General features: G+C 41.0%; 3 protein-coding genes across 5 annotated transcripts in view; 2 read left to right on the top strand and 1 right to left on the bottom strand.

The window, feature by feature from the left end:
* The first annotated feature begins 15,253 nt into the window (after window positions 1-15,253).
* On the top strand, window positions 15,254-54,568 carry PPP3R1 (protein phosphatase 3 regulatory subunit B, alpha). 3 transcript variants are annotated; one of them, XM_083606775.1, is made up of 7 exons: window positions 15,254-16,244; window positions 29,122-29,193; window positions 41,925-41,964; window positions 45,190-45,366; window positions 49,109-49,168; window positions 50,901-51,085; window positions 52,442-54,568. In XM_083606775.1, the coding sequence occupies exons 1-7, from the start codon at window positions 16,242-16,244 to the stop codon at window positions 52,487-52,489; spliced, it is 585 nt and encodes a 194-aa protein (XP_083462901.1). In that variant the 5' UTR covers window positions 15,254-16,241; the 3' UTR covers window positions 52,490-54,568. The 3 variants fall into 3 exon arrangements, with proteins under 3 accessions (XP_083462901.1, XP_083462903.1, XP_083462902.1); XM_083606776.1 differs by having other exon boundaries at window positions 15,832-16,244; window positions 29,122-29,190; XM_083606777.1 differs by lacking the exon at window positions 29,122-29,193 and having other exon boundaries at window positions 15,282-16,244.
* Window positions 54,569-56,205: 1,637 nt separating this feature from the next.
* On the bottom strand, window positions 56,206-64,700 carry PNO1 (partner of NOB1 homolog). The gene is made up of 7 exons (XM_083606763.1): window positions 64,468-64,700; window positions 61,029-61,178; window positions 59,818-59,901; window positions 58,263-58,323; window positions 57,634-57,751; window positions 56,939-57,009; window positions 56,206-56,488 (listed from the first exon to the last, which is right to left on the bottom strand). The coding sequence occupies exons 1-7, from the start codon at window positions 64,666-64,668 to the stop codon at window positions 56,421-56,423; spliced, it is 753 nt and encodes a 250-aa protein (XP_083462889.1). The 5' UTR covers window positions 64,669-64,700; the 3' UTR covers window positions 56,206-56,420.
* A 2,693-nt stretch (window positions 64,701-67,393) lies between these two features.
* The window catches only part of DNAAF10 (dynein axonemal assembly factor 10), a 16,906-nt gene continuing 12,210 nt past the window's right edge, over window positions 67,394-72,089 (top strand). The window contains exons 1-2 of the mRNA XM_083606707.1: window positions 67,394-67,898; window positions 70,858-70,958. Of these exons, the coding sequence (XP_083462833.1) occupies window positions 67,704-67,898; window positions 70,858-70,958 (296 nt within the window). The 5' untranslated portion in view covers window positions 67,394-67,703. The remainder of the gene's footprint in view (window positions 67,899-70,857; window positions 70,959-72,089) is intronic.

Below are 72,089 nucleotides of genomic sequence, written 5' to 3'. Positions count from 1 at the left end.
GGCAAGGAAGTAGAATTTCAGCTAAAATTTAGGGCGTCTGCTTTCTACTCCTCTGCATCTGTAGGGGAATTGTAAATTCCCATACTGGAGGTCAATAATTAGAAGGTAAAGTAAAGTAAAGGGACCCCTGACCATTAGGTCCAGTCGTGACCGACTCTGGGGTTGCGGCGCTCATCTCACTTTATTGGCCGAGGGAGCCGGCGTACAGCTTCCAGGTCATGTGGCCAGCATGGCTAAGCCGCTTCTGGCGAACCAGAGCAGCGCACGGAAATGCCGTTTACCTTCCCACTGGAGTGGTACCTATTTATCTACTTGCACTTTGACGTGCTTTCGAACTGCTAGGTTGGCAGGAGCAGGGACCGAGCAACGGGAGCTCACCCCGTCACAGGGATTCGAACTGCCTTTTGATCGGCAAGTCCTAGGCTCTGTGGTTTAACCCACAGCGCCACAAATCAATAAACATTTATTACATGTCCAAGGTGGCAACCCCTATGCAGAAGTCGCTACAAAAGGATTCAGATGCAAAAAGAGCATAGATATAGCAACCTAAAATCATAAAACCAACCCCTTCATTATGTTAGTTCAATACAGAAAGTATATTTTAGTGACACTAACCAATTAGCAGTTTACAACTTTTGACATGCGCAGTTAGTCTAATTTTCTGCTACCCTATTTTACATCTTCAGCTAGGCACAAGTACTTAATCTACAATTCTCTTTGAAGCTGCTACAGCATTTGTTGCATTCTCCATCTCCTGATGTTTCTAATGTTTTCTTATCTGTAACATAGCTTGCCTACTCCCTTTCAATCATGTCAAATATGGCCTTGTTTTCTTTCCACCCAGCAGTTTCTCTTCAATGCAACTTCACTAAACAATTTAACAATTTTGGCTCCCACACATCTTTCATTGAAGGTCTGCCCCAAGTTGTTGAATGGAACCTAATAACTTTGCAGCATTAAGCTACAGTCCCACATAGTTTACTACATTCAAATCCCATTGAAACTGATGGGGAGTAAACATGTGATGGACTGTAGTCCTCATGGCCATTCCAGTCATCTTGTATGCAAAAATAAATAAATCACATACCTAGGAAAGCAAGGCCAATCTTAAACTGTGATCTAGGACCAGTTTTAGGACATTGGATGCATTTGAAATAATTTCAGTGGACAGGCTCTGGGTATTTTGGTGACCAAGCAGGAGCCAAACCAAGAACAATAGGACAGGCACCAGAGCATAGCTGTCAACTTGCAGATTTGAAAATAAGGGACCAGCAACCTCGGAAATAAGGGATCAGCAGCCAAAATAAGGGATTTTCAGAGCACAGGTATGTTCGACTTCTGAGCCCCTCCGAGCCAAAGGCAGAAAGCCCAGCCAGCAGCCAAACGAAGCCTCAAGCAGTGGTTCCCACAGCGCAGCAACCCGGCAAAGGGGATGCAGCAAGGAAAACCACCGTCACCTCTCCGCTGGGAAGCGCTGAGCAAAGGCGAGTCCCCAGGCAACGCGGCCGTTTGATCAGCACAAGGCATGCAAGCTCCACCCCCCAGTCATTCTTAGACTCCTTACTGTGTGAGCATCACAGCCAAGCAACACCATTGGAGCCTCCCTCCTCCCTGGTTGGCAGGGAGGGAGGGAGAGGAGCTGCTTCCTTTGAAACCCAGGAAATTTAAGGGACATCATCAATAAGGGACAGCAGCGGGACACAGCGCTGGGATAAGGGACTTTCCCGCCAAATAAGGGACGGTTGACAGCTATGCACCAGAGTCTGCATTTAGCATTCAATGCAGCAGACCAACATATTTCACAATATCCTGCCTCATTTTGGAAACCTTGTATCACCAAGGTGATATAAACTGTATTGGTAGCCCTAATGCACCTAAGGTACTGTACATGCCAGCAGAGGAGCCAGCGGAATATAACCCTCTTAATTTCCCAAACTTTTCAGCAGCCTTCAAAATGTATTTGTTTACTTTTATTTATTTTTCACCTTCCCTCACGGAATTCTGCTCTGGTACAAACCTACCCATACAGAGTGATCACCTTTGGATGCCATCCTCCAGCTTCTCCTCTCACCTGGGTGCTGATGAGAGAAAAAGGCTTTCATGGGGATACTCTGCTTGTGGAAAGCTCTTGCCATAAAAGTTTGCCTGGTGTCTACTTTGCTGTATTTTCAAGGTCCACTGAAGACCTTTCTGCCCAGGCCTTTAAACTCATTTTTATCTGTTCTAATTACACTGCTTTTATCAGCCATCTTTGGACTTGATTGTTGGTTTATTATGCAGTACGTTCCGTAGTTTGTTCTACCTGTTTTATTTGCCCGCAAATTATTTTGTATTGATGTGTGGCATATAATTTTTTTTTACATATATAAATCAAGAAGAAAAACTTGCTCCATGCCCAAATCTTGCTTTGCCAACTCTAAAGAATGTTAACATCTCTCTACGCCGGTTGTCAGGAGACGGGTACACTAAACATGGAATTATAATAAACATTAGCCCAATGTTTGTGGAGCTTCAAAAATGGCTCACACTGTGAGCCTTTCCAGACCATTTAAACCTTGTAGGAGTTGCATAATTCCTGCACTATGTTGCTTAAGGTCGGTGACTAAGATGCCAAAAGAACATTTATATGTTCTTTCTTTGATCCGCTGTCAGTGCTAGTTAATTGTAGCCTGCAAAATATCAGGCATGCAAGTCCAAATTATTCAGCACCTACTTTTGCTTCAAAATCTAACAGTTATGCTGGAAAAGATGGCAAGTAAAGGAAATGTGGATTAGAATGGGATTTTAAGTGGGGGCTGGTTTAAAATAGAAAATACCGGTAATTCCCGTTGAAATGGAGGTGGAAGTCATAAAGAGAAAGAAGATTTACAAAACTAGATGGAATGCTTTTTTTTTTAAAAAAAATAATTTTTATTAACTGGCCAATCACATCAAATTAAATCACATCACATAAATTCCAAATTCCAAAGCCAAATTTTTAAATTTTGTTGGGGGAACCCATACTTCAAGATCCAAAGGGGGATTCAGATCATCTTCTTATTACTGCGTTAATGTCCAAATCAGTCCCAATCAGTCCAAACAAAATTCATAATTCTATCCAGTCTTATCTTGGTGTTTCCACATCATATCTTGCTCATATAATTCCTATTTTTCCTTTACGATCTCTTCTGTTAGTCTCCTTAAGCCGATAAGCAAAATAATAATCCTGTGTGGATTTCCCGTTCCTCCACTAAGTCCAGATGGTTTCCATATATCTCCTTCGTAGATAACATCGCTCTTTCCATCATAAATTTGGCATTTGTCGCTCTTAAGTCCCACAGAGAAGTTGATCCACGATATGTAAACAACTCTATTTCTCTCTTTCTCCTCCCAGACCCAAGAGCTCCAACAATGCCTCCCAAAATGGCGACGGCATTTTTAACTGCGTCATTCCAAAACTCTTAGCTTTCCAGCTTCATCTTGAAACATTGCTTTGGTTCGAAAGTTTATCTCCACACAGCCTTAAATCCACAGCTTAAGTCCTTAGTTTCTGACTCATTAGGGGAGGGGATTCTTGTTAAATCACATAAGAAAAAGGAAGGCAGGTTTTTTCCCCCTCCCCCCTCAGTCATACCGTATCTTGACGTATCTTCTCATATTTTATTCTTGTCTTGTTATCAGAGATCTCTTCTGTCAGCAGTCTTTACTCCCCTTTTTCCTTGAAGCATGTGCAATTTATCTTGTCCAAATTGTTTCTTTTGAAGATGCTTGCAACTAGCGGCGCGATTCAGGGACAGCGTCCAGGAGTGCTGGAATCCCACAGGAAGGCTTTGTGCCTAGTGCCCCCACCCCCACAAATTCGGGGGTGGTATAGGGCACAGCAGGCAAGGGCCGTCCCCCCCACAATCCTGGGGGGGGGTTAAGGAGGCTAATTACCCCCATCATAGCCTCCCAATTACCTCGTGTGGCTCGGAGAGATGTTATTGTCAGCCATCTTCCGATGCGCCACCTAGTGGCCCCCCTAGATGGAATGCTTTGTACATTTTTAGCACACTGTTGAATCAGCCATGGTGTACAACAGCTAGAAGGTTTACCGATTTCAGTGATATGACTACACTGACTACTAAATAAATATCTAGTTATGATAATAGTACAGGGAGTTCAAGGGACCTGGATTTAGTTCTAATGACTCATGGGAAGGAGGCCAACTACTGCAAAGCAAACACATATACAAACACCAACCTAATTGTTTGGGTACTGCAACAGTGCAGCAGCACATTTGTGGAAGATCACTTGCTCTAGTGAACGGAAAACACTGCACAGAAAAAGAATCACAGCATGAAGACAGCATAGCTCAGCTGTACTGAAAAACTCCAGGGCCCCCCAGTAAAGCACCATGCTCAATTCAAAGCACTTGTCTTAATGGTTAAAGTCCTATATGACTTAAAACTGAAATACTGTACCTGTCTTCTTTCACATAATTATGTTGTTGTTGTTGTTGTTGTTGTTGTTGTTGTTGTTGTTGTTGTTGTTGTTCTTCTTCTTCTTCTTCTTCTTCTTCTTCTTCTTCTTCTTCTTCTTCTTCTTCTTCTTCTTCTTCTTCTTCTTCTGTTTCTTACTGCTTTGTTAGACACTCTGGCAATATAATATTGGCACAATGGACAGTATGGTGCAAGGAGCTGCAGACAGGGTTGGAGTAGGCAAGGCAATCCCCTTCCCTCAGAGCATATGCAAGGAAGTATTTTCTGTTCCCACATATGGCCCAAAGCCTGGGGCTGCAAATGAACATTAGGCAATAAGTGTGACAGCACACACCTATAAATGTTTACTTGGAAGCAAATCCCATTGCGTTCAATGGGGTTTTTACTCCCCAGGGAGTGTGTTTAGAATTACAGCCTTCTTTCAACAATATAGGTGGATAAAATTATGATTTACAGAACAGTTCTATTGTACTATATTTTATAAATAACCATGTGGGGGTGGCAACTATTATGCTTATTTCACGTGTGGTTAAGAAAGGGAAAGTGGTTGCGATTTACCAAACTCATCCAGAGTTGCTTTGTTTGGGTAGAGATTGGAATACAACTCTAGGTCCCAATTTAGGATTGCATCTCTTTGACCACATGCAGCAGGTTTCATATATTTGCCGGTAACAAGGTGGAGTTGGAATTCTCTATACATAATGCACTATACATCCTTAAATCTATGGTTAAGGTTACACAAAGCTCACAAGCCATCTTTAATTACACTGACAGCCTACTTACTGCAGCAATAACTTATTCTTTGAAACATAAAAAATGAACTACAGACCCTCATCCATTACTCTGGAACCTATTTCAATCATTACATAGAACGCCAAGATCATAAACTAAAAATGCCCCCACTATACTACCGTTTTCCCAATGTTCTCATCAAACATAGAAAGATAAAAATAATGTGACCAGGCATAAAAATACCTGGCTATTGCAGAAGTATTAAATTTCAAAAAAATAGATGCCCTGCTATAGCATGATCTGGAAGCATGTACTATGTCCTCCTTTAATAAACTATTATTCTTCCTCTCCTTTACCTGTAAGTTTAATTTGAGACTTAATGTGGGGTTTTTTTGTCTCAATATTTAGAAAGTAAAAAATCTTTCCACACTTGCTATTTCCTCGTGAACAGACATTTTAAAAAGACAATATTTGGGGGCAGCTGTATTCTCAGTTTTGGGGGATCAAAACCCTTTTCCTGGACAGCAACCCATACTGTATCTGAATAATGCAACAGTACTATACACAAGTTATCTGGCAGTAAGCTCAATTGGACTCAGTGGGACATACTTCTGAGTAGGCATATATGGGTTTCCACTGTAAAATATTTTGAAGAACAGTGGTCTCAAATTTGGAGTGGTATACTTGCCTTTTTCAGAATTATAAACCCTGGGGTTATATTTCACATTGCTACCTGTAAATGAACAAATACTTTGACACAGCTGGAAATCCTAGCTTGTTAGAGTTTAGGTATACCTATTAGATATTTATTATGATTACAATCTTATTACAATTTATGACCTGCTCTTCACCCTACAGTCCTAGGGCAGTCTACAATAATTAAAATACAATATTACAAACAGTTTAAAACAACTTAAAATTACACATATAAAGCACATTTGCTGAAAGCTGCATACAGAAGGTGGTGGAGCGTCTAAGGGTGCTGGAATAACCAAGAAGGCCCCCTCCACTGATCTTAGTACACAAGAGGATGTGTAGGGTAGGAGCAGAATTTGGGGTATTACGGGCCTGAGTTGCTTAGGGCCTTAAACAATAACGTGAGCACCTTGAATTGGGGCCAGGAATGAGCTGGCAACCAGTGCAGCTGTTTAAAATGTGGGTTTTAGGAAATGTTAGGAGGTTGAAGGTACATTCTTTCACCTTTGGTGGACGTGCCCAAAGATTAAGGCTTTCTGGGAAATGATTTATAATGAAATGAAAAAGGTATTTAAGTATACCTTCTTGAAGAAACCAGAGGCTTTTCTCTTGGGCATAGTCGGCCATTTGGTGCCAAAGAAGGACAGAACTTTCTTTATGTATGCTACAACGGCAGCAAGAATACTTATAGCAAAGCACTGGAAGACGCAAGATCTACCCACTCTGGAAGAATGGCAGATGAAGTTGATTGACTGTATGGGACTGGCAGAAATGACCGGCAGAATCCGCGACCAGGGAGAAGAGTCGGCAGAAGAAGATTGGAAGAAATTTAAGGACTATTTACAGAAATATTGCAAAATTAATGAACTTTGAAAGATGCTGGATTGAACTTATGTGGTCTCTAGCTGTTATGATAAAAAGAACTGGGATAAATATTGTTTAAGTTATAAAATTTAAAAAGTTGATTGGAAAATAAGGTGTTAGTTAAAAGGAATGTTAAGAGATTAGGATTTGCTGGATAATCAATTTGAACTAGAAAACAAGAAGGGGAGGTATGAGGAAGTCAAAGAAACATGTTATTGAAAATTGATATTGAATGATTTGTTTTTAATATTTTTTTTTCTTCTTCTTTTTTGTCTGTATAAAATTGAAAACTTGAATAAATATTTATAAAAAATAAAATAAAATGTGGGTTATATGAGCTCTGAACAGAACCCAGCCAATATTCTGGCCACTGCATTGTGGAGTTGTTTCTGAGTCACCTTCAATGGCAGTGCCACATAGAATGCCTTACAATAATCTAATCTGGAAGTTACAGAATGCACATAGAATGCATTACCATAATCCAATCTGGGGTACAGTGGACTAGTCATCTCAGCCCCAAAAGGGGCTTTAGCAGGTGAACTAGCCAGAGCTGAACTAGCCAGAGTTGATTTCCTGTGGAAGTTAATATACTGCTATATTTTCTCCAACAGTGGAAGAATGGCAGATGAAGATGTTGGACTTTTTGGAGCTGGCTGACCTGACTGGAAGAATCCGCGATCAGAAAGAGGAATATCAAGAAGAGTGGAAGAAATTTAAGGACTGTTTAGCTAGATATTCGAATATAACATAAGTAGAATCACTTGTAAGTACCAAATTGGCCTAGGATTAAAATATGTTGAATTTTATAACATTATGGACTGAAAATATTATGAAAAGGAAGGAAGACAGAATTTTGAATAAGTAAATTTTATTGAAAAAGAGATATTGGAAAACTGTTACAATGAGGTTTATTGAAATTCAGGTAGGAGGGATTTGAGGAAGTCACTTAACAACGTAAACTAAATTGGGCTTTTAACAGTTAGGTGTTTATATGTTTGTTTGTTTTTATTTCTAATCCTGTGATGTTTTTTCTTTTTGTGTTTTTGTTTTAAATTTGGAAAATTAATAAAAAAAATTGAAAGATTTTTTTTTCCCCTGACAACGCCAACCCCCAGCCTTGGCCAATATCCTTTTATGTTTATCCCATTCAGTGATGGTTCTGCAAAACTTTCTGTAATGGTAATGGTTCTGTAAAACTAGAATTAAAAGCTTCCTCTTTATGATCTCTGTCCCTGTAATTACTTCTTGTTCAGCAACCACGGTATTACTAAATAATTGCTCTTCGTTAGCCAATTCAAATTCTCCATACTTTTCCATTTTTTTGTTTTTGTGTTAAGATAGCTAGATAGTGTTTAAAATTTACAAAGCGAAGAAAAAAATTAATGTGAAGAAACCAGCAATTGCCTTTTGGTAAAAACAGGAACTTACCAAATAAGGGGCAATATAGGGAGAAAGTTTATAGATAATCACACTACAGTATAACCCTAAATACAGTGGTACCTCAGGTTAAGTACTTAATTTGTTCCGGAGGTCCGTTCTTAACCTGAAACTGTTCTTAACCTGAAGCACCACTTTAGCTAATGGGGCCTCCTGCTGCTGTGCCGCCGGAGCCCGATTTCTGTTCGTATCCTGAAGCAAAGTTCTTAACCTGAAGCACTATTCTGGCTTAGTGGAGTGTGTAACCTGAAGCATATGTAACCTGAAGCGTATGTAACCCGAGGTACCACTGTACAGTCATACCTTGGGTTGAATGTGCTTCAGGTTGAGCGCATCCGAGTTGCACTCCGCGGCAACCCAGAAGTAACGGAGCGAGTTACTTCCGGGTTTCGCCGCTCGCGCATGCGCAGACGCTCAAAATGACATCATGTGCATGCACAGAAGCGGCAAAACGCGACCTGCACATGCACAGACGCGCCGTCGCGTCTTACGTTGCCTTCAGGATGCGAACGGCACTCCAGAACGGATCCCATTCGCATCCCAAGGTACCACTGTAGCACTTCACCAGTCCACACTAGTGTTGCAATTACATTTTAAACTAGGCTTGAAAAAAGATGGGAAGACAATACAGAAAACAATGATATGCAACATGTTGGCAACAATGCCTGTACAGTATTCTTCTTTACAAGTGAGTGCATGAAGATAGCAATTCCAGATTAAACAGATAATATGGAAGCAACATTGCTTCCTCATTGTAAATAAAAACGGTTGCTTGGCCTTTTTTCTTCTCAGATTTATTTGGGAAGACTAACACTGAAAATTATTTTGGAATGTGGTTTTGATTTTTTTCCCCATGGAAAACATCTATTGTTGACTGTAGACAGATTCAGAGAATGTGACAGCAAATAATCAAGATTTTACTTAACAGGCTTGCTCTTTTGCAGATAAAGTGGCAACAGTGAAAGAAATGAGATTCTAAGCATCAGGAATACAGTGGTACCTCGGGTTACATATGCTTCAGGTTACATACGCTTCAGGTTACAGACTCCGCTAACCCAGAAATAGTGCTTCAGGTTAAGAACTTTGCTATAGGATGAGAACAGAAATCGTGCTCCGGTGGCGCGGCAGCAGCAGGAGGCCCCAATAGCTAAAGTGGTGCTTCAGGTTAAGAACAGTTTCAGGTTAAGAACAGACCTCCAGAATGAATTAAGCACGTAACCAGAGGTACCACTGTAACTTTATGATGGTAAGAGCTGTTCAACAGTGGAACGGACTCCTCAGAAAATGGGGGACTCTCCTTCCTTGGAGGTTTTTAAGCAGAGCTTGGATGGCCATCTGTAGTGGATATGTTAATTGAGATTCCTGCATTGCAGGGGGTTGGAATAGATGGCCCTTGGGGGGCCCTCCAAATCTATGATTCTGTGAATAACAGACAAATTAATAACACTAAAGGGTCTCCTGTTTCTCACCTCGTAAAAGTAGCATCTCTATTAACTTGAATAACATTTTGAGGGTCTGGCTACTTTACACCTGCTAAAACAAATTTAACTGAAAAACATTCTATCGGAGCTGACAGAAGTTAGTCAAAGTTTCTGTCTGAGTTTTGATGATCATTTGATGCCACAATCATCATCTATAAACATGCATATGTGAAATATACTCAGAGTCGCAAAGTGATTTCATGCTCTTTATTCAGCTCATAGTGGTGAGGAGGAATGAATGAAAGTCCCCTCAAGGTATCTGCTTTATATACATTATTTACACAATGGGCTGCACATGATTGGCTAATTCTGGAATTCTACTGTAAGCCAATCAGGTTGTGGATTCACTTTTATCTGGAGCATGATTGGGTGGTTCCTGCCAACCAATCATACTGCTGCATTGTTCTAGGACCAATCAGACTGCTGCATTCTGAATCCTATTGTTCTAGGACCAATCAGACTGCTGCCTTTTGGATCCTATTGTTCTAGGACCAATCAGACTGCTGCAGTTTGGATCCTATTCAACTCAGTACATAACAATATGTAAACATGTCCTTACCCAAGGGAAACAAAAGAACAAAATAGACACCCAAATGCTTCTTGATATTTACCACTTAGGTAAGATCCTAATATAATTCATATTTATAAAAAATATAAACATCCTCCAAATATGAATACAATGTCCTGTAACATTCTTCAGACATATGCCAGGACGTTTGCCATTGTTCCCAGGTCAAACACCCTATTAAAGCAGGCTAATTTTCAAAAGAAAAACACTTCACAATATTTTAAAAGTTGTTCGCCTACTAGAATGATTCAAAAGAATATCCCATAAGAAAAAAAAAAGCCTAAGACTGCAACCCTAACCCCACTTATCCAGAAGCAAGCCCGACTGGATTCAGTTGAACTTACTTCTGGGTAGATATGGTTAGAATTGTGCTGTAGATTATGATAAAAATTCTCTATAGAATATTCCAAAGACATTTCTCACCCCCCACCTATTTCCTGGGCTACCTATTAAGCTCACATATGCATGCATTATTGAGATGCTGAGCCCACACAATGCTTCGGGGAAGTGGGGGAGAATAGCAAAAATTAACTTCTCTCTAGTTAATTGCGATAGCTTTGAAGTTGTATTAATTCAAATTTAAACCCGGAGTTGTAACAAGATAAGCAATAAGAGCCCCCAGTTTTTGCTGCTTTTTCATTCAAACCACCTTCATCCATACAGTTTAGGAATTCAGTAGCCTGGGCCCTTGCACACAGCCCACTTCTGCTTTGGAACAGGAATAGATTAGTATAACATAGCAGTATCTGCTGCTAAGCAGGAAAGCAGAAATGCTAGGCCCCATCACTAACCAGGGACAGCACATGCTGAGCATTCCTCTTTCCCTATGATTCCTCACTGCCCACAGAGTGCTTGTTATATAGCTGTTGCAGTGTTCCTCCTAGTGGTGGTGTGTGCCGTTTCACCACTAGAGGCGAAATGGGAATTGCTGCCCTGCCCTGTCACTGCTGCTGCCACCTATACCACCCAGCCACCTGTGGAGAAGCATAGCCTTCAACCGTCCCTTATTTGGCGGGAAAGTCCCTTATCCCAGTGCCGTGTCCCGTTGCTGTCCCTTATTGATGATGTCCCTTAAATTTCCTGGGTTTCAAAGGAAGCAGCTCCTCTCCCTCCCTCCCTATGGCCAGCGAGGAGGGAGGCTCCAACTGTGTTACTTGGCTGCGTTGCTCACCCAATAAGGAGTCTAAGAACGACTGGGGGGTTGGAGCTTGCATGCCTTGTGCCGATCAAATCGGCCACGTTGCCTGGGGACTCGCCTTTGCTCAGTGCTTCCCAGCGGAGAGGTGACGGTGGTTTTCCTTGCTGCGTCCCCTTTGCAGGGTTGCTGTGCTGTGGGAGCCACCGCTTGAGGCTTCATTTGGTTGCTGGTTGACTAAAATCGCTTATTTTGGCTGCTGATCCCTTATTTTGGAGGCTGCTGGTCCCTTAGTTTCAAATCTGTCAGTTGACAGCTATGCAGAGAAGTAGCACCGGCATCGATTTTGGCTGAGATCTCATCTGTTTTGAAAGATCAGGCCCAAAAGATCATATGCCAACAGAGCATATCGGGGCACCAACTTGGAGGCTTCTGCCAGCCGAGGCAGAAACCTCACCCTGCCTAATGGCTGCTCTGACACTGGTCTCATCTCCATATTTGTCCTCCATGCAAAGACATGGTAGTGACCCAGTTTCTGTGACAGTAATGAATAGATATTTACAAAAGGTTTGGATTTTATTTGCTTTCTGCTGTGCTCTACATACCTTTTCCTCACCTAAAAATACTAGATTTTATTTAAACAAGCCAGGGCATTCCCAAATAATCAGTCCAGTGTCAGAATGGTGCTTTATTTGCCATGTTCTACTTCAGAGAAAGCAAGAAAAGTGTTCAGAAAATAATTAACTAGCCTTGTTTTCTTTTCAATTTTTCAGTGTGCATCCATCAGGAAATAATACACGTGGCATCTTGCTAAATAGGAACGGTAAAATTAAGCTGTCAGTTTCCTGAATTCACATTGGCAAATATGCTCAGCTGCAACCAATAGAAAAGTTCACATTTCCACGAACATTTTTACACATGGGATGGTATTTCTCTTATTTATTAAGTAACCCTCTTTCTCTTGAGTTTTGGGAACTGCTAACTTGCCTTTTAAGAAGTAATAACACAACCATTTCTCAAAACATTAAAAAAGACAGAGGAACCCTTTCTAAAAATAAATGTGAGTTTGTACAACAGTCATGAAGAATTATATGTGTGCGGTTTAAAAAAGGCAGACATTTTAGACTGAAACTGCACATGCCCGAGGGTTCACCCGCTTTGCTTGGAAAAGCTGCTTATGGCCTTTTAAGGGTCAGAGGAGAAGATTAGTTAATTAGATGGAGTCCCAGGCCCTGAGTTAACTTACAAGTGAAAAATAAGGCCGCTAGTGACAGATGTGAAAGAGGTGTGAGGAAATTGTAAAGGGCAAGACTCTAAAATACAATACAGAAGATGATGGTATATCAAATCCAGTAGGTTCTTTGCAATGAAGTTTGTTCCTATAGTGAAATAAGATAATTTATATAAATTTACATAAATAAATTATGCACATATATTTTATTAGGCAAAAGGTCAAGTTTCAAGCAATATTGCTAAAATATAAGTTATAATATATAACTTACTGCTTATGTTAAATGTTCTTATTTAAGGCAGCAAAAGCCACTGTGAGAAGAAAACCCCACACATATTTTGACATCTAGAAGCCTTCTCAAGGCTAAGATAACTATGGACATTTATGTAACAATAGCAACATAACGGTTTGTTTACCATTGTTCAGTTCACTTCTTGGAACCTATGGTATGGTTAGTTAGTTTCTTGGTTCTTATGCTCTATCTGGCCAAGAGCTACTGAGATAAACAAAAGACATTATTTAAATATCAGCTCACAAGAAAATAATTACTGTACTGTATTTCAGTATTGTAGTCCAACACTTAGAATTAAGATGTATGAACATTATTACCTAATATAGATATACAGTGGTACCTTGGGTTAAGTACTTAATTCGTTCTGGAGGTCCGTTCTTAACCTGAAACTGTTCTTAACCTGAAGCACCACTTTAGCTAATGAGGCCTCCTGCTGCTGCAGCACGATTTCTGTTCTCATCCTGAAGCAAAGTTCTTAACCTGAAGCACTATTTCTGGGTTAGCGAAGTCTGTAACCTGAAACGTATGTAACCCGAGGTACCACTGTATATATATTTGGTTGCAGCTGTAAGACGCCTGCCCCTCAAATCTACTATATTTTCTCTAACGGTAGTCCTCCCGCCCCCATACTTATATGTACACAGCTGGTGGAAGATGAGGTGGCAAAGGAGGCTGGTCTTACTGATCAGCTAGTGGCAGATGGGCTCTGTACTGGGACAAGGGTAAATCTTGCAACATAAAATTGCTGGGATGCTTTTCTGCGTATGTGGCCTCGGTTTGCTGCATTTGTAGCACCAAAGTGACCTCTCCAGGGCGAGAGTCTGGGCAGTGTGTATGGAGGACCTTGGCTGCCCAGACAACAAGACTCTAGTGACCTTGGTGCTCTGTGCCCTTGACAGCATTTTGCGTAGAACAGGGCCATGTCCAGACATACCCCTGATAAAAAGAGATACTCTAAAAATGATAAGAGAGGGTTGACCCTCCCAGAATAAATTTATCAGGCGACTCTTTGCCTATCAGCTTACCCTATGTAGAAGCCATATTGATGAAGCTTACCGTATTTTTCGCTCTATAAGACGCACCAGACCACAAGACGCACCTAGTTTTTGGAGGAGGAAAACAAGGAAAAAAATTTCTGAATCTCAGAAGCCAGAACAGCAAGAGGGATCGCTGTGCAGTAAAAGCAGCAATCCCTCTTGCTGTTCTGGCTTCTGGGATAGCTGTGCAGCCTGCATTCGCTCCATAAGACGCACACAAATTTCCCCTTACTTTTTAGGAGGGGAAAAGTGAGTCTTATAGAGCAAAAAATACGGTATTCCCTAGGTAAGTTTGGAAACTTCCATGAAATGCAGCAATCTATTCTCTGCGATGGATGTTTTAAAGCAAAGGTTGGGTGGCAATCTGCTCATAGCTGTCAATCTTCCCTTTTAGGGTTGGAAATTCCCTTATTCCAGTGCCGTTTCCCACTGCTATCCCGGATTGTTAGCTATCCTGTAGACTGTCTCTGAGACAGGTGAGCTGATCCCTTATTTTCAAATCTGAAAGCTGACAGCTATGAATCTGCTGTGGGTGCTTTAGTTGAGACTCCCACATTCAGGGCCATACCTATGGGTTGTCCAGGTTGGTGCGGGCCCAGGGAGGCGCCAAAAATGGTCTCTCCACTTTGGCTTGGAGAGGAGGAGAAGGAGTCCCTGGCGGAGGATGAAAGGCGACGAAGAGACTGGCACAGTCTGGAAGGTGGTGAAGAGTAGTCCCTGGCAGAGCGTGAAACACAAAGAAAAACAGAATTTTGGGGAGGTGCCGCTACACAGCTCCCTGCCAAGGGCGCAAGAGACCCTAGGGACACTTCTGCCTGTGTTATGTACTGAGTTGAATAGGATCCAAACTGCAGCAGTCTGATTGGTCCTAGAACAATAGGATCCAAAAGGCAGCAGTCTGATAGGTCCTAGAACAATAGGATTCAGAATGCAGCAGTCTGATTGGTCCTAGAACAATGCAGCAGTATGATTGGTTGGCAGGAACCACCCAATCATGCTCCAGATAGAAGTGAATCCACAACCTGATGGGCTTACAGTAGAATTCCGGAATTAGCCAATCATGTGCAGCCCATTGTGTAAATAATGTATATAAAGCAGATACTTTGAGGGGACATTCATTCCTTCCTCCTCACCACTATGAGCTGAATAAAGAGCATGAAATCACTTTGCGGCTCTGAGTATATTTCAGCCTGCACTGCAGAGGGCTGGACTGCAAGACCCTCAGGGGTCCCTTCCAACTTTCACGGCCTTATGGAGTCTAATGCTGGTTTACAGGCGCTGCCACGCCATGCCTGTTTTGGCGTGTTGCTCTGACAGACGCCCCTATTCCCTCAGGGGCGTTTAATGGCGCAGAGAAGCACCAGAAGCCTGTTTACATCTGCACCTGCCCTCCAGGGGCAAAGCCGTTTGGCTCCAGGCACACATTCAGGGGGGTGGCGGCTGCCCTCTCCAGCGCAGCGGCCATTGGCGGCTGACGCGATTTGAGCGTCGCTTTTCCAAGGCGAGGGGGCGGAAACTTTGGGGTGTTTTTTTATTTTTGTGTGTGTTTGTGTCGTGGGGGGAGCTTTTAAATTCAAGGCTTTTCCTCACGCGGTGAAACCAGAGCACGAGCTGAGGCCTGGGGCTAATAATAATAACAACAATAAAATTTTATTTATATCCCGCCCTCCCCAGCCGAAGCCGGGCTCAGAGCGGCTAACAACATCTCTAGCTTGCCCATTTCCAACGTCCCTCACGGCAAAAGCCGCCATTTTACAGCTTCACTCCTCTTCCCCCTTCTAACACCTCCCCCGCCCCCCCCCCGGCGCGGGTGACATCACGCGCACGTCCTCCCTCCCTCCCTCCCACGTATGCAAATGAAGCCCGTGGTTGAAGCGGCGGCGGCGTAGTTGCCCGGATGTTGGAGGCTCCTCCCCTTTGCTGTCGACCGTTCGTGCTTCGGTTCCCATGTCTCTCTCTCTCTCTCTCCCTCCCTTATCTCTATCTTTCTCTCTCTCTCTCTCTCTTTCCTCCTCCTCTTCCTCCTCCCCCTCCCCTTCCGCGAGGCTGCGGGTCAGCGCGAGCCCACTGCGGCGAAACCGTCGTCGGCAACAACCACAGTAATAATAATAATAAAAAGGAGGGGCGGCGGCGGCTCTTGAGGCAGCGCTTGCGAAGGGACCGAGGAGCGTGAGGGAAAAGAGGCGGAGGAGGAGGAGGAGGAAGGAGAAGAGAAGAGGAGGAGGAGGAGGAAGACGACGACGAGGAGCAGAAGGCCGGCACTCGGCGGTGGATTCGGCTGCGGGGAGGCTCTCGACAACCCGCCACCATGGTAAGGACCTTCGCCGGCCGCCGCCCCCCGCCACCTGCAGGCCCTGAGGGGAGCCCGTTCTCAACCGACCGCGGAGGGGGGAGGGGAAGGGAGCGAAGGCGGCGGCGGCGAGGAGCTCTTCCTCCCCCCCCCCGCCGCGGAAGGAAGGAAATGAAGCGCCCCCCCCCTCGCCCCCGCTTTTGGTGTGGTGTTCATATATATATATATATATATGAGAAGAGGCGCAATCCGCTCTCTCGCTTCCTCCATGTCAGGCCTTCTCTGAGACCCCCCCCCCCTCTGGTAGAAGGCTCACCCGCCCCCTCACCCACCCGCCAGAAGCCCCCGTATTTCCCCGCTGCCTTAGCGACCTCCTTTCCGCATCTCATCCAGAGGCGCCTTCGGTGTGTCCCCCCTCAAAAAAAAACACACCCCGACACCGCACCCCAAACCCTCCCCGCAAAAGGGAAAAAGGACACCCCCGCACACCAAAGAAAAAGGACCTCGTGTGTGTGTGTGTGTGTGTGTGTGTGTGTGTTTCTCTCCTATCTCTCTCTCCCCCCCCCCCTTTACTAACAGCGGCTTTCCTGCTTTTCCGGTCGTTGCCTTCACCCAGCAGTGACCTCTCTTTCCCTGCAGTGCCCCACCCCTGGCAAAGAATTCGTCTCCTCGATATGTGCTGTGTTACTTTAACCTCCCCCCCCCTCCCCACGCACACACTTTTCACGCGTTCCTTTTCTCCCCTCCCCTCCTGCGATTGCTTTCTTGAAAGCGCCCCTCTTTTCTGTTCCGAACTCCTCCTCATCTCCCTGTAAAAGGGAAAAAATCCTGCAAATTTTCTTCATCCCACGCAGCTCCTCTTGCGTATTCGCATTGCTTGCTTCGCAGCAGCGGCGCCCCCCCCCTCCCCTCCTCTGCAACCTTTTCTACCTTGTATAGTTCGCTGTCACCTACTAGGCTCCCTTTCTTCTTTCTTCCCACCTCACATGTGTGTGTATATATGCCTGTATGTATGGTCACGCAGAGATAGGAAAATCTGGCACACGGCATAACATGATCCTGCCTCTGTGCCCCGAATAACAGCCATGGTTATGGGTGCTTGGTGAAAACAGATGGCGGGACTCTGTATTTCACCCACAAGCATGCTTTGAAGCAACTGGAAGAATTTGCTTTTGTTTTAAGTGTGCGTGTGTGTCTCTTTTTAATCACCCTAACTGGTAGTGAAGAGGGTGGTTAATGGGTAACTAGTTTCAGGTGGTTAGCTATGCTAGTCTGTTGCAGCAAAAATGGTTATTGCAGCATCTCGTAGATTTACATATTTACTATGGCATAAGCTTTCATGGACTAGAGGCCACTTCATCAGATGTGTAACGAAGGCTGCAATCCTGTGCATGTTTAGTTGGGGATAAGTCCCATAGAGCACAGTGAGACTTGCTTCTGAATAAGATTGCTTTATAAATCAATATTAAATCATCTTGACTATGCGTATATTCAGCCTTATGCTATGCATGCCTGCTTGTTAGTATCACTGTGTTCCATGGAATTTACAGCCAGGTAAATGTGCCTAGGATCTTGCATAGGATCCTGCTTTTCTCAGTAGCTGTCTTAACTGTTTTGCCCTGTAGCATTCACAGACTTCACAATATTCCTTTATCCAGTTTTAAATCCATTACTCTGCCTGAACTTCCACATAGTGAAAACTCCTGGATTTGTGTTGTGCTGTAATGAAATGTGTTCATAATTTTTCATTTCCTGGTCAGATTTATATTAATTCCTTCTTGCAGTTGCCTCTACCTGTCATATTCCTTTCCCTTTACTGTCCACAAGCAACCATAGAGAAAGGTCATTCTAATTTCATTTGAAGCCTTGAATCCATCTCCAGAATAATTACTGTACTAAGGTGTCATATTATTCAGTTGCCTTTCAAGCATAACCTGCACAGCCATTTTTATTGCACTTTTTATGTAGCCTTCATTAATCTAGACTACACTTTACCTCAGTATCCTCATTATAATTGTCCCAACACCATAATTTCCTCATACAGTATACACCACCACAAAAAATAATCCCCATTCACTGATCTTTCTCAGTGGTCCCTGAACTATACAGATAAACCCCCCCTTTACTAACCTCCTGCTAGGTGCTAATAAACAGACATGTTCTCACCATTTAATACATTAGCCACCCTTTCTTCACCATAGGAATGTGTCCTCCACTTGTACACATCCTCTTTCTACAAACAAATTTTTATTTTATTTTTTTAAATTGTGACGTAAATTTGTTCAGGAGTCTTGTGCCCCAAAACATAAAGGCAGGATTTTTAAAATTAATATTTTTCTAGTTTGCTGGTTGGGTTTTTTTGTGTTGTTTTTTTTTGCTGTGGTACAGCATTGTTTGATCTTCATATTTGAACTGAGATGCTACAGTGCACATAGCCTTTGCACAAAGCATGCCTGATAATATGTATTTCAGATTCATTAAGTAATGTTAACTCCAGAATATAGGAGTTGATACGTCCATGACCATTCAGGTTTCAGTGGATAAGGAAGATGAGGTAAAAAGGAACTGCCTACCTAAAAATCATGGCGATCAAAATTTGCTGTTCATTGCTATAAAATTAATCTAGTAATACTACTGCTGTAGTATTTTATGTCAACACTAGGGGTGTCTCCTGCTTGCTGCTAGTGCCAAGAATCAACGCCCTTTTCTACAAACATTTGTTAGCTTAAATTATCTATTGCCTTTTCTTTTGTAACAAAATATGTTTTTTTTGGGGGGGGGGTAGACTTGGAAAACGTTTATGCCATAGCTTGATTTTTGTAATATGTCAGTTGCTTAAAACCTTTCTTATTTGTAACTTGTGTGTACTATATCTTCAAGGCTGAAATAGTTGTATATTGTGAATTAGAAATGTGTGTCAGAAAAACACAGTATTAAGGTGAACTGTTTTAAAAAGTGACTTAAAATGTGAGCCATTTGTTGAGCATAATTCAAAATAGTTGCAAGCTACAGTCTTTAACAAGGTTCAGCAGCATGTACTGTTTTTTATTACCTAAACAAACAAGCAAACAAAAACCCATGGCTTCAATCCTAAGTATGTATGCTTGAAAGTGTTTGCAATAAGTGATTTCAACTAAGTGGTACTCATAATAGATCCATTGACATCAATAGACAAGTTACTTAAATACATTGATTTCAGTAGGTCTACTTTGAGTATGGCTAATTTTGGATACCATCCAATTAAAGTTAATCAGATTTTGTTGTTAGTAAACCTGGTTTGGATAGGTTGTTTAAAAGAACTCCTTAACAATAAATAGTTTTGAGGGGTTTCATTATAACAATTGCATTTCAGGTTCAAGTAAACTCAGAGCAGTTCATAATCATTTTAAGAATATTCTGGTGTGCAGATTTCTCTATTTTATGAAATCTGCATCATTATGTTACAAGATTGTTTTGGAATGTTAATTGCTATTCATATTTAGCTAAGTTTCAGTTATTTCTATGCAAGTGGTGATAAATTTGGTTAAGAGATGAATAGATGAAGCCTTTAGTTTTCATGGGGTCTACCAGAAGAATTCCACTTTTAAATCCTGATTGTTGCCTGTTAGATTATTCAAGCATATGAGTCTTAATCCAGGGATTAAGCACACCCAGGAGTTGTGCATGCCCAACAGGTTTTTGGACTTAAAACAGCAGACTTCCTTGCCCTATCGGAAACTTATTTTTTGAAATAAATTGTCCCTAATAGAGTAGTACAAAGCAGCCTGGTCACACAGAAGTGGCATTGTGGTTCCCTTGATTGTCACAACTATCACTACTCCACCTGCAGGCCTAGCAAATCATTTAAAAGGGAGTCCATGGCCATTTGATGGACACGCTTATTATTTGAGAAGTGTTGCACTACATTCAGACATAATTTTATTTGTATGCTGACTTTTCAGAGTTGAAACCTGCTCACGGCAGTTTACAACATGTAAAAATTACATAATTGCAAACATAAAAAGAAGTAATAATAAGCAATAAATAAAACAGCAAAAAGTACACAACCAAACTGAACAATTTTCACCTAAATCATAAGAACAAAAATAAAGACCCCAAAATTATTACCAATAGAATTCTCTAAGTAATATCACAGCCCAAGAGTCTGTTTAGCAGCCTCAGCTTCAGCAGCTAGAGTGAGGTAGAAAAAGTCCTACAAGGCAGGGAGCAGGTCTTCAGATCTCACAGCCATGATGATACAAAAATTATAAAACATCTTCTTATATATTTTGTAGGCATATATACTGTACACTTTGGGCCTCTATACACTTTTGCTGCATTCATTTTTTATTTGTAGAGAAAATGTGCATTTATTATGCAATCTTCTCTTATTAAGTTTCTGTTGCTAGGATACCATATCGTTCAGGTTGCAATATTTTGTATTTCGCCAAACTTTTGACTGAGATTAAAATCTGTGACCGAGATTATGACTCCCATATTTATGTGCTGGATGTGGAGGGTATTCTCTCCAAGGACTGTGAACAAGAACATCTCATAGAATCATAGAGTTGGAAGAGACCACAAGGGCCATCGAGTCAAACCCCCTGCCAAGCAGGAAACTCCCTGCAGAGGACTTGTCTCGACAGGCATTTCCCAGCCTGAGCCTCACCAAAATGTCCCCGGGACCAAGATGAGAGTGACTCTGAGTCCCACAACACATTGCTCAGGATGGACAGTCAGGCCCACAAGATGGCTGCTGAATTTATTGAAACTGACACTGACTTCCTCAGGCCTCGCCAAAGCTTGGACTTGGCTGAGAACAGGGACTCCGTCTTCCTTCTGGAAGGTGGAGAGGAGGCACAGTCAATCCTGTGCAATGCTTTCCCCACAGGTCAATCAAAGACCCTGTTCTGCAGTAGCCTCTGTAGTATAATCAGTTCGTCCTCAGTATTTGAGATTGTGGCCTGCGTCCACCTTTGAAGAGAGCATTGACTATAAACCCTTGACCAGAGCAGAGTTTAGAAGTAATGTAATACCTATTAAATAAGGCTTAGTCCTTGATAGTACTAAATAGCCTCACAGTTCATGGTTTGGGGGAGGAGAGTCTGAAACCCTGGAAAACCATTACTGCCAGTTAGAGTGGACAATAATGAGGTAGATCGACCAAGAGTGACTCATAAGACAGCTTTTTGTGCTTCCCCTTGATAGCAAACTTTGCTAGTGCATTGGGTGGCTGGAGTGTTGCCTTCTGGATCTTTTATGTGATGTCACCAAAGACGAGGGACAAGCTCTTCCCTTGTTCCCCTTCTCTGGAGCTTTCAAATTCCATCTTTTAATCAATCAAGCAATACTCAAGAGACTATGTACTGCTCCATTTCAGTATGGATAATTTTAAGTACCTAACTTTTAGAGCAAGCGTCTTGGGAGAGGGAAGTGATGGAGATAATGTGCTGTGAAGTTACTACAGGCACACATCCACACCCTGGCCCTGCAATACAGAGATGTTTTCGGAGAAGAAAAGAAAAATACTGAAGGAGATTGTGAACGTCCCCATTTGGATTAACCACAGTTTAGTGTTGCATCTGACCCTAAACTACTGTATTTTTTCTTGTAAAAGACAATGTTTTTTGCTAAAAAAAATTATCAAAAATTCAGGGTTGTCTCATACATGGATGGTGAATGCACAGATGTTTTCTTTTTCTTCTTTTTTTAAAAAAACTACTTACCTTCCCACGGCTGCTGTGAAAAAGCTGCTGGCACCGCCATCCCTTTCACTTGCCACTTCGCCAACCAGGCGCTGGCGGGGGTTGCTAAGCTGGTGCTGGTGCTTTGAATATTTAATAAAATATCAGAGTTGTTCTGTTTGATATTTAGAATACTGATTTTCTTAATTTGGGGTTCAATAAAATAGAGGTCACCTTATACACGTGGGCATCTTATACACATAAAAATGTGGTAGATAATGTTGATTGTAGTTAGTCAAAACCAGCCAGCTTTGTAAATTGTGGTTTGTTTTTCCTACCCATCGCTAAGCATTATTTGCAGTTTATCCTGGTTCAAACATCATCATCATCATAAATAACAATAATAAATAAACAACAAATTTATTTATATCCCACCTTTTCCCCTGATGGGACTCAAGGGGGCTTACTGGTTAAAGCAAAAACTGCTTAAAACATAGCAAAATCAATAATAAAAATGCAATTAAACAAAATCATTAAAATACAATTAAGCATCACAACAATTTGAGGTTAGTAAAAATGAAAGCAAACAATTCAGAGCTCCTCATGGCTGCACCAGAGGAGAAAAAAAACTGTGCAAGAGCCGGAGTCCTACTGCAGTTTGTCCTCATTTACCCTGAAGTACCACATTAGTCTATGTGTGCAATTAAGCACAAAATATGTGTAAAGCAAAACCTTGCACAAATTTACTGGCATATGCCAGTTGTCAGCTTATTTAGCCCCCCCCCCCCATGTTATTACTTCATATTTTAATCAATATATTTCTAATCAAGAAGCTTCCAAGAAATATTAATTGAACACCTGTAAGGGCAGTTCAAATACCTTTAGATAAAGAAATACAGTGGTACCTCGGGTTACATACGCTTCAGGTTACAGACTCCGCTAACCCAGAAATAATACCTCGGGTTAACTTTGCTTCAGGATGAGAACAGAAATTGTGTGGCAGCAGCGCAGCAGCAGCAGGAAGCCCCATTAGCTAAAGTGGTGCTTCAGGTTAAGAACAGTTTCAGGTTAAGAACGGACCTCTGGAACAAATAAAGTATGTAACCAGAGGTACCACTGTAATTAAGAACAGGAGAGTAAGCTGTATCTTTCATAGTGTTTTCCATGGCCCATCATTTTGAATTTCAGTTTATCAGTAAACGTTCAAAACCTCAAAGATGCATATCTTTTAGGATGTGAGCAACATGGGATTAGTGTTTCTAAGCTGAGTTGTTGTTTGGATCAGATGTACATGCATAAATAACTTTAATAGGGGTATATGTTCACTTTTTTGTTACTTCCATTGTTGGCAGATTTGCAAATAAGTAATCATTACTGACCAGCTTTTGAAATTCCTCCATTTCAAGTATGCCGTGAGGCATCGTGGATTGAATTAAATCAAGGCAATTTAAATCAACAGGGGGGAAATGCCAATTTAAATAAGTGATTTTAATCATGTTTCCTGTTGATTACTTCATATATTTCCTAAGCAGTGGTGCAAATTGAATATTAAGCCATACTAATTTACAGTTAAATAGGGTATTACTTATATTGTTTCTTTCACCACAGTCTTGCATGTCACACTATATATGTTTTGCAGGTTTTCCTTTTCCTTTTTTTTTACAATAGAAGGAATGGGCAGAAACAAGTCTGTGAATAGACTTCTGTTTGCACAACAGGTATTCACTTCTCCTGCACAGCCCCAAAATCTGTTAGAGTGGATGTTTAGGGTTTACAGAGGACCGTAGGAGAGATGGGGGGACTGCAAAGTTCCATTGAACAAACAGAAATCTGTTAAGCTCACTTGTAGACAGCGTTGTATGCAACCCAGTGTCTTTAATATATTTATTTTATAAAACTTTCTTAACACGAATAGCCTTGACAGTTTGAAAGATGGGAAGTATGGGAATATAGGAACCTGAATCCTGGTTAATGTTACCTTCTTTTCAATATTTTTCATTTCTGCTTCACTTTGCCTTAGCCTAGCCTCATAAATAGAAGGTGACAAGCGAGATAAAATGCCCATGACTGATAGTTCTTTGGCAGACAGGTTGATTTCATCAGGTGGAAATGAAATTCTTACATTTAGTGAGTACGAGCATAAATATTCATATCTGAGAAATTGCCAGACTGATTCAGCTTTTACATAGAAAAACCTTTCTGTGTAAGATGTATTTGGTGGAGGCATTGAACCCAAGGGGTAACATGCTTTTATATAGATGATTTGATAATTAAACAAATTATTATTTAAGATAACCTTGGTATTTATTTTTTATAAACCGTGATTTTTTTATATAGAGAAAGTCTTGCTTCTTGTTCAATTTGTTTTGATGCAACAAGGGGATTTCTGGACATTGCAAAAGAAACCTAAAATCCATTTGGACTCTTGGAACTAGTTTCATGCTTCTTTGGATCCGGGTCTGTGTTGTATGCCCTGTGTATAACTTTTTACTAATAGTCAGCAGTCGTAATTAACTGTATATATGAACAAGCTAATTCTATTAATTCTGACTGCATGTGATTATTCATAAATCTTATCCAAAGTCATTTTTGACAGTTTTTATAATACTAGAGGTTTACTTCTAGTGACACTTAGGTTTGGGGAAAATAAATGCTCAATAAAGTTCCCTAGTTAGTCAGTGGGCATCAATTTTAACTGCTATGGCTTCATGGAATACTGTTTCATGAACAAAGGCATAATAGGTGTGTAGCAAGTTATCACTAGTAATCTCTCTGGTTTTTCCAAGGTCTGGTTAACTAGTGACCAGATTTTGCTTCCTTTCTTCTCCCTTCTATATGATTTAGGTTTTCTTAATTGTCTGCTGAAGTGTATAGGTAAAGGTAAAGGGACCCCTGACCATTAGGTCCAGTCACGGACAACTCTGGGGTTGCGGCGCTCATCTCGCTTTATTGGCCGAGGGAGCTGGCGTACAGCATCTGGGTCATGTGGCCAGCATGACTAAGCCGCTTCCGGCGAACCACAGCAGCACACGGAAACGCTGTTTACCTTTCCGCTGGAGCGGTACCTATTTATCTACTTGTACTTCATGCTTTCGAACTGCTAGGTTGGCAGGGCTGAAGTGTATACTGTACTGCTAAATAGGTCCATTTCTGTGCTGTACCTTTTCTTTTGGCATGCTGTTATCTGGATAGTGCACCTGAGTTGGATAGCTCTTGTGGAACAAAGATGACATTTGGATGATTCCGATTTATAAGCAAATATTTGTGCTCATTGCTTCCAATTTAATATTAGAGGCACAACATTAGTAGCAAACCTACTACTTTATAGCAGTGTTAGTGGTCCCCTGATTTACCTACATGATTATATATATATATATATATATATATATATATATATACACACACACACACACACACACACACACACACACACAGAATAATTTTTTTTAAAAAATAGCCATTCCCCCCACATGTCATCCAAAGCAATTTTAATAATGAACAAGTACTACAGATCCTGGAGAGAAAATACTGTTGCTACATAACTTTAGTCTTTTGACTGGGAATGCTCGGAATCTATACTCTTCTTTATAGAAAATTATAAATTCTGCTTATGGCTGTGGTTTTGGAAGGGCACTTATTTCTCATCAAGTATTAAGTTAACAGTATAAGAGTTGAAAATGCTAGTGTTCCTGTCCTTTTTTTATAAAGTGACTGTTTTGCCTTAAAAGGTTTCATATATTGGTAATCAACTTTTCATAATGCCTTTGCCCTGGAGATTGTTTTGTGTTTGTCTTAATTCCAGTTAAGATAAACCAAAGTTGGCCTTGGATTTTGGTTTCCATTTTCTATGCTATCAACTTTAAAATTTAGGTGAAGTGCTTCTTTGTTATTTGACAATAAGGAATCAAACTTGGCTGATCTGTTGCAAATCATCTGGTGACCTTCAGATAGATTTCAACCCCACGTCTGCCCACTTCTCCTTTAGAAGATGAATTGAACTATGGCAAAATCATAGTCCAAGCTGGCTTTTTAATAATGCTACTGTTTAAATGTCTGTAGAGAGGGTTAAAGCATTTTCCTCTCCCTTAACCACTAAGCAAATGAAATATTCCAGGTGTGTCTGCTCTATAAAAGTGGAGTTATTATATATCTTTTTAGAGTTCATGTATAGGACCCAAAATTATGCTGCAGGCAATGAAGGGTTGTTGTTGTTTCTTTAGTTTAGTACAAGTTTTTTCTTTAATTGCTTGATTTCCAACATACTAGTATGCATCTGTGTTTTGTACTTTTTGATGTAACATCTGAAAAGGTAAGATATGCTTCTCTCTGCTATAATATGTGTGGACCTGACATGTTTTGGATCAAATCCTTATCATTCTCATGAAAAGCAAAGGATATTTTAGGGAATAAATCTCATTTCAAGTGACTGGAGTATATTCCTTTCGTCTAAGAGTCAGGCTGAATTTGTATCTTTAAAGAGAAATTAACATATGTATTTTTTATACAAACTTGTGTCATGGAGCTGTGCTGATGCCTCACAATGCCCCTGCTACTGACACACACCACTTAGCATTCTGTGTCTCAGCTGATTGTGGCTATCTCCCATTTCCTCTGAATGCTACAAGATCTGTATTTCTGTTACTCTGAACCATAAAACTTAATAGACTCTCACAGCCTGCCTGACCTCTGGTTCCTTTTAGACCAAAGAAGAGAATCTCTGGCTCTGCTGGTGGTGTTGGACTACACGTTCTATTACTCCTCTTCAACAGCCCTTCTGGCTGCAGCTGTTGAGCGCTGAGGTTCTGATAATATCTGGAAGACCACAGATTTCTTAACTCCTAATTTAGACCCCCAACCCACTTGGTGAAAGTGAGATCTGACCATAGAAAACTATGGAGAAACCCAGGAATTTAGTGTAGCTATGAGAGGACAGCAGAGTCTTCCCACCCCACATTACCATACAGAAAGTAGCAGCAAACACAGACTGTCTCTGGCTTTCCCTGTGAACCTGACAGTTCCCCCACTAGACTATTAGATAAGTTGTTTTCTTAACTCCAGTCCCTGAGCCTTGGAAACTTGCAGATGATTGCTGCACTGTTTTGGAGAAACTCAAACATTATCTGTCTTTTTAATTTTCCATTCTGATAGGCATTCAGTCACCCAAGTCTGCTACTAGAGCAGTGGTAGGGAACCTCTGGCCTGCAGGTTTAATTTTGTCAGGCAGGGGTCCTAATTTGGCCTGTGAGGCTGTTTTCCCCAAATCTCACCATTTGCCCCACACCTTACATGATACACTTCCAGTTGGTCCTTGGCAAGTTAGAATTGCAATTCATTTCCAATTGGTCCTTGGCATGTTGGAATTCTTGTAAGTGCCAGCTGGCTGCCGATGGGTCAATCTGTTCCCTGCCACTGATGCCCCTACCAGACTTATTGTCTATGCTCATGCAGCAACAAATCCAAAAGAACAGTACTGTTATAAATTCCCATGGCACCTTAGCCACTATGTATCAGTAATAATGATGTTCCTAATGATGTTACCTATGTATGAAAGCCGCCAATCAATACATGGCCTATTGATTATTTGCTCATAGCGTTGTTGGAGCTACTTAGATCCGGACAAATCTGTGGGAAGGGTTTGGCTAAACACCTATAATGGTAATTTGAGATGCTTCACAGCTGTTTTGAACTAGCATGCAAACAGATATGTTGCAGCATTCTCAGTGGGCACAGAATACTGGCTATTGTGGTCAAGGGGAAGAGGAATGGAGTGGAGCAACTTAAACCCTAAACAGAAGCACTCTACACTGCAACATTTTGTTACAGGACCCTACTTGTTTTTGTCTATTTAGACTACTAATGGACACAGTTGGTTTTGGAAGGAATCACCTTGTGTGGTTACATTCTAAAGTGTCGTGCAGCTTAGTATTTTTTCCTCCATTTCTGAAACCTTCCACAATTCAGGCAATCATTTTGTATTAAATACATTTTAATTTTGGAATTTATTTATTCCTGAAGGAAACAGATTAGGTCTCCAGGTACCTTTCCATGCACATAAGTAGTCCTTCAGTGAAAGGAAGTGTGTGTGATCCAATGGAAGCTTCCACTTAGATGAAAATTGGCTCCTCCATTCTATATCATTCTATACCTCATTAATCTGTGACACTATCTCACATGCTGTCCCTATGAGTCCCCCAAAGGTTGGGAGCAGATTTTTTGAGGATTCAAGTTGCTACATGAGGGAGGGGAAATATGTGAAAATTGCTTTTCTTCTGGTTATGTGTTTGAAGTGCCCTTTCTGTTGCTGTGGATGGAAATTATTTCCTACCTTTGAAGAGCTTCTTAAGTTTCACCTGACTATGTTGTGTATATTGAGTGTTCCTGCCTCTCTGGTGCTTCTCTTCTGGTCACATGTGATCTTTTAAGGCAGTTGTTGTCCACAGTAGGCATGCATATAGCTGCTTGTAGCAAGCTCTGAAATAGGCATGCATATTGAAAAGTGCAACACTCTTAAGAAAACTGAGCTACATATTTGCCAGCAATTGTAGCAGATTTCAGAACTGCGTGGGATTAAGGCAGGCTCAATTTGTAAAAGTGGGTCTTTCTGTTTGCATTAATATTGATGGTCATTTCTCCAATGCAAAGGATTAATTTTAAATAGAGGCTGATTTAGAAAACAATGATGTCATTCTATCCCTGTTCTAAGGGGCATGACTTTCTAATATTTCTATAAATGCACAGTCTGGTCATTACTGATCTATGGTGAAGAAAAGCTACTCTGTGATGCTTAGAGGCACATATCTTTTATGGCTAAGTTTTGACTCTAAATACAGGATTTGGAACCGAGCCCTCCAACCTTCCAGTTATTATGTGAATGACTATGAGTAATTATTTCAAAATAATCACATGAACTAGCACAGGGCAACTACTTCCATTATAAGCAAGTGTTTAAGTCATGGAGTAGTATTTCTGAAGGTCTAGTAAATTGTGACATATTTGCTAGCCTACATGGAAAGGTAACTGTGATCTGATGAAGTATCCCTTAAGAAAGCTCATGCCACAGTAAATTATTAGTTAGTCAATATAATGGAAGGCCGGGTTTTTAAATCAAAGTAGTGGCGAATGGAAAACTGATCTGTATAAAAGGTTGGGGGAAAGACACTTTCTAAATGAACACATGGCTCATATTTTATATAGAGGAAAAGAAGTGTAAAATCTCTATTATGTTACATCTGCAGCAGCAACGCCAGGCAGGTCCAACACCAGTACCAGGCAGGTCCGGCACCAGCAAGCAGCCGCACCATTCTTCTGTGAGTTTAATAGAATCAGAAGTAGCATATTCCTTTTAATTTACTACTATCATGTTTGTCCTTTCAACAGTCCTGTGAGGAGGTAGACTACTATTATTTCCATTTTTCAAACAGAACTGCGGCTAAGGGTCACATTTATAGGGAGTCTGTAGCTGAGATGGGACTTTATCTTCTAGATTAAAGTCAAGGTCTCTGTTCATTGACTCTCAAATTAGACCAACCTGAATAAAACTGGAATGAGGAATTAATACCAAACTGAAGTATACTTGAAGAGGAAAATAGATGTTGAGTGTGGATTTTTTCATATAGAACTGAATTTTAAAGCTGAGCAGGTTTGAGGCTACAGACCATGCTCACTGAGTGAAGTAACCTCAGATATGACATAATTTCATTAGCTTTTTCATGTTTTTGAAGTATGAATAGGTCTATTTCGGTCTTACATTTATGTCTTAACTGTTTAAAACTGATCATTATGAAAGACAAAAAATCAGGAAATTTTAGCTGCTAAGAGTACAGGGTAATGTTTAGATGGGAGCAAAGTTCAAAAATCTAGAAAAGCACAACTCCAAAAGTGTAGTTAACTTACTTTATATTTGATGCAGGAGCACTGATCCAGGAATCCAAGCCTTAGCCACATTTTAATAGATTCAAAACTGAAGAACCTAACAAGACATCACATGCATTAGAGTTTTCAGTGGGAGTAAAAAATACTACATGATCCTTTTGCATCAAAGCAAATGCATTTTGTACCTTAAAGCCTTTTTTATTTTTGTAGATCAATATTCTAGCAAATTTTATGTAAATGTTTGGAGTTTAAATGTACTTTTTCTTGCCCTTCAGTGGCAGAAGACACTTGGTGTTATGGATATCTTTTGTTACTACCCTTTAGTATCTGTTTTATTTATTTGTTAAATTTCTAACCTACCCTTCCTCCCAAAGGAGCCTAGGGCAGCAATTTTCCTTGATTTCACAGTTTGGGCTAGCTTTATAAGCACTATTGTTTTAGTTTTTAAGTCTGTAAGTAATACTAAATTAATTAAATACATGTCTATAGTTAGTTATATGTTACTTGCCTTCTGATGGCTTACAGAAGAGCAGCAGCTCATTGCAATTTCTGTACTAGGCACAGGGGAGGAATGAAGTGCTTCATGCCTTCTCCACCAGCCTGTTCATTTGTCATGCACTTGCCTGTGGTTGTATTTAGTGCCTAAATACAAGGCTGTTTCAAAAACACTTAGAAATACTGATAAATTATGTTAATTTACCTATCTGATTTTTTTTAAAAAAAATCGTGGAGTGTGGACCTCCAGCTTGAGCTCATTTCTCTTTAATTCGGTGTACCTTGCTCATTTTGTTACTTACTCTTCTTTAAGAAACATCAGAGCAGCTTATATCCAACGGTGTTCCATCCAGGCACTTCATGTCACACTAGCTAACTGTTCAGTTTTGTTCAACAAAAATAAAGATGAATAGGAGTGTGGTAGGTTTTGTCCTGCTTACAGAGGTTTCTAGGTGGGCTTCAGGGAAGATTCTAGCAGTGTTTGAAATTAACAAGGCGCCAGGTGCATTTTGCACCTGACTATTGGCCACTTGCAACCAAGTGAAGATGCCTGGGCATGGCACCTGACATCTCCGTCATCTGGAGAGTCATGCCTGGGGATCATTGGATCTTGACACACACTGATACCCCATCCTGTAGAATTCTATCAGTTATATTTTACATGCACAATCAGAATGAATTTCAGGAACCAAAATGCATTTTTCTGTGCAGCCTGAGTAGGAGCAGTGAAAAATGTTGTAGCTGATTGTTGTAGTTTGCCTTCACTTACCCCACCCCACTGCCCTGCTCACAGTTGTGAAGAATATTCCTATGTTATGAATGGTCACCATTAAGAAAAAGAGGTAGGAATAGGCCAATATATATATATGTGGACTGTCCCTGGATCAAGAGACTTTTCTTTTTTAAGTTCTCAAAGTTCTTAATCTAGCTGAAGGTTGTCAGATGTTTTAACTGTTAACTAGCCAAATGTTTAACTGATAATCACAATCAGGCCCATCAGTTGAAAAATAAGACTTTAGAGCCATCTTGCCCCCAAATGGCAAGTATACATTCTGTTTTGGCGATTGCAACCTTAGTTTAAGAAGCCATTTGGCGCCTGGCTTATATATGAGTTTCTAACACTGGTTTCTAGGCTTTGTTGGAACCGCCATATCCCATAGCTCTACCACACATTTATTTAATCACATTACACCCTACCATTCCTCCAAGGAGCTTATATTAGCAAACGTGTGGTTATCCTATATTCCCCTCAAAATCTGTTTGAGGTAGGTTATCTGAAAGAGAATAGCCTGGTTTGCATACAACACTCAGTGCAATCCTAACCATGTCTACTCAAAGTAGGTCCTATTGAATTCAATGGGGCTTACTCTCAAGTAAGTGGAGTTAGGATTGCAGCTTAAGTAAAGTTTTATTAAACTACTGTATGTTTAATCATTTGATTTTTTTCCCTAGTGGCTTAACTAGGTTTGTTTACTGTCAAAAAACAAACTCGCTGTTTGTTGATTTAAAAACCTTGGTTAATTTTAACTGTTGCTTGGCATTATGTGCAAAACACTGTTCCTTTCTTAAGTGTAGATTGTTTGGCCACCCATCCTGGATGCTCATTAAGTCACAAAGGCACAAGGCTAGAGCACCTGGAAGACAATAACAAAAAACATGCACGAAGCAAGCTGCTGAAGCAAGCTGCAGTTTCTTTGGTCATCTATGAGTTAACTTGTGGTTAACCATGGCTTAGTGTCGCATGAACAAGTCCACCTATTCTTTTCTGATTTAGAACCATGAGATAGTTTTGATGCAAGTACATCTTATTCCTTTGCTAAGCAGAGCACTCTTGAAAATTGAAAATTTATGGGTAGATTGAAGAAAGCAGAGAAGGCTTTTTCTCCTTTTTAATTCTGATTTTGTTTTATGGGGTAAAAACCACTTCACAGCCTGAAATGTATTATTAAAAGCATGTATGTGGTGATGGTTGTATACATGCATATTCACACAGTTTTGGAAGAATATACTTTTGGAGGGACAGTGCACTCACCTTTCCCCAGAAAATATGGAGAGTGCTAGGATAGACAGTCGTTATTAGTATTGTGTTGTTGGTTTTTCAGTGCTAGTAGAACCACAGACTCACTCTAGTAGAAAGAACTGCTACTAGGTTTTGGGAGGGGAGAAGTTAGCACTTGCATAGGACCACAGGAGAGGGTCCTGGTGTGCACTGGCGGAGGAAGAGGGGTGCGGGGGGAGTGCACCGCCCCCGGCAGCGTTATCCCGGTGGGGTGCCATCATGGCTGCCCCCCGCCCGTACTGGGCACCATGCCCCTGCAGGCGGCGCACCCCTGGGATGCGCACCCACCACGCCCCTGCCTGCTCTCCGCCCCCCCCCCCGTGCCAGAGCATGAAGCTCCGCCACTGCTGGTTTGTTTGCAGTCGTGGTGGCTAAACCCCTAGAGGTGTGTGATCCTAGTGGGCTTAGGGGTGGAGATCTACAATCTGTCAGATGAAATCACTGTCTCAAACCCCTCAGATATGCCTGCCCAAGCATTGCCAGCTAAGCAGCTGCCTCTGGTACCTCCCCTGGTACCATCTCTTGAGGAGGTAGCTGGGAGTCTCTCAGATGCTGAGCTGGTCCTTAACCCCTTATCCATTGCCTAGAACACAGAATCTCTGGCATGTTCAAACCTAACCCAGTAGAAGGACTACTTGTCCAGTCTAGGAACTCAGCTGTTTGCTGTGCTTGCACCACTCTTCAAAGGGGATGTGTAGCTTGTTGGTTCAACATCTTAGCTCATGCTTAGCCATGCCTTTTGGCTCTCTTATACCCACTGACTCCTGTAACCTGTGACTTGCCTTATGTACCAATCTGGTCTGAAAAAAAACACCTTCAGAAAAACCGGAGTTGTGAGTTCCAGTTCTTTTTCAGTCAGGGGGAGCTAGGACACTGTTATCCTGATGCTGTGGTTTTAAGAATACTGTGCTACACATAGTTGATCAGAGAAGTGAAGCATTGCCCATGTGGATCTGGTCAAACATAACCATGTGAGAAAAGCTTGTTGAATATTAGGGTTTTCACCCATGTTACTGAACTTGGCTCAACTCAAAAAGGGTACATTCTTAATGCTAATATATGAATTGGTTCCTCTTACCTTTGTCGCCCAGTGATGAGAGAAAGCACCTCCATTTTAAATATAGGAGCATTCCAAATGCATCCTTTCTGGCTTCCTTTTCTGACCTAATCACTTTCTTGTCCAAAGGCTGCAGTAAGTGGCAGCTTTGTGGCAGCCTTCATTTTCTGTTACCAGAGCCTGCTATTAGAATATTTATCAATCTTGCTTAGTGCAAAAGATGGTGTCTGTAAGCTCATGTTTTGGGGGAAGAGCATTGTTGTAGGTGAAATCAGCTTAACTAGGTATTAGTCACATGGTGAAGTTGGAGGATTTGTTAGGATAAAAAAAGTTAGTAAGCATCTTATACACAAGAAATTATTATAATACAATGAAAAATATTATTCATTTTGTATTTTTGTACCTTTACTATTGCTATTTATTTTTATTGTTAATGTTCAACTTGGTTTGTGTAAAAAACAAATAAAATGTAAAAAAAACACACCCCACAACTATAGACCTGGGATTCAATATGGGGTAAACCAAACCTGATTTTGGAATCTAGTCAGGTAAGTTATCTTTTACTTTCACTTTACCAGTGTGTTGCTTTACAGAGTAGCGCAAGCAAAAAAAGACAGATTCCTGCTCTTAGGCTCTTTCAATAGTAAATTAGAAGGGAGAGAAGCACAATCCTATGTTCTATCTCTTCCACCCTCCTTGAGCCAAAATTCCTGGCAGTAGCCACTGAATTAAGTGTAGTTTGTACTTAACTAATGACAATAAAAACAGGAGTTGCATTAGGTGGCCCAAAGTACTACATGGCAGGAACAGTGGTTCAGTGCTTCCTTTAAAATAGCTGCTAGTTGGTTTGAGATAATCCTAGACGAAAATGAGCCACATACACAGTATGTCATAAGAGGATTGTAAAGAAGTGTTTTGAAAAGTAACTACAAAATAGCTACTCTTGTGTTTATCATACACTACTGTTAAGATTCTCAAACTACCCTGGGTGGGATCCAGACTAAACCTCAGTAACTGAATGAATGGAGGGATGATTTTGGTGATTACTCCCTGTGCCCCCTCTAACCGCTCCCCCCCCCAAAAAAACCCCACCCTGCTCTGGAGCTGACACTGGGGAGGGTGGGATTACTGAATATAGTGTCTCCCTCTTCTCCTCCTCCTCCTCATAAATGCTTGTTCTCTAGAGCTCCCACAAAACCCCTGTTGATCTTGGCATTGCCACTTATTTTAGGAAAGTAGAAGAAGTAAAAAACTGTTCTAGTTCAATAAAGAATGCTATAATCACAAGTAGACTAAAAATCATTGGTGCTGAAGCGTAACAGTGGCTGAATGCAGTAACAGCTTTAACCTGACCTGATCCTGGCTGTAATCCTAAATCCTGCAATCCCCTTTGCCGAGGTTCATTATCTCTGATGTCTACATTTTTAAATGCTCTGTTCAAGAGGTATTAATCTTCATTTGAATTCCTTTAGTACTGAAGGTCACTTATAGAAGGTCACTTATTTTAACTTATTGGTGAAAATCATAACCATTAAATTTGGACTGACATGCGATTGTTTAATCTAAAATCTTTACCAGGAGGCTTTATACAGTTTATCAGTTTTTTAAACCTCAGATCTTGCCTAAACATGATATCTTAATTTAAATTATTCTCTGAATCAGAGGTTTTCAACCTTTTGAGTCCACTGCTCCTTTGACCAACTACATTCTTTCTGCTGCACCCTGCAGGGCTCAGGAGCCCAGTTATATCACCCCTTGCTTGCAGAGCTGGCAGGCTCTCACCCTTTTTCAAACACCCTCCCTTGTGGAGTGGAGCCTCCTCTCCTCCCGCCTCTCCTCAGAAGTCCTCTGGGCAGCTACTGTTGCTGTCCATTGCTCTACATCATTAACAAACGCAACTTCCATCTCTTTTTCTGTTTAGTTTGCTGTGACATCTGAGTTTCAAAACTATAGATTACCCTTTGCTTTGTTCTCCAAACCATCAACAGAAACCATAGTTCTGAAATAAATTTCCACTTTGGTAGAGAGGGCAAGCGATGCTCATGGTTTGGTGTTTAGCTGCCACAACAAACTAGGGGTAGCCTTAAACAGGCAGTCATGGGGAAAGAGGGAGTGTGTGAGCTCACGACTTGTTTCCCAGTCCTTCAAACCATTGTACCGTTGTATTGAGTGTTAATAAATCAGGATTTTAAAGGGGATGCCTGGCTTCTGGGCTGGGGAGGAATAATTTAGGATGAGCTTTTGACAAAAAGAAGCTCTTGTAAGACTGAGAGCAGACATTGAAATTAAGACTAGGAGTTGATCATAACTGTCTGGCACAATGTGCATTTTAAGAATTGTAGCAAGTTCATAAAAGGGATGTCATTAATTTCTCTCCTCTTGGGAAAAATTATTTGCAGACTATCTGGCCAGCTCAGAACTATCCCCAGCTACCTTGCCATCCCTCCCTCCCTCCAGAGAGAACTTTTCCCCAAACAAACCCCATTTCCAGGTGAGGCGGTGAAGCAGGCAGAATCCAGACCCACGACTTCTTACCCCACATCCAAAGACAGATGCCCCATTTTCTTTCATTTTGTTTCCAACCCCATGAGCCAAGATCTTGCTTTTTCAGTCACTAAATCCTCAACCCCTCCTAAAGCTTTGTTTTGTTGAGATGGAAATCTCCCTCTAAATTGCTGGCTGAAAACTTCTGTTCTGCCAGGCCTATGCCGACAATGAAGAGGTATCTCCCACAATGGGTTACTGATCTTTGTTTTTAACTTTGCTGTTTTTAACTTTTTAGCATTTTATGCTTTTATTGTATAGTTTTATTTTTACTGTTGTGAACTGATTTGATACATTTTGGTATATATTTTAACAAATAAATAAAGTAGTATTTATGCCATTAAATTTATATCCTGCTAGATTTCAGAAAAAACTCAAAGTGGTTTAGAGGCACAGAGCAAAAGAGACAAATGGCAAAGTTCAGATGGGGCGGGCTGAGGAAATGGGCAAAAGTTGCTTAACCCTCTTCACCGGTGAGATTCCTTCATTAACTTAAAAGTCTTCTGTGGATGGAAGGAATGTCTCCATGAAAGGCATTATATAATATCCATTCTGTGAAGTCTATAACTGAATTCTGTTGAATGTCCAAAAGCAGTAAAGACTGTTGCTTTACGTTTTCAGAAATTGGAATTTCTAGATTGCATGTCTGGACTGAGGGTAGTGTTGTTTTTTCCTAATAACCCATAAACAAGAGTTATTATTATCAGCAGACAAGTATGGTGTTTACATGATGTACAAACTAAAATTTATTTTGAAGGTGAAATGCATATAAGCACACTAAGTTTGTAAGTTCTTCCTTGATTCAAGAATACTTAAATGTTGGGCAAAACTATCATCTTACATCCTTCCTTTGTTTTGTTTTTGGCAATAGCTTACCTTCCTTTCTCTCTGCCAAGTTTCAATTCCAAGAAGCGACAAAGTGTAATTTTACTGTAGCACTTCTTGTGGGAGCAGAGGGAGAGTGATTCATGTTGACTGAGATAATGTGTCAATACAATATCCACTAAGATGGACACTGTCATTTTACTATGGTAACTCATCCATCAATTCTAGGAAACCAAGAGTCCAGTCTAATGCCTAATCCACTTCTTCTACTTCCTTGGCTGTAGGTGGTGCATTTGAGCAGGTGGAGCATTTCTTCCTAATTTCATTGAAACAGTAAAATAGTAAAAATGAAAATTTCACATATATTATGACCTGTTTTTCAAAGCTGCCTGTTTCCATGCATCACGTTTTCCACATTCCTTTCCACATTCTTCTCTGTTGGTTCATTGATCTCTCTCATACCTTCAACCTAATACTCCCCTCTAGTAAGAGAGAGAGAGAGAGAAAGAGTGTGTGTGTGTGTAGGAACAATATAATTATGCAATTCTCTTTTAAGCAATCATAGGAAAATAGTTCGCTTTTGAATGGTTCCTCGGGGTCAGTGTTTTTTAAAAGAGAAAAGATTGCTTCTGTTGCAGATGCTCTGCTGCACACAGGTCCTAATTTGCTTGAGTGTGGAAGTATAACTTGCCTCTGGAACAAAATGTGATTCTCTTACCAACTGAATCCCATTTAATTTATGTCTAGTCATGCTGAGGTAACATGAAACTTTTTCTTTTGAAGCAGAAGACTGTAGGTGTCTTATTTGACTTGTACAGCTTCATTCCTACCCCATGGGTTGTTGGTAACAGCACATTCCAATAAAGCAACATGGTTTGGTAGACCACATAGCCTCCAAATCAATGAAAAGTACGTTTGATATTTCTCTATATGCTTAGCATTGCTTTTCACTAAAGGTTGGCCAAGCAGGTCATTGTGTGTTCATTAGCCATCCTGTCTAAACTTCTTTTGTCTGTTACTGCACGTAGGTTAGACTGCTGTGTAGTTTTCAAATTAAAATATCTGTCTAACTTTTTTCTCTCCGCGTGCTTACTCAGTAAAAGGACCACATTCTCTTTCTCTCCACTTTTTAAGAAGTGTCATGGCAATCAAACATCTCTTGGACAATAGTGGCCTAGTGATGTGTAGGCCTCAGCATTCATTGTTTCTGATAATAGGGCAAAATAGCTCAGAGTAAGTTTTTGTGTTGAAAGTAAATACTTTTTACTTTGACCAAATACTTTTAAATGGCCAAACATTTTAAGGGCCTGTGATTTAAACTCTGATGTCTCCATTCCTGAGATCTACTGCTGTGATAGGTCTGTGCATTACAGCCAAGTCTTAAGTTGATTCCTCTCCATGACTATAAATAGTTAGTGAGTCATAGACAACTGCTCCCCAGGTTAAGTGTCCGTCAGCTGTAGACCTCTCTTTCTGTCCTCTGGTTTTCAGTGATCTTAATACTAACCTTTCAGTATCAGGTTAGAAAATCTTCACTGCTTGAAGTCTCCTTTTTCATCCTCCCTCAAAAGTTTGACCAGATTCCTCTGTCGTTAAGAAGAAAAATAAAAACATGACATTAGCTTTTCTGAGTTTGCTATATTACCAGTCTGGAGAGTTGAACATTATTATGCTTCTTATTTTCAGAAGACCTTGTTACAAGCTGATACATGCATTCCACCTAAAGAACCCCATTTGAAGTCCGTAACTTCCTTTCCCATTCCATCTTAATACTGTGACCAGATGCAGATTCTAGGGCTTCCATATCAATTAATTTTTTTTCCCCTCACCTTCCCCCCCACTTCCCTCAATTGCTCTGTTTACCATTCCATCCAGAAGTGTGGAGCCTCAGGCCTGGGGACCAAATGGAGACTGCCAGCCTCTCTTGTCTGGTTCTTTACCTTGACTGTACTGTGTCTTTGAACTGTAGTAATGTATTTTGCTTGCCTGGATAGAGAGGTGTAGTGTAGGAACTGCTGAGTTTATGTTACTGAACTATAGCTTGCCATAGAAAGATAGAAGTCACATCTGTTGCTGCAGCCACTGCTGGTCTGGGGCCCATGCAGGGTTGCCCATGAGGCAATGAGGTTCGCTGGCTGAAATGAATTCACAATCCCTAATCTAACATGATAAAGAGTTCCGGAGAACACAAAAGCTTGCACCCTATCTTGTGATATTTTGGTTGGCTTTATAAAAATATTTCCCTAATGTGGATTTTTTGGAATAAAGCTGCACAGTGTTTGAACATAGTCACTGGTCTACACTCTAGCTAAGCAATGTACAGCTATATGGTAGGCACACCTGCATTTGCTCAGTTTGGGGTGATGCATGAATTGTGTCCACCTAGAGAAAGCAGATCTGGCCATAATAACACATGATACAGCATAATCCTAACCATGTCTACTCAGAAGTCAGTTCTGTTAAATCCATTGGGGCTTACTGCTAGTATATTATAAACTGTATAGATTTGATAGTGTCTGTACTTTTCTCTCTCAGTACTTACTTACTTACTTGGTTATTCCCAAATAACCGAGTTGTGCTATGGTGTTTGTAGAAATAGGTGTGTTTTATCCTTGAGTGACTTTTAATGTTCTTGGTGCCATCCTTTGCAGTTTCTCTGTGAGTGAAAAAACCCCAAACCCAAATCCTTGCAGATTAGACAGAGTAAAAGAGGGTATGAACACTTCTACTCTGTTGTGACAATGTGATAAGCTGGTGCTTGGGATTAATACTAGATTTGATTTGGTTTTATTTGAGTTTTTACTCCAGATGTTACTGTGTTTTTAATTGGTTTTGGGTTTTGGCTGTTCCATTATTGGTGTGTTGTATTTTTTATCCAGTCAAACCTTGGTTCCCGAACAGCTTAGTTGCCGAACAAATCAGCTCCCAAATGCCACAAACCCGGAAGTAAGTGTTCTGGTTTGCGAATGTTTTTTGGAAGCTGAATGTCTGAAGCGGCTTCCGCTTGAGTGCAGGAAACTCCTGCAGCCAATCGGAAGCTGTGCCAACAGTTTCAGGAGTCAAACGGACTCCCAGAACGAATTAAGTTTGAGAACCAAGATACCACTTTAATTTGTTACTGTGTGTGTGTGTGTGAGAGAGAGAGAGAGAGAGAGAGAGAGAGAGAGAGAGAGAGAGAGAGAGAATATGAATGACCAATGAAAAGGGTTAAAGGACCCTCTGGAATACTGTGGGAGGTAACATGGGGGAGAAATTGCAGGAGTAAGGGGTGCTAGGTGAAAATCACCACCCTTCCTCCAGTGAGAGCCTCTGCTAGAGACCCTTCCACCAATCAAAGGAGCTCTGATATTTGCAGGAAGGGTATATTTGGATCCAAATCACTGACTAGGCTCTCACTTTGACCAGTTACTGTGCTAAAAACCTCAAAGATGACTTAAGGGTGGTGCATGCTCATGGTAGCTTTGTGTACCCAGGTTCAGCACATAATTAAGCTTTGGGAACTGTACTGTGAAAAAGTAGTGTTTTTCTTCTGATCCACCTCCATGTTCTTTGCAATTAGCAGCTATGTTGGCTGCCAGCCACATAGAAATGTTGAGGATGTGTGCAGATTTAATAAAATAGCATAGCTTGTTGTGCAATTTCAAGTTGCTTGTACACCTTTAAGTGTAAGAGCAGAGCTATAGGATTTGGAGGCCCAGGTGGTATTGCCTTCACACCTTAGAGGTAATTGGGAGGATCTATGGTAGATAAAGTGATTCGAGCTGTGAATTAGGTTGTGAATTCTGTATCCGAAGACTTGTTAGCTGATGGAAAAATGTATCACCACCAAAGTGTCAGTTCTTTGGATAGGTATCTGTTTGGGCTGGGAAGACTGGAGAGAGATAATCTGAACCTTTAGAACCACAAGCATTGTACCGCAGAAGTGGTTTAGTCATGCTGGCCACATAACCCAGAAAGCTGTATGTGGACAAATGCTGGCTGCTTTGGCATGAAAGGGAGATGAGCGCCAACGCCCCATAGTCGCCCTTGGCTGGGCTTAACTGTCTAGGGGTCCTTTACCTTTACCTTTTTAGCCCTGGAAAAAGAGCACATCTGAGGATTCAGTTAAATCAAATGATTACCTAAATAGAATTCTTTTCAGGAGCCAAGAGCTTGTGTCTTTTTCTTTTTTTGTTCCAAGACTACCGTGAACTCTTATGCATTCTGCTCTGACTCAGCTGAAAGGCTACTGTAGAAATGTTCAATAAAGGTTATTGAGCATTTATTTTTCTAGAAAAAGAGGTGCTGGAACTCACCATGAACACCTCCCCTGTTCTCTTATAATGACAATGGCACCCACCTGAGAGGTGCTGGAACTCAGTTCTGGTGAGTTCCTGCTGAAAACAGCTCTGGAAATGTCATAATACAATAACATCAATCTAAGTCATTCTCACAATGCACACATTGAAATAAACAGGCTTGTTACTGCAATCCATTGATCTTAGTGAGTGTACTTTGAGTATTACCTGGTTGGCTAGTACTTATAGTGTTTCAGGGTGTTTTTTTCCATATATAGCGTGTAAAATCTTGAGATGTATTTAGACTTGAACCTGTTCTGTTCTTACATATTTTATATGTAAATTTATTTACTCTTTTATTAGGAATTTTATTCTTACCTGCTGATGCTTTTCCTGGGAATAAATTCAGTATATCAGGAATTATTATTTATTATATTTCTGTCCCACTTTTCCTCCCAAAGCAGCCCATGGTGACAAACATCAAAACATTAAAGCAATGCAATTTTACATAAAAAATAAACATGTTAAAATATTTTAAAATAATCATTTAGAGCATCTAAAAACATTTAAATAATAATGTACCTCAATTTCAAGGTTACTATTTCCAGTAACTTTCAGGCATTAAATGCTTAAGTAAATAGGATGTTTTTGAATAGTCAATAATGAGGGATACAGCTTAGCAGGAAGGAGAGATCGCCTCTGAGAAGGCCTTGTTGCAGGTCTGTGCCAAGAAGGCAGCAACCAGAGGTGGCATCACTACCTATTAATGACTTAGAATGAAATTTCTGGTGTATGTGGTTTTGGAAATAAAAACAGGAAACAAAAATAGATAAATAAAAGATTATTACTTAACTTCACAAACAGTCTATAAAGGTGCATTTTTAACTTTGTTTCCCCCTTTTTTTTCAGGGAAATGAGGCAAGCTACCCACTGGAAATGTGCTCACATTGTAAGTTCAAACCGACGTTAACACTTTTTTCTACTAAGCTATGATTTTGAAGCCTCTATATAATGTAATTGTAACACCTTTATAACTTATTTCATAATTGTATGTGCAGTTCTTAGTGCAGTTTTTAGTTATTGCATTCTTATAATGTATGCTTCTTCAAGTGAATGCTTGGGGTTGAATCCAACAAAGTTTGTGCACAAGCAGAATGGAATTCCACTTGCACAGTAAGACATCCTCACACTTCACAATCAATTTCAAAGGGTAGGGGATTGAACAGATCTTGGTGGTGTGGTGGGAGCGGGGCTGTGTGTGTGTGTGTGTGAGGGGAGAGGGAGATGAAATCCAATTGTGTAAGTGGAAGTACGCTTGCACAACATTGAATTGCACCCTTGCGTATTTATGGTAGAGTCTAAACCAGCAATTAAAAACCCATGCTAATGCGCAGAATGTGCATCTATTCCAGTACATCGTGTGTCATGCTAGCTGTTCAGCCTGAGACCTGTGAATGTATCTGCCCTCCACATAGAATCATCTTGCCAGACAGGGCTTCCACCTCACACGGAGACACACTTTTCTCCCCAAGGACTCTTCCCTCCCCCTGCTCATGTTGACACCGTATGTTTCAGCACACACACAACAGTGTTAGTAGGGCTGTTCATGCCCCCCCCCCATTTCAATATGGATTTGGTAATCTGGATTGGCCCTGGGGTGATCCTGACTTGATTCCAGAATTGAGATGGTGATCAGGAAAAACTAATATTTGCCAATCTAAACAAAAAAGAGAGACAAGACAATAAACTAACCACTGCTAATAGAATGAGGGCCTGGTAGTATAGGAAAGAATTGCACACACCAAGAGAACAGCTGTGCTTTCCAAAGTAGGGCCAAAATTGGAGGAATGTGTGACACTGCCCTAAATAAGATAAGACAGACAAGAATTATTATTTTTAAAATAAGAGGATGGGACTGCTGGTTTTCTTCCATCCTTTCTTTCCCCAATCAAACATGGGTATAAGGCTGGAAAAGACTAGAGGAAACTCAGACAAGCTGAAATATTTAACAAAACCACCAAACTAACGGATCACCAACTTTTTCAAACATTCTTATATTGTGACTGTTCAGCATTTAGGAGACACTGAATTTGGGCTTTCGAATAATATTTCCTTTTACTCTAGATCTCGGAGGCTACCGTTACCCCATGCACAGCACAAACTGGTTACACAGCCCCGGTTGTTAGGCTAAGACACCCTTCTGGGTTTCTTGAATATGACATGATTCTATGACATAAGAATGTAACTAAAGAACAGAACAGTTTTATTGGGTACCCTTTCAGTCTTTAGCCAGCAGGCCCAGCTCCTTTGAGTTCTCTCCCACTTCCCAATTTATCAAAGATCCATTTTTAAATTGTAAACCTTTTAAAAAAGGTTGCATCTTGCCTTTTGTCATTTATAATCACAAAGTTGCACTATCTAGGTTTCAAGCATCTGCACTGGTTTCTTGTAGTCTTCTGGCCTTGATTCAAGAAGTTCTACATACTGAGGGGGATCACTTTATTTTCCTGTATCCTGACACAGTCATTGAAATTGAGCAGTTTAGAAGCGAAATGGTGTGCAGGAATGCATCTTTCACAGTAATTCCTACAATATTCCTATAGGCATGGCTTATCTTCTTTTCACAAATGGTGGTCTGCATAAAATCACCAGTGAATTCATTATGATGTTTTGATTTGAAACAAGAATTAATAAGTTCTATCTTCATCATAGTAGTTACTCCTGCACATGAATTTCATAAATTTTGAACAGCATAAATATACAAAGAGGTGGGCGGTTTCCTAGCTCCAAATTATACTTCAACTTTAGACACCTAAAGCTGGGTGTCTTCTGAAGGCAGTATGAGGTTTTCTTTATTACAGCAGAATTGACTGACTGCATTTGACAGCCCTTTTAATTATTTGCATGATACATTTAATCTTTTTAAAAATGTTATGTAACTCTTATGGGAAAATTCCAGAATAAAGTTCTGCTAGAATTAGTACTCTGACCACATTCAGACAGAGCAATCTTAACCCTTATCTAGGGAATGATTGGAACAGCTGAGCCACACCACCATCACATTCAAAATTCTGGGTAAAAAGGGGGGGATGTTTTCAGGAGTGGTGCCAAGGTGCAGCAGAGGGACCCAGATCAGACCCCTTTTGACAGTGAAACATCTCCCCCATCATTAGTGAGCCTGGGCTTCATTTTAACCCCCCCCCCCCCGAAACAAACACCAGAGGGTTAGAATTGCTCTCTCAAACTACCTTTTTCAATATGAGAATTCCTTGTTTTCTCACAGACACATTTGAATTCTGTTCAAAGGAGAAGTAAAACTGTAAATATAAAGCATTTTCTGCAGCCATCGTTGTTTATAAACTGCTGTATGGCAGGTTTGGGTTTGTTTCCCTGTTAGATGCATGGCAGGTAAAGCTAAACTGTTTTACTCTGCCTTTCATTGTGACTGCAACTTTTCAGGTGTTGATTTCTTGTAACAGTTGTAGTTTAAACAAACTTTTAAAAATCGATTGTGTTCCACCTTTTGATGGAAATTTTTTAGCCAGACTTAGAAGTTTTTCAGTACTCATGCTTCTAGAAACGAGGTCCTGGAATGAGACCATGCCCATCCCATCAACCAAGAAAACAAATTTGATTTTCTTCTCTCCTGCAGAAAAGACAGCTGTGGTGAATTCAGTTCAATGCAATCTAAGCTAGTATCTGAATAGCACTTTTTTTATTTCTACCTAATCACAAGGAATTGAAATTGATACAAGATTTAAATGATTGAATTTCTTTTTGAATGATTATTAGCTGACTCCTTTTTGAAGATCCTTGATGATGTTATATACGGCTTAACAGAGCGAGTCTATGATAAAGCAGGATGGATGTTTATATAGTTGAGCAGCCATGTGACTAGAATTAGCTAGTATTATCACTCCTTTGAACATTTGAGTCAGCATACAGTAGTTTATAGTGAGCTGTAAGGTTAAATGTGTCATGGCATGCCCTGTGAAAAAAGGTAAGCAATTTGAATTGGGAATGTTTAAAGCTAACCCTTTTGTATAGAAGTATGTAGAGTTCCTATATACTTTTAAAGAAATACCACTGCATTACAGTAAGTCATTGCTTCATATAAAATAGTACAGTGAACTGTTTCTAACAATATACTTTTTTCTCTTTCCTTCCACCCCAGTTGATGCAGATGAGATTAAACGATTGGGAAAGAGGTTTAAAAAGCTTGATTTAGATAATTCTGGCTCTCTGAGTGTGGAAGAGTTCATGTCTTTGCCTGAGTTACAACAGAATCCACTGGTACAACGAGTAATAGATATATTCGATACAGATGGGAATGGAGAGGTGGACTTCAAAGGTAAGAAGCCATTCTCTCTGGATATATTAAATTTAATATGTGAAAGCAGTGTGTTCACACTTGGACTCTAGTTAGAACATTCTGCTGAAACTTGGCTTTTTGGTTTTTTCCAGCGCAATCCTATACATGTCTGCTTTTTCAGTCCCATTGAATTCAGTGAGACTTACTCCCAGGTAAATGTGTGTAGGATTGCAGGCATTGTTTGAATTAGTACATCCCATAGAATATGTGTGATTATTTGGTTCTTTGCTTGGGAAATGGTTCATGAAGTAAGGAGGAGGAAATGGAATAGTCACCATTTTGGGGTACTATTTTATGAAATTTATGTTGCTGCTCAGTTGTTTGGTGAAGGACCTCTAATTTTCCAAGTGCATAGAAAGTTGTCTTTCCTTTAGCATTATAGGGAACATACCAATTTAAATAATGGTATTATGTAGGATCATTTCCCTTAAGATCTAACTTGTGACTAAGGCTGCAGTTTTATCACATACTTATGAGTAGTCTCTTGAACCCAGAGGGGTTTGCTTCTGAGTAGGCATGCATACGATTGTGAATGCTGACAACTTATGTGAGGCTGTTAACTGCCAGAACATATTTAAAAACTTATTTTGGCTTCCACTTACTTAGGCTTGTTTGAAGAAAGTCATAATCCAGCAAAAGTTCAGCAATTTTTTTCCTGTTTTAATGGGAGGTATTTTAAACATATTCTTGATTCTCCCATTAATTCAATATTACTTAAAGGAGCTTTACTTTGGCTTCATAGAGTCCTAATTTGGGGAATATATTACATGACAGAAACTCAGCTCACATATTTGGCTATAGTAATCTTCACTAGTTATTGCTTGTCACTACAGGGTTTGACACACAAAATTTAGAATGTGAACATTGAAGCTCTTATTTTAAATTCTAAAATTGGTCACTTTCTGACCTTAACTAGGATGTGAATTTCAAAAACATAAATAGCTGCTCCACTGAAATAATACAATTTTTCTGCAAACAGTGGCTGGATCTCGTGCAGGTATACAGATAGTGGCTTAGGTCTGTGAGTTGATAATATGCAATTCAGAATCTCATCGTAGTAATCATCATTTAATGCCCTTGTTTCCTTTGTCAAATCTTAACTCTAATTTTTCTGTTTGCAGCATAGGTCCCAAGGGGGCAGGGTCTAGGAATGAGCAGCTTTCCTTCATACTAGTACTGGCTCAAGTTATTACCCAGAGTACCTGGGTAATGTGGAAATCTGGTGCCTTATTAGGATTATCCTTTCACCCATATGCACATCTGAACAATATTATCCATACATCCCCCCCCAACAAGGGAAGAGAAATAATAATAACCTGGAGTATATTTTATTTTAAGCATTTATATTCCACTTATTTGCACTACCAAGACACTTGGGCCTCCTGAGATAGGGCTGTATCTAATAGCACCTTCAAGCAATGAACTTGATCCTTCAGGAGGAACGCTATCCAGAACAGAGCACACAACCATTCCCAAATGAGACAAACAGTTTAAATAAAACTATGGAAGCAATACAAAGCAAGGGGTTCAGGAAGTTTTCTCCCTTCAGTTTTAAAGGGAAAGCATGCCAGGTACGGTAAACAGTAGCCTCACATTTGAAGATGGGTTTGTCTTTCCTAATACTCTACAACTAGATATTCCAGTGAGCACAATCCAGCTATACTGATTTGCTCTGCCTGAAGATATTCTTCTACCCAAGAAAGTATCAAAGATGTGCATAACTATGGAAGCCCTTTAGTTGTTATGTTCTTATATTGCAGGACACTTACATTTGAATATTTTAAGTCACCACCTACTTTTAATTCAGCCTTGACATAGTTTCAAGCTTTTGGATAAGGTTAGGATTTGCATTTAAAGTGTCGTTTGTGTGCAGCTTTTTAATGAAAAGCCACAATATTACAAATTAGAAGGATGACTTCAGCACTTAAAAATTACATTATTTATGTTTAATAGTTACGAGGCCTGCTGCTCACATGCAGTTTTTCTACATATTTTTACTGAATTTGACTGGTGCCAAACTATAGTGACTATAAATATATGCTTGTCTGCCTCCCTTGTTAAAATGTAGAATATTTTTTACCTTGGAGGGAGTAGGTGGGGGACTTAGAAGTCATAGCGTCGGAAATGCAGTCAACTTTGGTTGGTTTCATTCTTTATTGCCACCTCTTTTAGTTGTCATAATATCAAGCCTCTAACTGTGAGTTGGAAACTATGGGTGCTTTTAGTTGGGGGCGTTACCTCAAAAACTTCTTATTCAGATCCACTTTTTGGGTGTACAATGGGCACACAATTATCCACACACTCTCATTCTTTCAGTCATGATGTTCCTTGCTTTTACACCACCTGCCGTCCCCATGAGTGGGCAGAGCTTGATGAAACCATATGTAGACTGCTTTTCTCTCATTTCCTTCAGTCATTCCCCTGCCCTTTGCTAACTTTTTTTGTTCTGGTCATGCATGCAGATATTTCTATCCCTGTGCACAGATACCTTAAAAAGAAATCCAAGAAGTGCAAAAGAGCACAACTGTGAACATTATAAGCGTTAGCATGTTTCACAATAGGCAAAATGAAAGCAGGGGTGTGTGTGGAGGGGGGTAATGATTTCCATTTGGTTTTTCTTCATAAATTGATACTGAGGTCTTGTCCAAGACTATTAATTTATCTAACTAAGGCTTTTAGAGGGACATGGGTGGCGCTGTGGTCTAAACCACTGAGCCTTGGGCTTGCCGATCAAAAGGTCGGCGGTTCGAATCCCCATGGGGGGGGGTGAGCTCTTGTTGCTCGGTCCCAGGTCTTGCCCACCTAGCAGTTCGAAAGCATGCCAAGAAGTGCAAGTAGATTAATAGGTACCACTCCGGCGGGAAGGTAAACGGCATTTCCGTGCGCTGCTCTGGTTTGCCAGAAGCGGCTTAGTCATGCTGGCCACATGACCCGGAAAAAACTGTCTGCGGACAAATGCCAGCTCCCTTGGCCTGTAAAGCGAGATGAACACTGCAACCCCAGAGTCGTTCGCGACTGGACTTAACTGCCAGGGGTCCCTTTACCCTTTTAAGGCTTTAAGAAGAGTGATTAAGAGGTCTTTCACAACATTCCACTATACTGTTTTGAAAACTAGAAATGAGATTAGTCTCTGAGGAGTAATCCCCTACATGCTTTGTAGAGCTCATGAGAGAACAGTTGCTCTGAAATTTGCCTTCTGCAGGTGGTAGTTGGTGGAAATAGTTAGGCGCATCAAAACAGAATGGCTAGGTTATGCTCATGTGAGGAGCAAAACACAAGTAAGGGTATGGTGATAAGGGGCCACTGACCAAAACATTACCAAGCATGTGGTGAAATAGGCCACCAGCCTGAAAGGAGCTATCACACTAGCAGTGACTGTGTATATATTCTCTGCAGAATGGATAAATGGAAATCAAACCAAGAAAAACTATGGACTGGCATTTTAAATTACTTTGTGTGGACACTGCAAAAAGTCTATGGCAGCATCAGTTCCACCTGGAAGCACTCTACATATCTTAAATGAAAGCTGAGATTTTTATGAGTATTGTGAAGCTCATAGGATGCCGTAGCACACAAAAACATTGACCAACCTAGGCAGACCACATTCAGGATTGACTTACTTCGAGAGAATGCTAGACATGCATTACTGAAGTCCACAGGGGGTAATTGTATGTTATGTAATATGTAAAATATTTTATAAGTGTTCTTCTTGCCTTTATAGAATTTATAGAAGGAGTCTCTCAGTTCAGTGTCAAAGGTGACAAGGAACAGAAGTTGAGGTGTAAGTATCAGATATTTCCTTAGCTGGCAAATAAAGTTTGCAATTGAGCAGTTGGGGGGGGGGGTGTGGAGAAGAAAATCATCATTGAGATGTCTGTTCTGTAATAAAACAGTAAGTACTTTGAAATAACTTGAATATCATTTGAAAATCCTTAATTATGTGAAGAATGGAAAATTAACATACTAAATCTTTTGTACAGTTCAAGGTGAAATACACAGGCTTTGTGTTAGGAGTTGCTTTTTTTGTAATTGAAAGTACCTTAGTGGGTGTTTTAGATTTGTAGGTGCATCACTAAAGCTTTTCTGGCCCTGTTTGTTTTTTTCCCAATGAAATACTGTGCCTGGAAATATTGTGTCATTTGCCAATAATAAAGCATAGAATGATTTCTCCACCCCGCAGCCACCCATATAGATATACACCCCACTAGAGAATTCAGACTTAAAGCTGTCCTAGCATAGAAGGCTTTATCAGTTTCTCCTTCCCTCTGAAAAGCTGCTTCATAGGGTTGGGGAACCCTCTGGAACAGTGTGGGAGGTGGTATTGGGGCCTTTGAAAGCACGTCAAAGTGCAAGTAGATAAATAGGTACCGCTCCAGCGGGAAGGTAAACCATGTTTCCGTGCGCTGCTCTGGTTCGCCAGAAGCGGCTTCGTCATGCTGGCCACATGACCTGGAAGCTGTACGCAGACTCCCTTGGCCAGTAAAGCAAGCTTAGCGCCGCAACCCCAGATTCATCTGCGACTGGACTTAATGGTCAGGGGTACCTTTACCTTTAACAGGTAAAAATTGTTTTCCCAGACCCTGCCTGGGAGCAAACGGGGCAACTCTAGATCAGCAGGGGTCAGCAAACTTTTTCAGCAGGGGGCCGGTCCACTGCCCCTCAGACCTTGTGGGGGGCCGGACTATATTTTGGGGGGGAAATGAACCAATTCCTACGCCCCACAAATAACCTAGAGATGCATTTTAAATAAAAGGACACATTCAACTCAGGTAAAAACACGCTGATTCCCGGACCTCCTGCAGGCCGGATTTAGAAGGCGATTGGGCCGGATCTGGGCCTTAGGTTGCCTACCCATGCTCTAGATCCATCTCAATATGTTTAGTTAGAACTAAGACCCACTAATATAAGTGAAACATATTTCCAGCTAATTGGGTTTAGGGTTTCAACCAGTGTAACCAACTCTGAAAGGGAGTACGCCAGTCACTTTGTAGCCAGACAATTACGGTGACATTATACAGTGTTTAGGATTGAAATGGCACAGCTGATTTAATAGAAGCTATTTTTTCATATATCTCTGATACCCAATATGGCTGTAAAAAGACAAGATGTCTAGATGAAGTGTGTAACATCGATCTGCAGTAAAATGTTCCTGTCAAGTCTCTTCTTCACTCTTCCAAAGAAAATATAAATTTTAAAAAATACCTGAAAGAAAGTTGATCTTCTGTCTTTGGAACTTCACTAAGTGGTGAAAGTAAGAGCCTTGGCTTCAATTAGGAAACTGAATGAATGGTATAAATAAATGCTATAAATACTCATTGACTTAGCTGCTAAGATAAAGAATGATTTATGAACATTCAACTGCTCAGAAGTTATTAAACAATCAGAATAAGTCTGTTGTGTTAATAGAAAACAGTGCAGAAAAGGAGAAAGGGTATCACCAGCGTGTGAGAGAAAGAAAACATTGAATGGGCCACAGAAGTCATATTTGCTACTGAGCTTTTCTTATCTTGCAGTTGCTTTCCGTATCTATGACATGGACAAAGATGGCTATATCTCCAACGGCGAGCTCTTCCAGGTTCTGAAGATGATGGTTGGGAACAATCTCAAAGATACCCAGTTGCAGCAAATTGTAGACAAAACCATAATAAATGCAGATAAAGATGGTGATGGAAGAATATCCTTTGAGGAATTCTGTGCTGTAAGTTCATTTTTAGTAAAATATGTTTATATATGCATTTTTCATTTTCAACTTTGCCCTTGCAGATGATGTCGTTATTTCCTAGAAAATAACCCATTTAACTTATTCCATTGTTTTCTTCGACATTCGTCTTCAATTCTTTACAGGATAACGTATTAATTTTGCTTTAAACCCTTCCCATTTTAAGACTCCTTATTGACTCAACTGTCCTCTGGCAGTTCTTTTCATTCACATCATATGGGCATTCTGGAGACTTGACATAATTATCCTCCTGCTACTGATTGCTTCAATTATCATAGATTAAAGCTTCCCCACATTTAGGTCTTCAGACGTGAGAAAAATTAGGTTGGCTACAAGAATCTGTTGCAAAACTAAGTTGTAATTTCATTCTGTGCTAATTATACCCACTTGGTAATTTAGGGGTGGGCAGGCCACTTATGACACGAGGTGAGCCATTTTTCCTCTGCAGCGTGCAAATCATACTACAAATGGAAATACAAGCCAATCGCTGCTTGAAGTTGCTGCTCAACAGCTTGATAGGCTGTGACTTCAAGCCAGTTGCCTGTACCATGTTCCCATGGAGAACTCAGTCGTACAGCCTGTCCAGTGGGCTTGAAGTCTCAACCTGTCCGCAGATAGGCAGCGGCTTTAAAGCCCACTGGAGTTCCTCTTGCCCCACTGTGCACACGGTCCGCTGCCTGTGGGGAACTCTGTAGCCTAGCTGTCCCCAGGCTTTCTCTCACGGCCGATCAGCAAGCCTCCATTGTCAATGCGCAACTGAGAACACACTTTTAAGGCTCCCAGTTGTACACTGGCAACAATATCTCTACCTGCCCCACACTTGATTCTGTGCTAATTATACCCACTTGGATTAATATGTTGGCAGGTGGTCATTTTTTTAAAAAAATTGGTATCGTTGGCCAAATTGGCACCCATATAGGGCCCAGTTAGGCCCACGAGCCAGACCTTTAATGTCATAACTGTCTTGCATACTGTTTTTGACTCATTATTTAGGGTTGTAGCCAAGGAAGCCATCGCTTCGATGGAAAGATTTCTGCTCATGCACAGAACTTTGCCTCCCTTTCCTTCTGCCCACACAAGCCCTGAAGGGTTGGGGGGAAACCCCAGAGCAGATTTGGGGTGTGCGCACTGGAGGCATGTGGGAGGAGAGGGAGGTATCTTTGCATGAACAGAAGTTGTTCCACAACTACAACCCTGAATTTATGGAAACGGACCTTTCTTGAGGTGAGAGCCTCTTTCTGTGAAGATCAGATCAGAATCAGTTGATTTAAATTACCAGCCAATACTCTACTCTCTTGCGAATTCTCATATAATATTCTTGTATCAACATTTCAGGTTGTAGGAGGCCTAGATATCCACAAAAAGATGGTGGTAGATGTGTGACTCTTTAGGACACCACCCAACACTTTTGCTTTCTTCTCCATCTCTGAAGATCTGCTCAAGACGTCCAGCAACGCTCTCTGTGTATTTAAATGGAAGTATTTTTCTCTGTGAAGCCACATTTTCCAACATGAGCCTCATGAAGCCAACTAAGTGTTATTGAACTTTTATTCTCTCAATAACTCAAGTGTAGCACTTTAAAGTCTGAAGGACAGCAAGATGGAAAGAGCATATCAGTGTGGTGGAGAAAGGGAAGGGGGTTGGCTTTTTAATTTATTTTTCTCATCTTTTATAACAAGAAAATATCTATCTATATATATGTGTGTATTTATATATAGATATATATGTAGCTTTCTATATGTAGTAGTTAAGTGGGCTTTAATTTAATATACTTGATTCAGAAACAAAAATAGAGTACAAAGTGCCAAGCAGAACATTAACAGTTCAATATATGGATATACATCTTTACTTTTATGTCACACAGTTTTATATATATATAGTAGAAGAATGTAAAGTTTTAAATGGTTGTTAGGTCAACTCTTTCCTTTTTCCTGTGACTATTTCAAATATTTATATATTGACTGGCAGAGAAAGCATTGTTTCCTGTTAATTTCCCTAATTACATTTTTGTAAGACAGGAAACTGAAGTTTGTTTATATACCTGTTGATATATTACCAGGGACTGCATCTTTGCTCGATAGCTCTCAGTACAATTCTACTTATTAGGATGAGAAAATGTAATTTAATGTTAATGCCAAGAACTAGTCCTTGTGTGCAAATAGGATTTAAAAGATGCTTATGGCCATTTCATCCCTTCACTTACTAAATGGATGCAGTTGCACATAATATACCCTTAGTAAGCATCAGCTGTGATCCATTAAGTCTAGATAGAACAGTTGAAAGTATTTGCATTTGTTTCTCAGCACTTAGCTTAATTAAGAATTTAGGATTAACAAGACAATTGTATAGCGTTCCCATTGCACAGTGAGACTATAAAACCTTTCTTGCCATTAAGTTATGTCCCAACCATATAGATTCTTTTATGCATTTAATGTAGTAGTTCCAAGTTGCATAAATAAACTGGTAATATTTTATATATGTGTATATAGGATTATTACAGATATTACGGGGGAAACATTAACCAATGCCATAGGGAAGGAGGAAAGCTTCACTTTATCTAAATTTATACCTCTTGTTCTTCTCCAGCATTTGGAGAGGTGTTTTTTCTTTCTTTCTAGATTTGTCCATATCATGACTTGTAATGGATAGTAACTTTATATGTGTGATATAAAAGTAGCGAGCCATGTTCTACAACTTTATATCATCCCTTTCCTTTTCTGCAATGGTACTATTGGCTAGAAGAAAAACATTCATTCGACTTTTAGGATAGTGCACCCTTTCCTGTGTAGCAGTTTTTCCTATTTAAAAGGTTTTATAATTGGCAATGGAAAGGGCAGGTTGTATGGACTTAAATCGCCTGCCTGCCTGCCTGCTGTAGCTGTTCCTTCAACTGAGTGCTGCACATCATGGGCTCTGTCTGTGAGAGAGAAATCCAGGTGCTTGGTGTCCTTGCATGACATGAAGTTTTGCATGTAGATCGATTTGAAACGTTCCTCTTGTTTACATGATTTGCATAATTTAAAACGATAATGTTGCCAAACTTTGGTAAATGTTAAAAACAGAGAATCTCCACTACATGTAACTTTCTTCCTCTGGATCAGTCCATGGCTTAGAATCCCAGCCAGTGGTGGTATCTGTTCCAGTGTCAACTGCCATGTGCTCTGCTTCAAGGGGGAACTAGTCTTTTGTGAATTTTTTGTACATAAGTATTTGTTACAAACATTTTAGCAAATGCTTTCTATTTCTTAATTGCTTGTGCATATCCTGGCTGGCGTTATAGAAAAATAGTGCTAACATTACTTTCTTATTGGGGGATGAGCCTTTTTTTTTTTTTTTTAGTTTGTGTGTGGAAAATGCGTTATGTTGAATGTTTAGATTTTCCTCTGCATGCTACATCATACACTGTTGGAACTATAGGAACCTTCATACTGTATGAATAAAAAATAAAATATTTGAACTTTACCATAGAATTGTTGAAGCTTCTATAGAACAGGCAAGTAAACGCAAAACTAAAACATTTCCCCTGATTTCAGGTTTAATATGCCAGTTATGTGTTTATGCATAAATCCCAAGAAGTATTTCACCAAATAATCAGTAACAGATATTCAGCTGCATCTGACTTACCGTATTTTTTGCTCTATAAGACTCACTTTTTCTCTCCTAAAACGTAAGGGGAAATGTGTATATGTCTTATGGAGCGAATGCAGGCTGCGCAGCTATCCCAGAAGCCAGAACAGCGAGAGGGATTGCTGCTTTCACTGCGCAGCGATCCCTCTTGCTGTTCTGGCTTCTGAGATTCAGAATATATTTTTTTTTCTTGTTTTCCTCCTCCAAAAACTAGGTGCGTCTTGTGGTCTGGTGCGTCTTATAGAGCGAAAAATATGGCACCTTCTTGGGATGCTACTGTTAGTCAAAACTTCCTGAACAAAAGTAACTTGTAGCAAGCTGGTGGAGATATATAAATAGTCTTACTAATAAGACAGTGGGATGTAAAACCTTAATCATAGCTTCAAGTGTAATTTGGACTACAATTTAATGTACACACACCGGCCATCAATACTGGCTTGGATGCAATGACATTCATGCATGATTAGAAAGCACTTCCTAAATGCAGAATAGGACACATTTCTCCTGAGCTACATTATAGAGTTCCAACACTCTTGACTGGGCTTTTGAGTACGCAGGCCTAAAGACCAAGTTCAGCACCCATGGAAAAGCTAAGCTCTTTTTGCATCCCAGGGGGAACACCAATACAGGAGTGAGATCTGTACCGTACCCCTCAGCATAGTAACCAATTCCTGTTCAAACTACTTAAACTGTGTTCAGTAATTTACATAAAGCTTTCATGGGGGTGCGAGTTTAACTGCTGCATCGACAAATTGGTTGAGGTGATGCATTCACTGTCTTGTCATTTAAAGCCCAGTATCTTTAGTATTAGGGACGCGGGTGGCGCTGTGGGTTAAACCACAGAGCCTAGGACTTGCTGATCAGAAGGTCGGCGGTTCGAATCCCTGCGACAGGGTGAGCTCCCGTTCCTCAGTCCCTGCTCCTGCCAACCTAGCAGTTCAAAAGCATGTCAAAGTGCAAGTAGATAAATAGGTACCGCTCCGGAGGGAAGGTAAACGGCGTTTCTGTGCGCTGCTCTGGTTCGCCAGAAGCTGCTTAGTCATGCTGGCCACATGACCTGGAAGCTGTATGCCGGTTCCCTCAGCCAATAAAGTGAGATGAGCGCCGCAACACCAGAGTCGGTCACGACTGGACCTAATGGTCAGGGGTCCCTTTACCTTTAGTATTCACAATACTTAAACTGGGGTGTGAATAATTATTGTAGGGTAGCTTATCGGGTGCATTGTGTCCTATTAAGAGGAGATGTAAATTAGCCATCTAATGCAGTGTTTAAAACGGTCATAGCCCAAATACAGTAAACAGACTATGGCTAGTTTCTAATTTCACGGGTATCCGTGGTGGAGGTGAGTTTCCATGTCAACACACATCTCACTGGTCCAACATCTGCTACCGAACACTGCTAGGATACAAGTACTATTATGGGATCACTGCACAGAATTATCAAATTGGACATTCACGTTGAAACACTGAGGTGTTAGGCAAGTTGGCTATAGCAAAACTTTTGCTTGCCATCTTTATTACATTTGCTCATCAGACAATATGTCTGCTTGAGAACACAGTTACACTCTTTCCTACACCCATGTTGGAGTGAATAGTTGCCACAGGCTTTTTTCTTCAGTCCCACTGTTTCTGTATACGAGTCATTGTACAGAAAATCCATTTAGCTTCAAATCCAGCATTGTTCGTCTTAAAACCTTTCTGCTGCTCTGCTGGCCACTGCTCTAATATTGCCATAAACCTTTGATGGAGGACTTCCTGTAGAAGAAAGCAAAGTATTAGTACTGCTGATAATGAAATCCAGCACTTAAAATGAAAATATAATTGATACCAATATTGATCTTACTAGACATAAGATGAACATGCACACAAAGGTCATGCTGCTAAGGAATAGGAAAAATAATTAAAAATAGATAAAACCATGAGTACTAATATATTCAAAAGAAGCAGCTTTCAAACAAGTATTTAGAGATGCGTAGCCCTGTAGATAGTAGTACAAAAGCCACCTCTGAACCTAATTTCCTTCTGTATGGGTACTAATGGTTATACCTAGCTCTTACTACCATTCCAGATTATTAAAGTCATAAGCAATTATTTCTGCTCAGAGATTTAAGGTCTCGGCCATCAATAGAAGCAAAGCCATTTAAAAGTCCTAGCCCAAAGCAGGGCTCTTTAAATCCAGATTTCCTTTTGTTAAAAGAGGCTTACCTAAGATGAGGTTGCAGATTGCTGTTCGTGCCATTTTAATGTTCTGGAAAGACCCTAAAATATGAACTTTCCTGTAATGAAAATAAGAAGTTTTACTTTACATGTGGAATGTACAGTATTTAGGAATATTTGACTAATACTTGAAAAAAATATTTTTAGTGACCCCGAAGGACCAAACCAATCTCACATTGGTAGAATCGGCACCTGAATGAACTGTGCCTCCATAAGGAGAGATTTCAGTCATCTATCAAGATGCTCAGCCCTTTCCAAATCCTAAGCATTAAAAGTAGCCATGGCATCGTATTGTCCTCATCTACTTCATTTCAGATCCACTTTGCTGCACTGCATGATAACAACCACACCATCTACTGTAGCACACCGAGGGGGGCGGCAGCAGAATCCATCTTACTTGGGGCTAATCCATTCTTTACTTAGTGCTATATAATACAGCTGTTTCATGAGGAATAATTGCCACAAGAAAACATACACAGCCATTTGAAATTGTTGAGAAAATATACCAAGAGGTTTCGTCAGCTGCATAGTAAATGACGTAGCCAGATAGCATCTTACTGCCTATTCAAGGTTCCCTACAATCACTTTTAAAAAGTCTTGTCTAGACAGAAAGTTGCACGGAAAGTACACCAATTCATATTCATACCACAGGAAAATGTTATAGGCTACTGGATTATACTTACGAGTCTGCAAGAACTATTCGTGTTCTGGTCACATTTTCAATAGTGAATTTTGTTTTTCCACCTTTCCCAGCAATTCTTCCTATTGCTCTAGAAAGATGATCTCCTTTTAATGGCTTGACTAAAGAGAAAAGGTCAATGTTACTTCATCGTACAAATTTTTCCAACTAGTCCGAAATAAGTTTGTTCTGGGCTCAATGAATGATATGGGTGAATGTGATGTTGCACAACTAATGCTCAGTAGCTGTGAACCGAGTTAATCTCTTGAATAGGAGATCACTGAGAACCACATGAGAATGAAATACCTTTAAATGTTTATTCCAAAATGAATAATCAAATTGAAGCAAGCTATTTGAAATTAGTAACACTTTGAACTGTTAACTGTTAAAACTAAGGCTGCAAGCTTTAACAGGGAGATCAGACAAATAAAGTTAAGGACACACAGGCTCTGCAATCATTTTATGTGTTGTTATAACAGTGAAGGAAAATGATATTTAAAACAGCCTTTCATTTTAATAGCGAGCAGTAGCGTTTGTTATTTAAGTGTAAGTGCTTACACATTCCTCAGTAACTGAAAAATGCACCTATACTGAGGTTTTGAAAACACAAGACCTTAAAAATGGAAGACTCACCATCTGTTACTTCAAAGGATTCCAGAAAAAGGTCATCTAATCTGATGAGAGCAAGTGCATCCTGGAAGAGAGTTGTGGAATTTGAAACTTTGTATAAGAAACAAAAAAATACTTCTCAAAAAAACAGTAATCTTACAGGGCAGGCACAGGACCTAATTAGGGACAGTATGAAAATTAGAACAAAAATAGAACTGACTGGCAGCGGCTTCTGAATTTTCCTTTGTAGCATGGCTAAAATGGGTCACCTGACGTGGGTGACATCCAGTGATTGACAGTCCTGTGAAAATGGCTCACGGAGGGTTGAAGAACCCAGGATATAAAGGGCGAGGCAATGTCACAACAGCAGGTGTGATGGGGACTTCTTCCTTTGCTCCCCCAATCTGTCCTATGGGGTTCCTCTGTAGCCTTCTTAGACTTTACCGACTGGTGGGGTCTGCGTTGCTCCCGGACGGGAGGAAGGAAGTCAAATGACACTGAGGTTGATTCAGAGAAAGTTTATTCTGCTCTCCGGATAGCAGAAGGCACTTGCGTGGTCAGCCCACAGCAAGTCCAAAGAAATGAGAAATTTCACGCAGTATATATATCCTCCAGGCACCCTCTCCCCCCTTCGCCAGGAATCCAAGCACATCAGCTTATACACGTAAGTTGACATCCATGACCATAAACACTTGTTCCTGTTCTGGCACTCTTGACCATAAAAGGTTGTTCCTGTTCCTATCTTGGGGCAGGAGGTCACCAACTCCTGGCGCCGTTCCCGGGTCTCTTGTCATACTTGACAAGGTCTGTGCGTCTTTGTGGTCAGGATGTAAGATAAGACCCAGACGTGCCATCCCTGCTCTACTCGGAACTGGCAAGGCCACTCATTGCCGTCACGGACTGATAAGGGAGAGGGCTTTGAGCACTTGTTTATACAGCTAGGTTTTCTGTTTATACATTGACTCAAGAGCTCAAGTTAATGCATTTTAGAAATGCTCCCTTGGAGAAGGGAAAATGTGGAGTTTGGGTCCCGTTTCAGACTGACTGCACAGAAACCAATTCCTTCGCCTCAACCCTTAAACAGATTTTTTGGGGGGGGTTGGTGGGCATGGAGAATGCAGGAAGAAGAAGGGGTGTCTCACTACCAAAAGCCCAGTGCATGGAGGACACCACAGTTGGCTATCATTTGCAGCTTTTAAAAATACAAGTTCCACAACAGGATTAAGGTATATTAGCAAATATTAAGGAAAACCTTCCAAAGTCAATATTAATCTGGTACTTTTGCTCCTATTTTTAAACCATCGCCTTTGTTTTAAAAACCTGGAAACATCCACTCTGGCAAAACATATTCCCCTTTTGACTACAAAGCACCCCAAAGAAAACAGCTTTAATAAATTCTAAAACAGAAATCATACATGAAAGTTAAGCACAGTGCAGGGATGGCTGGAACACAGCACAACAATACAAAGTCAATTTCTTCATTTGGATAACAGATTGTTAAATCTCCATTGTTCAAAAGACAAAAGAAATCCTTTACCCTATGCATGCCAGAGAATCTGCTTAAAAACAAGTAACTCACCTCAACTTGAAATCCAAGTAGAAAAGCTTTCACAAAATCAACTGCTTTTGTCAAAGCACCTACGTCTTTTGTTTCTTTACAAGTCTAGAAGAGAAAATAAGTTGTTAAGGTTTGGGCAATAGAGCGCTGGGAGATTTAGTATACAAGCTGCTAGTCTCTACACCATTCAACTTAAAAACCAAGCTCTATGCTTCCATTAACACAAAGGCACCTGCTACATTAACACCTGCTCCTCCTACAGAAGCATATGCTGACAACTCCCAACGGTCAACTTCACCTTACTTTTACCCATTCCTAAATCTGTATTATATTTACCCTTACAAAAACACTCTGCAACAATACATAATGATTTTGTAAGGTCATTTCAAACTGTTTTATTCCGCATTGAAAGTTAACTCTCCACGATGAACGGCTCAGATCTAAGTTGTTGTATCTTTGTGTTACTAAGAAATAAGTGAGGTTCTCCTGAGATTAATGGAACTTCCAGAGCACTGATTTATCCACTAACCTCAGTGACTCTGCCCCAATGGCCTCATTATTTAATTTAGCTAGTTAAACAGGAGAATCCATTCTGTCTGGATTTGGCTTTATCTGAGATCCCCCTGCAACTGTCTTTAAATCCAGCCCTATGGTCCACTACTACCTGTTGAACTTTTTCACTAGGAACTAGGGCCTGACCCTGTCTCCCACCCTGCTTTCGTGTCACGTCTTTTTAGCCTGTAACTGCTGTGTGAGCCCTTTTCGGCTAAAGGGTCAGGGGGACATGCTTTCATTAAATAGCAAATACCAGGTCCTCCTACTTTACAAAGCACCAGATGACATGACATGGGAAGAGAAGCTGCTCGATTGCAGGCAGTTCTCCTCATCTCAGAGCCAAAGACCTCATACAGTAACTAGCACCCCCCCCCTCTGCTACCATCAATTCTGCTCAACGCATTCTGGGCAGCAAAGGGCATGCTGAATTTGGGACAGCCAATTGTCTGCTTGTGACTAAATTTGCCCCTTAACTCATCGTTTCATTAGAATGGACATGGGATTAGTTCAGCAGTCAGGTTTTCAAGTCTTTCCTATCTATCAATTATTCCTCCTGACATGAGGAGACACAGGTGAAAGGAGAGGGGTAGGCACAAATGAGCACTGTGCCCCTGTACACTCTTTGGTCACGATGGCTTACCATTATACGTTCTAGGAAAACACATCCTACAGCTCACCTTTATCTCTACATTCCTTGTTTTTAAATTAAACCTAATTTGAAGCTGTAAGTGTTCTACAATAGGCGTAAAAATTTTCATCCAGTTTTCTTTCAGAGGTGTGTATCTGTTTGGTGGTACAGAAATTTTCCTCACTTCACCTTTTCCACCCTATAATAAAAGACCAAGAAAGAAAGGGGGAAAAAATGTTGGTTTTAAGCATTTTTATTATATTAACTATACACTTCCCTGAGAAAGCCTTTTTTTAATGCAGTATATAAATTCCTATGTGTACAAATAAAATAAGATCCCTTTGCACCAGAATCTAAATTGCATGATAAGTAAAATTACTCTAAGTGTTGAGTTCAATGATTATCTTAATGTTTTGCTTTCAATAACCTTAGGAAAACTGTGGCTAGTAAGCCCAGTTGACTTATTTTTGCTAGAAACTGTTGTTCAGAATTGGTAACTAAGTTTATACTGACCTAACAAGCAGTACAGAAACATATAAGGAAAATCATCCCATAACAGTATATTCTAGTGAAGACAGAACTTATTCAGAATGATCAAACAGAGTTGAGAAACTAGGCTGTATAGCACAAGTTTAGAGTAAACATAGTACATGCTAACACTTCCCCTACCTCTAACCAAGATTCAGGTTTGGGGAATATTCACATACCTTCCAAAATGACAATTTTCAACCATAATTTGTCTCCCTGCAACACCCATGAATTCAGAAATGGGGAGGCAGAATAACAGCAAAAACCTAGCCAAGAATTTAAGTTTTGATCATAACCCATTGAGTGACCTGCACTGGCCAAAGCAGGATTTGCATCAGAATGCAGAACCAAACCAGTGTCAGAAACTAAGAAACTAAGAAATATAAGTTAATCACCAGGTTACAGTTGCCACAACATACTGTTTAGTCACCATTCCCCCCCCACAATAAGGTTATTGTTATTATTATTAATTTAATTTCTATTCTGCTTTATATTTTAAAGAGAAAAAAATCAAAGTGGTTTACAACACATTAAAACATCAAATAAAACAATCAAGAATAAAATAAGGACAAGATGTCCAAAGATCAGCCAGCTGGCAGCAGTGTCTCTTGATGCCGGGGCATGTGGGGGCATGTCTGAAGCAGAAAACACACCAGACAGATGGAGATGTCCATTGCCAAAACTGGCAACAAGACATCTTCACTTGTTGGTAGCAAATGGACCCACACCAGTCGCAAAACGCAACTGGAGCCTGTGGAATTTCGAGCACTGAACCAAATCAAGGTCTAATCACAGTACCCCGTGTCAAGTAATTCACTATGATACAAGTGCCCATTACATCTCAAAACACAGAATCATAGAATTATAGAGTTGGAAGGTACCCAGGGGGCCATCTATTTTAATTATTGAATTTATATACTGCCCTTTACCGGCACGTTGCAGGGCAGTGCACAGAATAAAATCAAAATATAAAACCACAAAATACATAATCAAAATAAAAGCAGCAACAACCTAATACGCTCCCCCTACAAAATCCCACATTTTATAAGAGCATAGGGTGTCAGTCAAATAAACCAAAGGCATGGTTAATAAGGAAAGTTTTTGCCTGGCGCCTAAAGATGCATAATGAAGGTGCCAGGCGAACGTCCCTGCAGAGCATTCCACAGATGGGGAGCCTGTTCTTGTGTTGCCACCCTCCAGACCTGTATGACTCCTGGCACAAGGTGGGGTGGAAAAAACCGACTGAACTTCACTTGAAAATAATAGCTGCACCCAGGCCTTGCAATACCCAAAGATTTCCCATAACGTGATGCAAGATCTTCTCGTATGATCATTGTGCAGAAAGTGTAGTGCAGTGACTAATGTTTTCAACTCTTCGAAAGATTCCCTCAATGGTGTCTCTGAAAAATTTTACACATTACTTGGGAAGACAGGCAAACTAATGCCAGTGTACTGGACGAAGCAAAGATCAGCAGTGTGATTCTTCAACATCAACTTTGTTGGACTGGTCATGTGTGGATGCCTGATTGTCGTCTTCCAAAGCAACTACTCTAACTTAAAAATGAACTGAAAGGGTGCTGGTGGTCAACAAAAACGGTTTAAAGACTCTCTCAAGGCAAATCTAAAAAAAAAATGTAGTATAAACATCAACAATTGGGAAACACTGGATTGTGAGCGCTCCAATTGGAGAACAGCCTTTACCAAAGGTGTCATGGGCTTTGAAGACACTCAAACTCAGGATGAAAGGGAGAAAGGTGCTAAGAGGAAGGCAAATTTGGCACACCCTCACCGTGATCAACTTCCGCCTGGAAAACTATGTCCCTGCCGACAAAGGTCCGTATAGTTAAAGCTATGGTTTTCCCAGTAGTGATGTATGGAATTGAGAGCTGGACCATAAAGGTGGCTGATCGCCGAAGAATTGATGCTTTTGAATTATGGTGCTGGAGGAGACTCTTGAGAGTCCCATGGATTGCAAGAAGATCAAACCTCTCCATTCTTAAGGAAATCAGCCCTGAGTGCTCACTGGAAGGACAGATCCTGAAGCTGAGGCTCCAGTATTTTGGCCACCTCATGAGAAGAGAAGACTCCCTGGAAAAGACCCTGATGTTGGGAAAGATGGAGGGCACAAGGAGAAGGGGACGACAGAGGGCAAGATGGTTGGACAGTGTTCTCGAAGCTACGAACATGAGTCTGACCAATCTGCGGCAGGCAGTGGAAGACAGGAGTGCCTGGCGTGCTCTGGTCCATGAGGTCACGAAGAGTCAGACACGACTAAACAACAACACTGTGGGAGGACATGTGGGTCCAGAATCGGCCTCCACAGTCACTTACGGACTCGCTGTTAAGACCGTGTTCATGGAAGACCATCTTATTCGGCTACAAGTGATTGCCGTAGAAGTAGAATATGTGACTGGCGCAGGCATTGTGACGAAACAAACATGGCTGGTTTGTCTAACACATAGCCCCTCCTCTCCCCAACCAGATATGCCCTAGTCCCTCCCCAAAAATGATCCAGAGTCTTGGGGAAAACCCCAAAACAAATTCAAGGTGAGAGGAGCAGAAGGAGGGGAGAGCAACCCATTTTATTTGGGCTAGGGAGATGCTATCTGGCTACGTCATTTACTGGGCAGCTGACGAAACCTCTAGGTGTATTTTCTCAACAAATATATAAAAGGACTGGGGAGAGCAGGGTTCGAATCCCCCTCTCAGCCATGAAGCTCACTGGGTGACGTAGGGCCGATCACTACCTCTGACCCTGCCCTACCTCACAGGGTGGTTGTGGGGATTTACACGAGGAGGAAAACCACGCGAAGCACCTTGGAAGGAGCACAGCTCTATAAGCGTGGCAAGTCAATACGTCACAGAAATAAAGACGACGCCAGAGGCGGGACGTGGCCCCTGAGCCGCCCACGCAGGGCCTGGAGGGCCGGACTCGCCCCACGAGCCTCTCCCCGACTCACCCCGAGAGCCTCTCCGCGGAGAGGGGGGAAGTCCGGCCGCTTGAGGGGCGGAGGGCCCTCGGCCGTCTCCATGGCGCCCTCCTGGCGCTCGCCCGCGCGCCGCTTCCGCTTGCGGACCCGCGTGAAGCCTTCGCCGGCAGCCTGCGCCTCCATGGCCGCGGGAGGCTCCGCGACCCCGCTCTCGCCGGCAGAGCCCTCCATGCCGAGTCCGCGGGACACGCCGAAAGGAAGGGGCGGGGGCCGGCGGTCTGGGAAACGTCGTCACGCCCGCGACGTCACTTCCGCCGCTCTGGTTTTTCCCTTTCGCGCGCTCTATCGTCTTGCGGCCTCTTCCCCCCCCCCCCCCATTGAATAGTAGTAGCAATAATTAGCGACAACAATAGTAGAAACATGCATGTCGAAGAGACCATAAGGGTCATTTGGTCTAACCCGCTGCAATGCAGGAATCCGAAGTAGGGCTCAAAAACCCTGAGAGTCTTGCGCTACCAACTGAGCTATTAACCAGGCATAGGCAAACTCGGCCCTCCAGATGTTTTGGGACTACAACTCCCATCATCCCTGACCACTGGTCCTGTTAGCTAGGGATGATGGGAGTTGTAGTCCGAAAACATCTGGAGGGCCGAGTTTGCCTATGTCCGCTATTATCTAACAACAACAACAAGCAGTACTGTACATCCAATTTCTACACTGATCTAAAAGGGGGCATATATACTGAATGAAGGGACGTGGGTGGTGCTGTGGGTTAAACCACAGAGCCTAGGACTTGCCGATCAGAAGGTCGGCGGTTCGAATCCCCGCGATGGGGTGAGCTCCCGTTGCTCGGTCCCTGCTCCTGCCAACCTAGCAGTTCAAAAGCACATCAAAGTGCAAGTAGATAAATAGGTACCGCTCCGGCGGGAAGGTAAACAGCGTTTCCGTGTGCTGCTCTGGTTCGCCAGAAGCGGCTTAGTCATGCTGGCCACATGACCCGGAAGCTGCATGCCGGCTCCCTCGGCCAATAAAGTGAGATGAGCACCACAACCCCAGAGTTGGCCACGACTGGACCTAATGGTCAGGGGTCCCTTTACCTTTACCTATACTGAATGAGGTAACTGTTAGGTGGATTTGTAGCTGGTTGACTGACTGAACCCAAAGAATGGTCAGAAATGGTGTGTCATAATCCGGGGAGGGGGGCAGTGACAAGCTCATCCAATTTGAAGATGACACTAGACTGGGAGAGGTAGCTAATGCTGCAGAAGACAGAATCTGGATTCAAAATGAATTTTACAGATTAGAGAGCTGGGCTCAAACTAACAAAATTAATTGCAACAAATGTAAAGTTCTGCACTTTACATTTGGAAGAACCAGACACACAAATATCAATCAATCAATTAATCTTTATTACAGTCCAGAGACCCGACAAAACAAATATAAGATAGGGACACCTGGCTTAATAGTGGCACATGTGAAAAGTATATGGGGTTTTAGCAGACCACAAGTTCAACAGGAGTCAACAGTGTAATGCAGCAGCAAAAAAAGCTAATGCTATTCCAGGCTGCATCAACAGAAGCATAGTGTCCAGGTCAAGCGAAGTAATAGTACCACTCTATTCTGTCTTGGTCTGACCCCACCTGGAATACTGTGTCCAGTTCTGGGCACCACTGTTTAAGAAAGATGTTGACAAGCTGGAACATGTGTGCAGGAGGGCAACCAAGGTGATCAAGGGTCTGGAAACCAAGCTTTATGAGGAACACTTGAAGGAGCTGGGTATGTTTAGCCTGGAAAAGAGGAGGCTGAGAGGCGATATGATAGCCATCTTCAGATATCTCTAGAGCTGTCACATGGAGGCTAGGACTCGAACCAATGGCTTCAAATTACAAGAAAGGAGATTCCAACTTCACATCAGAAAGAACATTCTGAGGGCAAGCGCCGTTTGACAGTGTAATGGAACTGCCTCAGAAGATGGTGGATTCTCGAAAGGGGTCAGGTTCACCGCATGTACTGTGTTAAAGGAAAATATAATGAAAATGATGTACAGATGGTATTTGACTCTTGTAAAATTAGCAAAGATATATCATAACTGCGATAATCTATGTTGGAAATGTAAAGAAAAGGAACATTTTATCATATGTGGTGGACCTGCCCCAAGGTGAAAGACTTCTGGGAAAAGATATATAACGAATTGAAAAAAATGTTGAAATATACATTTATAAAGAAACCAGAGGCCTTTCTTCTTGGAATAACAGGTTTGGAATTGCCCAAGAAAGATGTAAAATTATTTTTGTATGCTCTTATTTTGTTAGCTAAAAAGTGGAAAACCCAAGAATTACCAACGATAGAATGGCAGATGAAAATGATGGATTTCTCGGAGCTAGCCGACCTAACCGGAAGAGTCCGCGACCAGAAGGAGGAGGAGTATCAGAAAGATTGGATCAAATTTAATGATTACTTAGTTAAACATGTTAAGTTAAACTAACTGAAAACAGCTTGCAGATACTTAATTGGCTTAGGATTTTATTCAAGTTAAGTGATGAATTCATAGGTTTAATTTCATAATGTGAAGATCTAAGGATGTTAATGTTTAAGTTAAATATTTTAAGAACTATGATTTGGAAAACTGTTAAAAGGACATGCAATGAAATTCAACCAAGGGGAAGCGAGGAAGTCCCTTAATAATGTTAATAAGTGTAATTTTTAATAAGGTTATGATTTTTGTTTGTTTTATGTTTGTTTGTTTATAATGTTGTGAAAATTAATTAAAAAAAATTTGGGAAGAAGATGGTGGATTCTCTTTCCTTAGAGGTTTTTAAAGCAGGGGTTTGAGGGGCGCCTGTCAAGGATGCTTTGGCTGAGATTCCTGCATTGATGACTCTATAACTGTATGATTCTAACGCATGCAGCTTTCCCTTTAACTTTCTATGATGCTGTGATTCCGTCGCGCGTGCTTTTCCCTTCCCACTCAGAAAACGCGCCTTGCACGTTTGAAAGCACCTGGCAACACACACAAGCCCCACCCAGCCCCACCTGGGGGCAGCTGCGGCCCTTCAGGAGAATAGGCCGCGCTGCCCCGGGGGCCGACGGGAGTTGGAGTCCCCCTGCCGCTGACGGAACTCCAATTGGCCAATGAGGAGCGGCGGGGAGTCCAGCGCTGCGTGCTTCCGCGCGGAGCCCGCTGCCTCCCGGTAGCCCGGATGTTGCCGTTGTTGGGGCAGCCGAAGACGCGTCGGCTTTGAACGGGGAGCCGTTGGGGCGCCGCCATGTCGTCTCCGGGAGGCCCCCTGGAGAAGCCGCAGATCATCGCGCACGCGCAGCAGAGCCTGAACTACACGGCCTTCGAGTGCAAGTGGGTGCCCAGCAGCGCCCGCCTCGTCTGCCTGGGCAGCTTCCCGCGGGGCAGCGGCGTCGTCCAGCTCTACGAGCTGCAAGGCGGCCGCCTCCACCTGCTCCGCGAAGTGAGTGAGGGGCGGCGGGGCGGGCGGGCGGAGCGCGGGCTCCCGCTGCCTTTCGCCGGCTGCTGCTGCGGAGGAATTTGGTCCGCCTGGTGTTTGTTCAGGGGAGGGAAAGGGAACGAAGAAGGCGGGGAGGAGCGCGAGTTATTATTATTATGGGCTGCCATAATAATAATAATAATAATAATAATAATAATAATAATAATAAATTTAACTCTGATCCTGCTCGTCTCCCATGTTGTGAGAACTACGCCCTGAGAACTGCAGGTGAAGGTGTACAAATTTAATAAATTATTATTATTCACAGTAATTGTTCAATTTTTACACCCTCATTTGTAGTTCACAGGGCAGTTGACAACCTACACATACTATGTGTGTATATATATATATATATATATATATATATACACACACACAAACACACACACACATATATATATATATATATATATATATATATGTATGTATGTATGTATATATATATAAACACAAAATATGTAATAAAAATAAGAACAAAAACAAACTGATAATCCCCCTCCCCCGTCCCACAGCCCAATTAAAAGGGTATACAGTGGTACCTCGGGTTACATACGCTTCAGGTTACATACGCTTCAGGTTACATACGCTTCAGGTTGCAGACTCCGTTAACCTGGAAATATTACCTTGGGTTAAGAACTTTGCTTCAGGATGAGAATAGAAATTGGGCTCCGGCAGCGCGGCGGCAGCAGGAGGCCCCATTAGCTAAAGTGGTGCTTCAGGTTAAGAACAGTTTCAGGTTAAGAACGGACCTCCGGAACGAATTAAGTACGTAACCAGAGGTACCACTGTATAGCAGAGGTAGGCAACCTAAGGCCCAGGGACCAGATGCGTGTTCAGCATGTTTTGACATGAGTAGAATGTGTCCTTTTATTTAAAATGCATCTCTGGGTTATTTGTGGGGCATAGGAATGTCTTCATTTTTTTCAAAATATAGTGCGGTCCCCCACAGTGGACCGGCCCCCTGCTGAAAAAGTTTGCTGACCCCTGCTTTATATGGCTAATATATTTGGTCACCATTGTTCACTCCCATGTATCACATTCTGGCCATTGTAAGTAGTAATCTAATTGTATTCAGTGATTGAGCTGCCTTAGGTCAGCTAAGTAAGTTTGTGACCAAGATGATATTTGAATTGGGTTCACAGCTCACATTCTTAGGTAAAGCTGCCTTGAGTCCCTGTTGGGCAAAAAGACAGGATATATATAAATATATTAATACAAAATAATAATAAATAGAGACACATTTAGAGATGGGTGAAGAAGTGTAAATATTAAACAAACATTACACTGCTTCATTTTATCCATGCCAGTCCATACATGATTCTCTTATTATTTGATCCTGTTTTGGGATATGCTTACAGTTCTCTTCAAGGTGATAACTAATTTCAGTTTCAACTTTTAATTACGAAGATTGATAGTGAACTCTAAGCATATCCCAAAACAGGATCAAATAATAAGAGAATCATGTATGGATTGGCATGGATAAAATGAAGCAATGTAATGTTTGTTTTACTCAGCATTTGGCAAACTAACGTTCAGTAATCAAGCACTGTTTAGAAACCAATAATGATGGGGAAAACCATGCTGATCACCATGGTGATAACCATTAGCTTTGCTTGTCTACACAGCCCTTCGCTTCCCACACAGCTTTGGTTGCTGTAGCTATAGCAATGTAGGAGAACACAATGTTGGCCGCCTTATGCATTGAGGAGTAGATTGTGGATAAAGTATTGAGGAGTGAGAGTCTTTTCGTCCGATAGATTGGCTGGCCAGTTATGGAAAATCAATCATGAGGTCTTCTCAATGAACACCTACTACTTTTACTGCTTTCTACCATTCAGAGAATGAAGTTTTATTTTAGCATTGTTCTCAGTTACTAGCAGCCTATTTACAGCACTTGTTTAAACATAGGATTGCATCCAGCAATTTTTTCCTGTTTGTGCAAGGATTTCCACCTGAACAATAGGACTTAATCTCTCTTTCTCCTTCCCTGCACCCCACAGCTATTGCTATCCCCACTCCTCTGAAGCAGGTGGGGCTGGGAGTGGGGCTGCATGGAGAAAGGAGGCGGAGAGGAATCCCATTGCGCAGGCAGAACTCTTTGTGCTGGAAGGATGGCATAAGTGGATGCAGCTCATAATTTTTTTTATAATCTGATTTTAATTACGCAATCCTATCCCCAAAACATTGGTATATAAATAATACTAGTTCTGATATTTGCCAGTTTAAAAAATATGAAAAGGGGAGGGAGAAAATAATAGGCAAGTTGCAATCTGCGTTTATGTTAGCAAACTATCAGCAGTTGCTAGGTTTACTAACTATGGACATCTATGAAATAAATTGGAAAGAAGAATGACAGCTCAATCTATGGATGCCTATCCAAGAATGAGTCCAACTGAATTCAAGTGGAATTTACTCCTAGGCAAATGTGTATGGGATTGCAGCCACAGTGACTTAAAATAGACTTATTAATGACAAATCTCTCCCATATTCACTTAGACAAATGCATTTTCATAACCAAAAATCAGACTAAAATGTGTGACTTGTCTGTTAATATCGATATTTCATGGTGCATATTTGAATTTTGTGGTGGGAAGGTAAATGGCGTTTCCGTGTGCTGCTCTGGTTCGCCAGAAGCGGCTTGTCGTGCTGGCCACATGACCCGGAAGCTGTCTGCGGACAAACGCCGGCTCCCTCAGCCTATAGAGTGAGATGAGCGCACAACCCCAGAGTCGGTCACGACTGGACCTAATGGTCAGGGGTACCTTTACCTTTACCAGCAGTAACTCTTCAAACAAGAGAAACTGACTTTTGACATTTACTTTTTTATCAGCACTTAATACTAACAGAACCAGTCTGTTAGATTGGACAAGATAATAAATGTAAAATTATTAAGCCATCCTCCTAGTATTTTTTTCCTTTCCAGATTGAAAAATCAAAGCCTGTTAAATGTGGAACCTTTGGTGCTTCTTCTCTGCAACAAAGATACCTAGCTACAGGAGATTTTGGTGGAAATTTAAACATATGGTAAGGACATTTTTGCTGGTTAATATTGTTTAAAGCTCCATTTCACAGTTCACCTATTCTTTTGTTCTCAGCTAATTCAAATTTGTCACTTTATTTAAGTCATCTTAGTTTAGGATCACAAAGGTTTTAGGCAGTTGTAACCTAACTGAGTTATATAGAAATTTTAGTTACCTAATTATGCCACTTCTGTCTGCATGGTTTTGTGACTTTCCAAAGCAATTTGTGATATGCAATCATAGGCTACTATTTTAATTTTTAAATATCAGTGCGCATATTTAGGTAGTGTTTTTGGATACTCTTGTTTTATAAATTTCATAGTCTTTTTGAAGTGTTCCCTTCACAAGTGAAAAACCGCCGAAGATAATGGCACTTGGTTGTTGTTGTTGTTGTTGTCTTTTTTTGGGGTGGGGAGCTTTCTGCATTCTTACCTTTTGACCCTTATTAATCATGGTTTCACCAGACAGGGAAATCCATGAATCTGTATACCTTGTTAACAACTTGCTTTTGTTTCCAGCACCAGTTCTCCTAATACATGTATTAACTACAATAAATACGAGTATTTTGCATTTTCTTCATTTGCCCTGATAAGCAGAGGGTGTATGCGGGTTGTTGAATGATAGTAGCATTGACTAGCTAGAAAGAAGCACAGTGTCCAGATGCTAAAAGAAAAAGTAGATCTTAAGGGAAAAAGAAAGACCCTAAAAATAACAGGATTTGCAAATATGGGAAGATTACTATTGAACTCACAACCCAAGTGGCACATTTTGCAACCTTCTGGTTCTTGATGTCCCTTTCTTGAATGATTTAGAAAACTTCAAATGTTCCTAGATGTCAGCAGCTAATACTCAGCAAAAGTTATTTGCTTTTGAATTCCCGCCCCCCTTAGGATTTCACCCAATCTTATGATAAAGCTATAAAAAAGTTAAAGGGACATATTTCAACCTCCATTCTCCCATTTCTTTTTCTTTCTTTCTATCTTTTACGTTTTTACTAGCTCTTACTATTTAAACCGGTTCTCATGTAGTACTAAGTGAAAACATTTAGTATCAGATAGCACAGCAGCAACAGGACTGGGGGGGGGGGAATCCTCTAGGAACCCGCAAATGTGCTTATTTGCACTAAGCTATGATT

This window comes from Podarcis filfolensis (genome assembly GCF_964270895.1).
Source record: "Podarcis filfolensis genome assembly, chromosome: 3".
In the NCBI taxonomy this organism is placed as follows: domain Eukaryota; kingdom Metazoa; phylum Chordata; class Lepidosauria; order Squamata; family Lacertidae; genus Podarcis; species Podarcis filfolensis.
Note: the sequence above shows the minus strand (reverse complement) of the source record. Positions and strands in the feature narration are given on the sequence as shown.

Excerpts from the sequence above, each read along its gene's own strand:
- PPP3R1 (XM_083606775.1), top strand. Across the intron at positions 49,169-50,900 it reads CAAGGAACAGAAGTTGAGGT|TTGCTTTCCGTATCTATGAC; the intron begins GTAAGTATCAGA and ends CTTATCTTGCAG. Across the intron at positions 51,086-52,441 it reads CCTTTGAGGAATTCTGTGCT|GTTGTAGGAGGCCTAGATAT; the intron begins GTAAGTTCATTT and ends TCAACATTTCAG.
- PNO1 (XM_083606763.1), bottom strand. The coding sequence starts at position 64,668 with ATGGAGGGCTCTGCCGGCGAGAGCGGGGTCGCGGAGCCTCCCGCGGCC. Across the intron at positions 58,324-59,817 it reads TACTTGGATTTCAAGTTGAG|GATGCACTTGCTCTCATCAG; the intron begins GTGAGTTACTTG and ends ACTCTCTTCCAG. Across the intron at positions 57,752-58,262 it reads ATCCTTTGAAGTAACAGATG|TCAAGCCATTAAAAGGAGAT; the intron begins GTGAGTCTTCCA and ends TTTTCTCTTTAG.